Source organism: Grampus griseus (assembly GCF_964374135.1).
Source record: "Grampus griseus genome assembly, chromosome: 9".
NCBI lineage: Eukaryota > Metazoa > Chordata > Mammalia > Artiodactyla > Delphinidae > Grampus > Grampus griseus.
Window position 1 is genome coordinate 18,328,467 of NC_139003.1, and position 71,811 is coordinate 18,400,277.

The 71,811-nt window shown below is 46.9% G+C and overlaps 1 protein-coding gene across 1 annotated transcript; it reads left to right on the plus strand.

Moving 5' to 3' along the window:
• Positions 1-16,243: 16,243 nt before the first annotated feature.
• AKR1B1 (aldo-keto reductase family 1 member B) lies at positions 16,244-33,128 on the plus strand. Its single transcript, XM_082661897.1, has 10 exons — positions 16,244-16,452; positions 24,589-24,756; positions 25,490-25,606; positions 26,591-26,668; positions 26,973-27,095; positions 27,602-27,708; positions 28,030-28,111; positions 28,677-28,760; positions 30,425-30,507; positions 32,731-33,128. The coding sequence occupies exons 1-10, from the start codon at positions 16,387-16,389 to the stop codon at positions 32,771-32,773; spliced, it is 951 nt and encodes a 316-aa protein (XP_082518023.1). The 5' UTR covers positions 16,244-16,386; the 3' UTR covers positions 32,774-33,128.
• The last annotated feature ends 38,683 nt before the right edge of the window (positions 33,129-71,811 follow it).

Genomic DNA, 71,811 nt, shown 5'->3' on the forward strand with positions numbered 1-71,811 from the left:
AGACAAATAGAATCTTATTTAAAAATAGATATTATTAATGATTACTCTGTTTCTTCACCTAAAGAATAACTATCTCCCACCTATAGACAATTGATCCTGGATGTTAGGAATTGATCCAGGATGGAGAGCAGATTCCATTTTGTGTGGTTTGAGACCCATGAATGGCTCTCTGCCCTTTGCCTCCAGAGAGCTGCCTGGGGTTAGGGAGGCACGTCAGGCAGAAGCGGCCTTCACAGGCTGATCATGGTGTTTCTTACTGTGAAAAAAAAAGTTTTTCCATATCTCTCATTTCGCCCACCATCTTTGGGAACCCTTGCCTGCCTTACCGGGTCCTATCTCTAGTACTTGTGACAGCCACCACCCCTAGACCCCCTTGCCGATATGTGTATCAAGTATCATCTTCTTGGTGCAGCTGCCGCGTTGGGCAGCCCTGGAAGAGGGTCTAGGGGTACAAAGGGAGGAGTACATATATTATTTATGGTGCTTTGTCTCGGCTGTGGCAGACATGGGATTGGGAAGTGTTAGTGCCAAGCCCAAGTGGAGGGACCCATAGACTGGCCTAGGCAGAGGCAGGCCTTCATTGGGATCACCTAAGCCTTGCATTCCGGGAAGGATACTGTCCCCCATTGAGGCTGAGGGCCTATGTTACACCCATTGCTTTGCAAAATTCCTTCTTCAAGAGAGCGAGAGGGGGAAGCTTTGTCCTTAAACCCACCTCCTACATAGACAAGAAAGTATGCAATCTGAGTAAAACGCAGAGCTAACTAACAATCTAGAAAGGAATCCATTATTTCTCTGTGTTGTTTATCACAATTCATATCCCGTAGTCATTGATAAAGAGACACTTCTTTTCACTGAGAAATACTGTAACTTAATGACTCTTGAGTACAGATGGCATCACACGTTTTTATTAATCGTTATTACTTTCACGAGTAATACCCTATGCTTATTGCATGTAGCTAGACTTTACTCTTTATTTTTATTCTTTTAGTTGTCTGCCTGACTTTTTTAAAATCTTTATTCCATTACTTATGAATTCTGTCAATTTTTATGGTTTTACTCTTTTGTTAATACTGGTGGAAAAAAGAAAACCCCGAGTTTCTTCTTGCATAGGATAAATAGAAGAGATGATGCCTGAGACCTAGAATGCTTATGTGACTCACAGTATAAATGGGAAGTGAAGCCTAGAAGACTGTTGGCTCTGGAAACAGGGAGACCTGGTTAGAATCTCAGTTCAGTCACACAATAGCTTTGTGGCCTTGGTCAAACCCTCTGAAGCTGTCTCTTCATCAGTAAAATGCAGGTGATGAGAAACCTATTTCACAATAGCTTTGTGAGAGCTACATGAGATAATAAGTATCACCCCCTTACTCTATCATTATTATATTAAACCACATGAACTTGACATTTCCTATATTTTAAAAACCTGAATATTTATACATATATATAGTTCAATCTTATGTTAGTTAGTATGATGCAAAGCTGTAATCCAAACTCAAGCCTTCTGTGTCCCAGCCCCTTGCACTTCCATACTTTGCTAACTTTTGTTGTCAGTGAAACTTATTTTCAGATGGACATGTAAAGGAAAAAAAATGTTCCCCGCAATTCCAGTTCTACAAGGTTCAAGCCTTTAGCCACTGTAGTTGCCCTGAGAGGAATTCAGGTTGGAGAAAAACAGGAAGTATTTTGTGCTTTGGATATACCAGCCCTTAGATAGTTAAGATACATATCTAAGGAAAATTTTCAAATTTCAAAAATTTCAAAACTTTCAAATTTCAAATGATAGTTAAGATGCATATCTAAGGAAAAATGTCAGATTCTTACGTCTTTCCATACATAAAAAAGCACTAAAATCATTAACTTGAGATGTCTGTTCTTTGTGATTAGCAGTAGTATTTTTGATGTTTGGCTACATGTTTTTCCCAGCAAAAAAAAAAAAAAAATTCTATTTATCTTGGCTCCTCCCTTATCTCTTCCAAGCTGTTCCTCAGGGCTGTCTGCGAGGCTGTCTCTGGGCTACACTCCTCAGTAAGGACCCCAAATAAAACCTAACTCAGTTTTTATGTTGTGCATTTTTATTTCAGTTGACAGACAAGTGTTGCCAAGTGGAATTACGGAGCAGCTTAATATAGGAGATGTGTGAAGAGAGCAAATAGTAAGAGTGGGAGAGAAAGAGAAGGTATGGGCTTGGTGCAAACATCTAAAGTTTATGAATATAACGTTTGCCCAGTTACCCTGCCTCTCATAAGAGAGCAATGAGGTGTATGTGGTGGAAGATCTCCATTATCTTTCTTAATGCCAATGTCATTTGTTAGGTAATGTGATGGTTAATTTTATGTGTTCACTGGACTAGGCCACAGGGTGCCCAGACATGTGATCAACATTAGTTTGGGTGTGTCTGTGAGGGTGTCTCCGGATGAGATTCCATTTGAATAGGTAGACTGAGGAAAGCAGATTGCCCTCCACAATAAGGGTGAGCCTCATCCAATCAGTTAAACACCTGAATAGGAAAAAGGGTGGAGTAAGAGGGAATTCTGCCTACCTGACTGCTGGCACTGAGATGCCAGCCTTGTACTCTGACTGGAACCTACACCCCCAGCTCTCCTGAGTCTCCATCTTGCTGACTGCAGATCTTGGGACTTCCATGCAGCCTCCATAATCACATAATCACATTTATCCTTATAATAAATCTACCCCCCATCTATCTAGATAGATACATGTAGATATATAGACATATTGATATCCTTGTGAGGGTTAAAGGAGATCTCTCTATATATAAATTCTCTCTATTGATCTTACTAAAGGATCCTGATAAAGATCAAAAAGAGAGAGAGACATTGTAGCTTAATTTTGCAGGTTCTTGTGAGGATTAAAGGAGATAATATATAATATACAGTAATATATTTATTATATATTTATGTATATAGAGAGAAACAGAGAGAGTGTGTGTATATATATACAGAGAGAGAGACAAAGAATGTATATCTATCTGTCTATCTATCTATGGAGAGAAATATAAACATCCTATTGGTTCTGTTCTTAGCAGAACACTGACTTATACAGGGATGGATGCCAAAGGTTTCCTTTAACAATGGTCTCTGGAGCTGCCATCCATAATTGTACCTAAGGATTTTTGTTTGTTTGTTTGTTTGTTTTAAAGATAATGGTGTTAGCCATCACTTTTTTTTTTTTTTTTTTTTTGGCAGTATGCAGGCCTCTCACTGTTGTGGCCTCTTCCGTTGCGGAGCACAGCCTCCGGATGTGCAGGCTCAGCGGCCATGGCTCACGGGCCCAGCCACTCCGCGGCATGTGGGATCCTCCCGGACCGGGGCACGAGCCCGTGTGCCCTGCATCAGCAGGCAGACTCTCAACCACTGCGCCACCAGGGAAGCCCAGCCATCACTTTTAGATTTAGGTTTTCAAAGTCTGAGCACACAAACCCCCTAGTCTGTCTTTAGGCAGCAAGCTTTGTTTTGTCTGTGAGGCCATTATGCAAATAGAAACGCTTCCTGTGGGTGAAGAGGAATGTGTCTCAGATTTCAGTGGCAGTGTCCTGGGCAGAGTTTGACATGGTGTGTCATTTGAATTCTGCACTTGAATTCCAACTCTGCTATTTATTGGCTATAAGAAGTAACTTTTTTGAGCTTCAACTTTTTCACCTGCAAAGTGAGCACAGCAAAAAGTAGCTCAAGAGGGGTCTGGGAAACACTTAAGAGGACAATGTATGTGAACTGCATACTCACTGTATGCAGAACTCATTGTAACTCAATAGTGTTTAAAGAATATTAGTTGTTGGAATGTATTCTTGTATGCTGAAAGGAGTTTGGGTTTTGGACTTGTGTACTTAGGTTAGTTAATCTTTTTGAGTGTAAGGATCTTCATGTACTAAAGCTCAAAAAGAGAGAGAAAGAGAGATTACAGCCCACTTCTGCTGGTTCTTGCGAGGATTAAAGAGAATAATGTATGAACCATCTCTAGCAAAAATCCTGGCAATGCATGTGCTTCCTTTTTCCTATAAAAGTATAACTCTTGGGCTTCCCTGGTGGCGCAGTGGTTGAGGGTCCACCTGCCGATGCAGGGGACACGGGTTCATGCCCCGGTCCGGGAAGATCCCACATGCCGCAGAGCGGCTGGGCCCGTGAGCCATGGCCGCTGAGCCTGCACATCCGGAGCCTGTGCTCCGCAACGGGAGAGGCCACAACAGTGAGAGGCCCGCGTAAAGCAAAAAAAAAAAAAAAAAGTATAACTCTTTATTAAATTAATAAACGATTAGTTACTTTAATGTTACTCTAAGTGTATATTTTTAAATAAAGAAAAATCAGAGAACTGCTCACACCCAAGTTTTGGCAAGTGGTGTCTGCATGCATCTTCCACTGTCACCCGTCACTATCACCTCTTCCAGCTCCACAGAGCTTCTCACCCTGAACCCTTCTTAGCCCATCAAGAACGTGTAACTGTGAAACACAAGGCCCCCCAAGATTCTACCACAAGAAACAATTGTTGAGATGTATGGCTGACAGATATGTATTATCTCTGCTATCTGGTACTCAAGACTGTCACATAGTTATGAGATTTCACAGGAAGGAGAAAGAGATTTCAGCTTTGAACACTTAGATGAGCCAGAAAAAGGAAAAAATTCTAAACTCATCACATATTCAGAGCTCCCTCGCCATGATCCTTGTTTATTTATAGATCTTATAACCACTCTTTCTGAGAGATCTTAAGGTACAAATCAGTTAATGGTATACTCAACCTGGTTCAAGCTCTTGGAAGATCATTTTCTCCTTGGCAGTGAGATAAGAGGCAAAGAGAAGGCATTTGTAAAATATTCAGTCCTGGCCTCATCCTCTTTTTAGCTCTGTATAGTCTGGGGCAGGTCACTTAACCCCTCTGAGGGTTAAAGACCTCACCTGTAAGGTAGGACCAATGCCTACCTACAGGCTGAACTAATAAAACCTGAATGTAAGTAGGCTGCACAGAGGAGGCGATTTCATACACTCCCTCCTTCATTTCAGAACCCACTCTAAGGATGGAGAGAATGATGCAGGCTTGAGATTGAACAATGACTCGCATGTGACACTCCTTTGATGAGATGGGTCCCTGATCCAAGATGGCCCTTGGTGACTGCTCTTCACACACTGGAGGTGCCCGTGCAGTGTGGGGCTTCTGTATGGGGCCTCTGGAGTCAGACTACCTGTCACCTCGTCATATAAAACTCTTGGCGCATTGCCTTTCACTCGAGTCATCTTAGCAGGACCTCTTGGTTGTATGTCTCTAGATTCCACGTCGCCCCCATAAAGTAGGACAGTCTGCTCTCCGGCAGCTCTTTAGAGGACAACATTCATTCCCTTTCACCTGCCCCTTCACTTACTCTTCCCTAAGGGTGGTGGAGTGACAGTGACTTATTTGGTGAATCTAGGACTTTTCCTGAATTTGAATTGTGCATACTTGGGACAGCATTTTCCAGATCTTCTCTCTCTCTCTCACTCTCTCTTTCTCTCTCTCTCTCTCTCTCTCACTCTCTGTGTGTGTGTGTGTGTGTGTGTGTGTGTGTGTGTGTGTGTCAGAGAAAGCAAGCCTGTCTTTGGGTTGCATGCATTTTCCACCAGGTAAATGACTAACCTCTGAAAGGGAGACACAGTGGTCCAGCTTTGCATGGCCCTGGTGGACACATTGAATCCAGGTGCATGGGGCACATGATGGATGCTGGCTGCAAAGTTCAAACCCTATTCTCCACCTCAGGCTTGTCAGAAACAAAGCTGATATTTGATGTCTGTATCCTTGTGTCTATGGCTCAATTTATTCTCAGCTCAGGAAATGAAGAGCAGTCACCCTCAAACTCCAATAGACTGTGACTAATACATGTTGACAATTACTTTGACTTTTGTTTGCCCAGGGATTTCCAGGCTAGGAACATACAATATGCTATTTTTCTGAACATCAGATAAGTGTTCGCTTCTCAAACAAGTTCTGATACTCTTAAAATAGACAAATACAACTTTCGTATATGGGGGCATTAAATCAGATTATGATTTGGGTAAATATCTTTCTAAGCTTTGCTACAAGGGTATCTCTCTTTGAGATTTTTTATTTTTTTTATAAATTTATTTATTTATTTGGCTGCGTTGGGTCTCTGTTGCTGCACGCAGGCTTTTCTCTAGTTGCGGCGAGCGGGGGCTACTCTTTGTTGAGGTGCGCGGGCTTCTCACTGGGTTGCTTCTCTTGTCACAGAGCACGGGTTCTAGGCGCGTGGGCTTCAGTAGTTGTGGCACTCGGGCTCAGTAGTTGTGGCTCGTGGGCTCTAGAGCGCAGGCTCAGTAGTTGTGGTGCGCAGGCTTAGCTGCTCCGCGGCATGTGGGATCTTCCTGGAGCAGGGCTGGAACCCGTGTCCCCTGCACTGGCAGGCGGATTCTTAACCACTGCGCCACCAGGGAAGCCCTCTTTGAGATTTTTTAAATGACTACTGAAGAGAATTTTTTGCAAATATTTGCTTTTGTTTCTGCCTTTTTAAAATTAATGTCTATATATAGTTTGGGCATTGGCAATGCTACAAAGCTGATCCCTCTTCAATGCCAGAGTTAAATCAAGGCCAACTCTGGGCACATGGTCCCAGAGTTTACCCAGATGACTGATGCCTGTTCACTGGACAAAAGCAGCCCTCTGAGAAAGGCTGTATTGCAGAGTGTTAGCAATGAATCCCAGAGTCAGATACCTGCCTTAGACCCTGGCTCCATCTTACTCGCTATGATCTGTGGTACCTTTTAACCTTCCCATGCCTCAATTTCTTCTTTCACAAATTGGGGGAATAATAGTAACTGTCTTGTAAGTTTCCTTTAGGGATTACTTAATTAACAGGCTTGGAATAATGCCTGGCATGGAGTAACAACACTGGTTCTGGAGCCAGACTGCCTGACTCAACCTGCCACCTACTCAACCTCTGTAGGTCTTGGCTTCCTCATCTATAAAACTGGCATAACAATACTTACCTCTTGGGGTGATTACAATGCATAATTGGGAACATCTGTGCAGAGTTTGTGGCAAGCAGTTGCATAAATAAGACAGAAGTTTATATTTTTCTATCATGTAAAAGAAGATTGAAGGAAGGCACTCCAGGTCTGATAAGGCAGCGGCACCATTAAAAGAATCTAGGCTCCTTCTGTCCTGTGGCTTTATCCATGCTGTCTCGTGATTCAATCTGGCTGCTTGAGCTCCAGCATTACATCTACAATCCAGGCAGCAGAAGGGAAGAAGGGGCAAAGAAGAGATGGTATACACATAACCCTTTACTTAGTTGTTAGGTTTACCGAGAAATGTTCTCTTAGAAAACTCAATTCCCTTTGCTTGGTTAGCATGGAATTAGAGCCTTTTCTCTACTATAATTTTACTTCCTATAAAAACTTGCTGGGGATTTTTCTGCATTCATAAGCAGAACGAATCACATAGTTTCAGAAAACATTTTCCCCCAAGAAGTTTCCTATATACATATATGAAACAAGTTGTATGTGTGTGTAGACATGCTGCAGTCGATGGGCTTATAGTGTATATATTTGTCATTTACATTTTATGGAGGCTGCCCTCTGATAATCTTAACTTTTGGGGGGTCAGAAACCCACCTGAGAATCTAAAAGAAAGCTTGGAAGTCCTCCCTGGAAGAATGCACATAAAAACATACACTCCTAATGGTGCATGTAGTGGGTTTTTATTGCATTGAAAAGGTATTTCTTTCTCAGAAATAATATTAAAAAATGTACAGTGATTTATGACTCATTCACTCTCATAAATGTTCAAGCTTGGCGAATTGTTTTGACAATGGGCTTTCCTTTGCTCTTAACAAAAGTCCGTGAGTTTCTCGGGAGCGTGCTCCCATTTCTCGACAAAGTCTTGTGATTCTACTGGTGACTCAAAGCCCTGATTCTGAGCAAACTGATGATGCCTGCAGCAGCAGACAAGGCTTCTTTCAGGATTTTCGCAGAGTATTCGAAATTTATAATGCAATGTGGGGCCTCCTCACACCCAAGGAGTCCCTCCCCCGCCCCGAGGCACTCCCCACCCCATTATTCTTTCAACGTTGTTATCCCTATATGAAATCATCACAGTCGTTTGTTTAATAAATTTATTTCCTTAAAAACTATCGTCTTAAAATCTTATTCATCGTGATTACTGAGCTTTTTGTCTCTGCACCAAATTGTGAGTGAGTGCCTCTCTTGACCCACCCTGATCTTGGCCCTCGAGGTTGGGCAGTTTGAAATAGGTTGGACTGAGGGGTGTGGGGAGGATTTACTCCACAGAAACTGGCAACCACTGCAAATCAGACCTCCCCCGCTCCCCGCTCCCCAGAGCCCTGGTTATTAAACACTATCCACAGACCACTGCCAACAAGCCTCATTGCCAGAAGCCCTTGTACTTTATCCTCCAGCTCTTCTCTGAATGTTGGGTTCCTGAACTTGCTGTAAGTGAAAACCAGCGCCCCCTGGAGGACGATGCTTCCCCTGCAGCTCTCTTAAGAGGGGGGCTGTTTTTCCTCTGCCAGTCTTCATTCCACTGAGCCTAAAAGTGAGGTGAATATCCTCCTGGGATATCGCAGCTTTTCGTTTATTTCCTCTCTCAACATCTCAGATACTTTGAAGTACATGGCATCAAACTGTAAGCCCCACTGTCCCTTCTACTGACCCCAGGGTCACTCTTCCACTTTTCACCACCCCTTCTGTAACCATTCTCCAAGACTTCCAACATCCGTATAATTCTTGGTGCCTCTGGTATCTCATTTAGTTGACCCCCTTCAATTGTTATGAACTTTTCCTCTCTTTACTGTTACTACCAATACATCTCCTACCATTAAATCTCAAATTTCAGCATCGCATCCTGACCAATACCTCTTTCCCCTGCTTCTAACACTCACACTTCATCAATTCCTTGGCGCCATTAAGACCCCTGATCCACTCATCTTATCTCACTTCACTGTCCATCACCTCCACCTTCCCTAGACAGTCATCATCGCCTCGTCCTTGATTCCCTCTTTATCCAGCTTAGATTCCATGGTCTATTGCAATAATTGTTCTTCCCATTTATGTTTAGCTGGCAAATGGATTTTTTCTGTTCCCACCAATAGGAGGATCAAAGACATTTTGTATTCAGACAGAACAGACAACAGTATGCATTTACAGATTTTCCCCAGGGCTCAGTTAACTGTCTTTCTTTCTGTTGTAGTTCAAAGGTATCTGGACCTCTGGACATCCCACCTTGATCCATTATACCAATGACAGCATGCTAATGGGACTGTCTGAGCAAGAAATGGCTAGCACACTGGAGACCCTGGAAAGAAACATGTACTCCAGAGGTCGGGGAGTAAACCCCATCAAGACTCAGGATGCGTGCCACACCAGTAAAGTTTTTAGGGGTCCAGTGGTTGGGGCATTCTGGGACATTCCATCCAAGGAAAGGAAAGCACAAATTATTGCATCTTGAAACTATCATAATGAAGATGCTTTTCTTGGGAAACAGCAAGAGTGCCATTAAATGATAAGCTCGGATTGTTTCTTAGGCATTTGGGGCGTCTTGTGCCAGAGGACAAGCAAGCAAGAAGAGTCACCATCCTTCCTTGCTTCTCCACCACGCCCCTCCCCCCACCCCATGTACACACAAAACAACTCAACCACCCTCAAGGTCCACGGAGGCCTCTTCTCACCTGCTGGAATGTGTCTCTCTAGGTATGCACATGCATCACCTCCCTCTCCATCCTCCTTCCGACGCTGCCAACCCTGCCCTCATCTCTACCCTGATCACCTCCTTTGTCTTCATCATGTGGCTTAACATTGTCTGGCCAAATATTACATTAGCTTGTTTTTAGGTATGTTTACTATTTATCTCTCCCTGGCTAGAAAGGAAGCTGCATGTGATCAGAGACTGTCCTGTTTATCTCTGTAATCCCAGGACCTAAAACAGTAACTGTTGGCATTAAACATTCAGTAAATATTTATTGGATAAGTGAATGAGTTTGTTGACTGAATACACTTCTTCCATAAAGGTACCAAACTTGCTAATACTACATGTGCTTTACCTATGCACAGAGATCTTTTCTTATAGTAGATTTTCTCAGGACGGGTATGGTGCTGGCCACTGAGGATGAAACGGGGGCTGGCAGCCAGGAAGTTATCAATCATGTCATCCAAGTCCATGCTCAAGTCCAAGCTGCCTACAAATACCAGAACCTGGGTTAGCAATTCTGTAGGTTCACTGACCTGCACCCACCCCACTCCACCCCTCCAAAACCAGGACCCCAGACAAATGAGGAGACCCCTCAATCTCACCAGTCACCTATTCCTAAATTGGAGCGCAGGAGACTTATTTATCTGCACTACTGTCGCAGCAAAAATAGAAATGAGACTTTTCTGATCAACAAGGAAAATAAGGAAACAGTGAACAGTCTGGGGAAACAACATAAACAGGCCTGAAAGAGTTAAGCAATCTTGGTTATTCTTTAGCTGTTACTACTAACAAACACTTGTAGCTAGACTTGTCCTTCACGAAGCTGACTGCTCTCTGACTCCATACAAATTACCATTTGCACCTGACATTTCTTCTCCCCCTACACTCCCTTGCAGCACTCTTCATTTCAGAAAGAAGGTCACGGGCCAGTAACTTCAGGGACACCAGACCCGGTTGCTGAGCCACCTGATGCCAGCGTTGGCCATGAATTTGCAGAAGAAAAGAAACGCAAGACCTTCACTACTTTGATCCTTATCACATACCCCCAGACTGCAGACTGCGAGCCCCACGCATAAAATCTTCTCCGATTCCCCAAGGAGGGAGGCACAGTTCTTGAGGCATTAGCGTACTGTGTCCTCCCTTGGCCTGGCAAAGAAAATAAAGCGCCTCTCTATTTCTTATCTTCCAATTCTCTGTCTCCGTATTGCTATTCGGCATTGGTGCACAGGGAGCCAGATTTGGCAACGCTCGCTACGCGGCCCATTCCCCTCGCAGTGACGGATGGGTAAGTCTCTCCTCTTGCCACTAGTGTACTAAGTCCCCTCCCTCGGGAAGCAGGAGCCGCAGGCCGCAGAGGTTCTCAGCCACAGGGCCACCCCACCTCGGGATAAAGAATTCATTAATGCCTTAGGCATTTAATACAATGCCTCCCTCAGTCATCTGCTTTCTCTTAGGCTGTTTTGACTGGGAGAAAAAGGGTGGAGTCACTGCTGCAGGGGCGGGAAATTGTGCTGAAGCCCACAGATGCGCAGACGTGCTCTCACGCACGCGCATGCGCTGTAAGAGTGTGGCCGGCACCAGTGCTCGTGGTGTGGATAATGAATGCTCTTTGCGAATAACTCCACCCCTGGGGGTTGGTTCCTTTTTATTTTGATGCTCTTAGGCAATGTGAGGTGAGGGAGGCCTTTGCCTCTATGCGGAATTTAAGGGGAGGAGGGCGCCAAAAATCTCAGGAATCGAGATAGGTTATATTTTAATGCAATATTTTAAAAATTGAAATTAATGCCAAAAAATCCATGATGAACAAAATATCAAAATTTTAAAAGAAGGCCACTTAACTAACTTGTTGGTATTGGGCCAATTAATATTACCAAACCTCAGTTTCTTCAATGCCCCAAATGGGAAAGGAATAGTCAGTTGTCTTGACCAGGAGGTTGTAAGGGTCAAATCAGACAGTGAATTTGAAGTGCCTGATACATGGAAGGCACCCATGGATATTATTATTCACAGGAATTTATTGAACAGTTGTGCTAAAGGTGACACAATGTTTGCTTCTCTCTCTCTTTTTTTTTGCTCTTCTGCTGTATCTATGAGTCTATGAGGAAGGTTAATATTGACAGTTCTCCCAACGATGTTTGCCATCTAAACCTCATCTTGCAAACAAAAATAAATATTGACACAGCTCCCCGACAGACCAGTTCCCTGAGCTTCTTATGTCCAGCCCACTCCATGACAGGAGCTGAAGCCTCTGTCCTTTTCCTGTGACCTCCACGCTTTCTCATCTCTCCCTGCTTCCCACTTCCAGAGGACCAATCTCAGGCGTTCTCATTCCAAACTGATGATTGCTCAGCCAAGGGTACCAAAGGATGGAGTGGGCAGAGGCGGGGAGAAAGACGCCTTTGTTGGCATGACAGGAATGCTCACCCTGTGGATTTCTCCTGGGGCTGCTGTTGTCAGGTGCCTGGTGTGTGGTTATCACAGTTTTGCTGCTACCTGAAATGAGGAGTAGTGGTGAGGCCACGGTATGGATGGAGGGCAGAGTTCCAAACTGGAGACCATGACTCAGTAGTGGACCACGAAATCATTTATCATGGAATCAGGAGTGAATCATGGTTGCAATCAATACTAGAAAAATAAAACAAAACAGAATATGCAATATCAGAGTATGCCACAGATAATAAGGATGAAAATTGTTTTGTGGGTCTTTGGTGTCTGTGATACATATACATATGTGCACTGTGTCACATATGTGAACGAAGAATGTCACCTGCCATATCGGTAAAAAAAGAATTTGTGGCCATCAAGCCATCAGCCGCTGGCAGCCACCCCCAACGGTGCACCCTGAGGGGATTCAGGATGGAAAAAAAAACAGGATACTGTCCCTAGATAGCTAAGGTGCATATCAAAGGAATAACTTCAATGAGCCCAGACTCTTGCATCTTCCCATACATAGAAAATTGCTAAATTCCTTAACTTGAGATATCCGGTTTTCTTTAATTAACCATAATCTTTTGATGTTCCAACTACCAGGTCTTTGTTGCAAAAACTCCTACATATCCTGGCTCCTCCCTCACCTCTTTGGAGCAGTCCTCAGAGCTCTCTGAGAGGCTGTCTCCCTCAGCAAGTCTGCTGAATAAAACATAATTCTCAACTTTTAGGTTGTGCATTTTTTTTTCAGTTGAAAACAACGTATTTCCTACTGTGAGTCGTGGTAAAATAACTTGAAAGCCACCGGTGTAGTGGATAAGAGTTCAGGTGCCATATAGTCAAAGTTCTTGGGTTTAAATCTTGACCATGCCACTTACTTGCTATGAGACCTTAGCAATTTCTTTCCCTTCTCTGTGCCTCAGTTTCCTCATGTGTAAAATGGATGAATAATAGTACTCACTGCAAAGAGTGGTTATGAAGATTAAATGATTTAATGCACACGATGCTTGTAGAATAGTGCCAGGCACATAGTAAACTCAATAGAAATTAGCTATTATATTATTACTATCAGCAACAGCACCTTCATGTAATGTATGTAAAGTGTCTAAAGCAGTATCTGAAACATAATACGGGCTCAGTTTGTCCTTGTGCAAGAGACTTTGCTGCTTACTTTATTCTACTGTATTCTCTTCTCCTCTGCTTTCTGGCACACAGGAAGATGACACTTGCCCATCTCACTGAAGATAGGCAGAACCTCGCAAGTAGGTCTGGCCAGTAGATTGTAGATGGAAGTGATGTGTGCCACTTGCAGGCCTGAGCAATTCATTACTCATTTGTGACTTCCTGGTGCTCTTTGGCTCTCCTGAGGCAAACCCTGAAGACTTGGGTTGGGGCAGCAGTGAAACAATGTGGTGGAACCTCTAGCCTGGGTCCTTGAGGGACTGCGAATAGAGCCTACTAGCTCCTTTCACCTCCAGCAGCCTGTGTGGACAGGTAGCATGTAACCTTTGTATGTCTGTTGATAACAGCTTTATGCAGATATAATTCACACGCCATCATATGCACCCTATTAAAGTGTACGATTCGGTAGTTTCTCATATATTTACAGAATTATACTAGATTTCACAGGACTTTGAATGCCAAGCTAAAGAGTTTATGTTTTAGGGCTTCCCTGGTGGCGCAGTGGTTGCAAGTCCGCCTGCCAATGCAGGGGACACGGGTTCGTGCCCCAGTCCGGGAAAATCCCACATGCCGTGGAGTGGCTGGGCCCGTGAGCCATGGCCGCTGGGCCTGCGCGTCCGGAGCCTGTGCTCCGCAACGAGAGAGGCCACAACAGTGAGAGGCCCGCGTACCGCAAAAAAAAAAAAAAAAAAGTTTAAGTTTTATCCTGTACTTAATAGGAAATTGTCTTTTAATTGCAAAAAATGTTTATTAATGAAATAATCTGACAAAGAGTATCCTCCCTTACATTTGGCTTATTCCTAACTTTATCCCTATGTTACACGTTGTTTTCTTCATGTTTGTAATCATGTCCTATTTATGATTTTGTTTTCTACTTTCACCTTAGTGTTATTTCATATACACTTTTCTCTATATCTAAATTGTCTTCATTTTTAATGGCTACACTTCATCTCTTGCTATTATTGGACATTTACAGTTTTACATTATGTGTATAGAACTGTTTTTCATCCATACAGGTGTGTGTGTGTGTGTGTGTGTGTGTGTGTGTGGCTAGACTAGGGTGAGGCAAGTGAAGTGCCAAGGGTAGAAAGCTTAAGGAGGTGTCCACGTTCAGGCCTGCAATTTTTCACCTAAGTACCTCACTTGCCTCACCCCAGTCCCAGCCCTATACCTATAGTATGGTATGTGTGTGTCTGTGTGTGTGTGTGCGCGCACGCGCATGTATGTGTGTTTTCGTTTCAAATTATTTCCTCAGGATGAGATTACTGGTTCTCATGATGGGATTATTGGTTTCGAGTACATTAAGATTCATATTGCTCTTAATAGGAATTACTAGAATGTTTCTCAGAAGAATTCCATTGATGGATTTCTAAAGAATAACTTTGATATGTGTACAATGTCATTTTACAAAGATTACAGAGGCAACAGGGCCTATCAAAACAGTATGTTCCAAATACAGTACTATTGTTGCTACAGAAGAGCCACAGGTCTGACTTTTTACATTTGATAGCCCAGTCAGAATACTCCATTTTTAACCAGTTATGCTTTCATGCAGTCAACTTGTAAACTCAATCATCAAAGAAAGAACAACAAAGCCATTCATAATGAATATACGTCCCTAACAGATAACCCCTCTGTGTATAGCAACCTGGTCACTCAGGGTGACTTTGGACGGCAACCTCTATGCCGACAAAGATCTTATGAATGCAGCGTGGTAGGCTACTGCTGTTCTACCACAAACCAAATTCCCAGCGGTAGGCTCAAATTAAAATTCTCTTACTGGGGGGACAAATAGTATCAGAATTTGCCTACTAACAACAGTTTTTATAATAGTCAAAAGGAAAAACTCTCTGGGCTAGTCTGTTTTGTATAAATTTTTCCTAGGGGGGGCGCTTTTTAGAAGTCACTAAACGGAAAATCACCAGAATGGAGTTTAGAGAGGTCTGGTTCCTGAGTCATTCACCGGGCAGAGGTAGTTCCCAATCTTGCATAATTAGGGGAAATATTAAAGGGAGATGGAGCAGAAAGATCAAATTTGTGGTAGGGTGCAGCATCATGGAGAAGGGTTGTTGGAAAGAATCCAAAATTGTCTACAAAGGTCTTCCAGCAACTTTCCTATGGTTATCTTGGAAACTAATGTGTTTTCCTACCTGCCAATTAAGGCCGATTAATTTATTATCTAGCACCTCCTAATTCGGAATATTTTGAAGCCACAATATTAAAGTTAACTTATCTTTTGTGGGTTTCTGCCTTATTCATCTAGAGAGCTTCGCTAAGTTACCATGTATGAAATGTGCTGCTTTGATGGAGTCATACTTACCAAAGACTGAATGTCCTCTCTGTGTTCTGGATTAAGCTCATCAGGGATTTCTAACCTCGAGAGATGCTGGCTTTTGGAGGAATTGCTGAACCACACTCAGTGTGTACAGACACAGCTCACATCTAGGGTGGAGTGTGAAATTAGCCCTAGGAGGCTACATACAGGCTGGACAAACCCTAATCTCCAGGTGATGTTTTGTAGCAAGATTGCAAGCCACTTCTCTGGCGTGCACCTTTCTAAGAGCAAAGTGTGCTAAACTACAGCAGCAGTCTGTGTGTTCCTACACGTTAAAGACCCGGCTTTGGTCACATTCCCAAAGAGCACGATACTGGTCTTGAACAATAGACAAATGTACCCATATGTGCGCTTTTAAAAAATGAAAAAAAAAAAACCCTTCCCAGGCTACTTATTTATGAGAAGTCTGTTACTTTTGCTAAAACATTCGCGTTTCCACGCTCCACAGCAGTTGGCTGAGCCAGCTGCGCCGCGCGGGGCGTGGGCGAACCAACGGCTAGAAAAGAATCCGGTCCCGCTAGGACCTAGCAGGAGGAGCTTCCCGGCAGAGCCACCCCACCCCGGGCTAACAGAGGCGCTGCGTCCTGATTGGCGGGCGGGCCAATCAGAAGCTGCCTTTGCGTAGCCGGGCGCCTATCGTACCCGCCGCTTCTGCGGGCCTCACCGGCTATATAAAGGACCGCGCTACAGCCTACGCTTCATGGTCCTCTGGTCGGAGTCAGCGGAGCGCAGCAGTCATGGCCAACCACCTCGTGCTCTACACCGGCGCAAAGATGCCCATCTTGGGGCTGGGCACCTGGAAGGTAGGTGCCCTGAGGAGCGCAGTCCGGGGCTCGCTTCAGGCTCGGCGCGGCCTGGGGCGGGAAGAGACCTACAGTGACCCTGAGCGACCCCGCCGCGGACGCCCCGCCTGGGAGGAGCCACGCTCGGGCTGGCCGGACCCCCGGCGGGGTCGGGCCTGCAGCGCGGGAACCTGGACGCCGAGGCGGGCAGGGCGCTGGCCTGCGGTTTCGACCCAGGGGCCTTGCGTGGGGGGCTTGAGAACGCCTCATGGGCGGCCGACCCTGTAACCCCTGGTGCTTGGGACCCGCGGGCCGCACTTTGAATCCTACCCCAGCTGGAAAGTCACTAACGGGGCGCCGAACGAAGGGGGCTTCCCGTGTCCCCGCCGCTGTGGCCCCGAGGATGGAGGTCGGGGGCGGGGCCTGAGAGATGGAGGGGAAAGAGACTTGGGCTTCGGCGTCCCTCGCTTAACGGCACCTCTTACGCCCGCTCCTTTGTCTTTCTTCGAAATAGTTTGTCCTTAATCGTATCCGGTTTTGCTCCCTCAGGAATAAGCGTCCCAAGGTAAGCTCGGAGACTGCAGGTGATTCCGTTAGGCGGCACGAGTTTGCCCAGGACCCGTCTATTTACATGTCCCCAGACGCGAGCCACTGAGCCCCCCGGAGCCGGGCGTGCCTCTCGGGGTGTAGTGTGCTGGGCGGAGAATCTGGGCCGGGAGGTTCCCGCCCGTGCAAAACTGCGAGCTGCCCTCAGTAGTAAAACTCTTCGGAGACCTCGGTACCACTGAAATCTGTGCACAGAGTCCCCAAGAAACGGTTAGGAGTAAAAGGGGTAATCTGAGTATCTGAAAATTAGCGCAGAGGGGTGGTATTATGGGCTCCGAGGGAAACCCAATAATTTTAAGCCGCTTATACGTTAGCTTCGGGTATTGTATATTACATTGCACAGCTGTGACCAGGGTTTTCCTTGGAACTTTGAATATAGGATTGGGCATTGGTTATTTACACACAGACAAGGAAAAGAAAACACTGCATGGATTGAGGGCGCCGTGGAATGGTTTGAAATAGAGTAGCGGATGGTGCTTACCTCAACCCGAAAACCTGCAGTTGAAAATTTGTAAATATAAGGGTGAATACAGGGTCGTAGAGTTGTCTCACACAGAAAGTGTTTCTTGGCCAAAGTGATCAGAGTATATGTGACTTGTGTTTCCTTCCAAAAGCCCAATGGTGGCTCTAAGGGTGTAATTGAATTATGACCATTGTACCAAGTTAAATTACATCTGTCACAGGTTATTCTCTTGGAATGGATGTGAACAGACACTTTGTTGGCAATGGCACATTACAGTTTTTACGATGGTGAACCACCATCACATGTAACTGGAACAAAAGTTCCACAAAACAATACTTAACAATACTTACTGGGTGGGATGCATTCCAATATTTTTATTCTAAGCTCGCGGTTTCAGAAATTATGGTCCTGACCTTAGGTTCATCATTTCAAAATCACGAGGCTGGGGTAAATACGGAGTAAAAGTTGATAAAAGCGGGTTTTAAATCATTTGCTTGAGCACTTGACACTCCCCCCACCAACCCCAAAGCTGTATATTTAGTTAAGATAGCTCTGTAACTGTACATTTAGGTCATTCATTCCAGCAGACTAAGTTCATTGAGGGCAAGGGTAGCGTCTACCTTGGTCACAGCTATTTACAGCACTGCTCAAGGTGCCTGGTAAATGGTAGGTGCCCTAAAGATATGTGTTGAATTAATACGAAGAAGTAAAATAAACTAGATTTTGGGGGCGGCGAGGAGATGTTGTACAGAATTGTGTAGAGGCGTGGTAGGGGAGGTGACAGTGAAATGGTATAAGTATGGGCTTGGAGTAGATTTCCTTTTTTTTTTTTCAAGTAAAAAAGGTATATGAATAGTGTTTTAATACCTTTCCCCTGTGTGTGTGTGTATATATTCCTTCACAGATGCTGGACAAAGATGGGGTTACCTAAATACCATTTGCTTATCTTTGTGAGAACTGGGGGAGGCTCTGGGAGTGGGTGCAGCACCTCGTTCCTGTGGATCTTCCATGTGACGGTGGCTGTGTTGTATCCTTCAGACTCCTGGCGGGGTTCTGGGAGTCTCCAATCACTGTTCCTTTGAAGGTCCTCACACTCTCCGTTCTCTCTTTGGAGGTGAAGGTTTCAGGCCGATGGGAGAGCATCTCTGCCTCAGAGCCCATGTGGCTTAGAGGCAGTTTCCCTTGGCAAGCTTGACGTCCCCAATGGACGGTAAATAAGCCATGAGCATTGTATTGCCAGGAAGCGACTAAAACAGAGATTACTTCTGATGCTGACCAGTGTCCTGTTGCTGATAAATGTTTGGCCCTAGCTGAAAAGTTGATGGTAAATGGCCGTTGTAACTCACCCACATACTCAAAACCTAGGAATGGAGGTAGAGTTTCTCCATCTCTTTTCCATTATCTCTGTATCTGCCCGCACCCAGGAGCCTTTGAGACATTTTCCCCTAATTTCTAGCGGCGCCCCCCCTCACCGTAAAGTTCAACATCACAGATAGACTGTACATCTGTCTGTGTCCATTGGCTCTTTGACGGGCCACAAACCGTTTTATAAGCTAAGATTTTTTTTTGCCGCTGATAAACCAGTTTTTGCCTCTTTGAGGGTGATATCACTTCCTTTAAGAACAGGAGAAAATGCTGAGAAAGAACTCAAGGCAAGCTCATGATGGCCTGAGATCCCGGCCTGGGGAAGAGGGGAGAGGGCAGAGGTGCTGGCACTGGAGCTAAAACAGTAGTTCACAAGCCTCATCTCCCTGCAGGCCTACACCTGGAGCTCTTCAAGGGCAAAGATTCTTAAATAAGACCTGCCTGCCCAGGGCCATTCCTGGTCCATCCCCATCTCAACCAGGTGGAGACAGTGATGTCTTGGAATTCAGGACAGATTGATTCATGTTGAGCGGGAGGAAGTTAATCTTGGTTTCATAAGTTGGTCTGTGTTTGTTGCCAAACCGAGTTATGAGCTTTGGTGTAAAAACCATAGCCAGAATTGACTGTTGTCCTGTGATAAGGCAATGAAAGAGATTCTTCAGCAGAATGCTCTTTATCGTTGGAAATTGTGGTTTACATTATTAAACTGTAAAATAAATTTGGACATAGTTGAACACGATAAGCCAAGTGAGGTTGGCTTCTCTGCACCAAACAATGAAAAGCGTCTCTGTTGCCGTGAAAAATTGCACATTGTTGCCATTCTCAGGGTTCTGCCAGATGCTTATGTTGTTGGAGTCCTACGAGTGTGGCAGATTTTAAGCCTTGTTGATACAAAGCTGCCAGATCCAGGTCTCCCAGCTGTGCGGAGTGGGAGCGTTGTGTGTAAGCACAGGGCAGGCGAGAGGCGAGCAGGCCCAGCTCGCTCAGGTTTACCCCAAGTTGATCGGGACTGTATTGTCAACTGATTAAGTTAGAGCAGGGGCTGAAACCCTTTTCGTCCCCAGAATATCTGCGTTCAATATCAGAATACCTTTTTATTACGGAGGGGCTGAATTGGAAGCCAGAATGTTATCTGTGAATAAGAGTTAGGACAAATCAAGGCTGGGACTGTTGCCTAATCCCCATTTCTTTGTATGCTCTTCCAGCAGCTCAGGGGTTGGTAAACCGCAGGCCACAGCCTGTTTTTGTAAATAAAGTTTTATTAGAACACATCTCATTCTTTTACATGTCTTTTATGACTGCTTTTGTGCTGCTCCAGCAGCAGAGTTGAGCGGTTATGACAGACCATTTGGCCCACAAGGCCTAAAATATTTTCTGTCTGGCCACTTTCAGAAAAAGTTTGCCAACTCCTCTTCCAGAAGATTCTAAGTAAATTAATTGGAACCTGGAATACATTTTGAGAAATTAGGTCACAGATGTCTGTTTAACATGCATCTAGTTAAAATGCTTTATATTTACAATGAAAAACAAAATTATATTGTGACATCACTAGTATTTAAACAAAACCAATAATAAGAAATAAGCTTAGTTTCTCTTAAATGCAGGTTGAGTTTCTCTGCAGAAAAGCTGGTTTAATCAGAAGAGGTTAAACTGTTTTTCAGTGACAGCTTTTCCGGAATATGTTAGTTTATAAGGCCTTAGAGGTTGATGCCCTATTTCTTTATTAATCTAAGTTCACATCAAAAGTTATGGTTGGGGACTTCCCTGGTGGCTCAGTGCTTAAGAATCCACCTGCCAATGCAGGAGACACGGATTCGAGCCCTGGTCCGGGAAGATCCTACATGCCGCGGAGCAACTAAGCCTGTGTGCCACAACTACTGAGCCTGCTCTCTAGAGCCTGCGAGCCACAACTACTGAGCCCACGTGCCTAGAGCCTGTGCTCTGCAACAAGAGAAGCCACCGCAATGAGAAGCCCGTGCACCGCAACAAAGACCCAATGCAGCCAAAAATTAAAAAAACAAATAAAAAAATAAAAAAGTTATGGTTACCTGTTTCTTGCTCCAGGGTTACCATTGGCACACTGTTCTCATACTTCTTACCCAGGATGGTTTTTCTTCCCCAAAGTGAAGTTTCCTTTGTTCCCTACCCACCTCCTTCATTACAAAAGCGATACCTGCTAACTAGAGAAAATTTCAAAAAAAAAAAAAAATGTCTGAAAGGACACAGTCCTTTCCTCTCAGAAATCCCCATGTTAAAACTGCAGAGGAGTCAATCTCTGAGATACTTTGTTTTTACCAATGACATTGTTTTATAACCTTTCTTCTTTGGATCTGTGGTGTTTTTGTTGTTGTTTTTTGTTTTTGACTTGCAGAGGGAATAGAGGGAGGGATACTATCTTAAAGTAACGTGCATGGGCTACAAGCAAAGTGGAAGATGATGAGGTTTTTAAAGGGTGAGAGAGAGAGAGAGAGAGAGAGACTGACAGTAGTTTTCCTGGGAGTGTTATATGAAAAGAAAATAGGCTCAGTTTGTGAAGCTGATGGGGGCCTCAGGGGCAGAGACTTGTCACCACTGTCATTTGCTGCCGTCAGCCCAGAACATCATCAAGTTGCTACCCAAGCTAGAGCTGTGGAACTGTAAGGTCTGAGGGGAATGGGAATAGGTGCCTGTGGCCAAGTCACAGGGCAGATTAGTGGCAGAAATGAATTTCAAACATGATTTTGTCTGTAGGATTTGTATTAGTATTATTTTAAAATAAATTTAAAGGCTTTGTATAATCTGGTTATTTATAACTTGGGTGTTTCCTCTACTGGTTTTCTGCAGATTTCCTATTAGATGTACGGAAACAGATCTTTACGATTTGTTTTCTTTTCAAAGTCTCAGTCTGGACCCCTGCCTTCCATGGGCAGTTTTCAATGTGGACATGGGATGGGGAGATGGTGTAATTGTATGTTAGCATTCCCAAGTTTACTGAGTCATTTTTTACCGTATCTTAAAGTGATGAGGGAAGTTAGTTTAGTCTCTGTGGGAAGGGCTCTTCATTGAGATAGTATTGAACATAGTTTGTGGATTCTGGTATATTTTCATCTCAGAGGATGATTTTCCAAGCCCAGGAGACATGTCCTCTCCCTGCCTCACAGCCTCTTGGGGTCCACCCCAGAGTACACAGACCTCTCAGCAGAGGCTGGCTCTCAGGTCCTCGTGCCAGGGTTTGAATCCTGACATCTTACTGCACCATCATGGCCAGTTTCGTAACCTCTCTGCACCTTAGTTCCCTTATCCACAGAGATAACAGTATCTACCAGGGTCGTGGTGAAGGTTCAATTCAATAATACGTTTAAAACTAGTGAAAATTGACCCATCACAAATGGCAGCTGTTGTTATTTTCAGTTTGAGCCATTGTGGGCTAAACACCGCACGGGGCAGGTTCCATTTTGTTACATATCTGCCCTGGCACAAGCCTTCTCGCAACCGGCATGCCTGTCCCAGAGGCGGGCCTGGCCTGCCCAGCCCAGGTGAGAGCCATTGGTTTTTGGCTGTACACAGAGCCGGCGGCCGCAGGCAACCTTAGTCCCCACTGCTGCAAAGGCGTCTCTGAAAAGGGGAGGCCGGCATGTAGCACCCGTTCGCAAGAGTCTTTTTATGAATTGCCACAGCTTGTACAAATTTAATTTGTAAAATGCGTGACAGTCCTTGCTTCTGCTTTGCTTTCCCCTTTGAAAGCAGTTTGGGCTTAGCTTCCCGGCACGTGCTTCTCTCGCTTATCAGCCCTCTGTCCAGGGAAGGGTCAGGGAGCTGTAGCTTCTTCGTGACCTTTTGAAGGTCATTTCTGTCCTTGGCTTCTCTATAAAAACATCACAGGAACGTGTTTTTAAGTTTTTTTGTCAATTGTTCAGCAGCCTTGATTATCCCACTCTGCAGTCTTCCGGTTCCAAGGAACTGAATAACCAATTTAATCTTCAGCAGGAAAAAAAATGTGTCCGGGTGGGGATTCATTGACTTACAAAATGATGTCAGGTGTACCAGATTCAAGGCTATAAAAGATGTGCCCAGGAGCCGTCTCTCACCAACCCTCATCTGTCCCTCAACCCCACTTTCCTCTAGCAGCTCCTGGCTCACATGCTTCCAGCACCGGGACCCCAGCAGAAGAAAATCTTGTCTTGGTAGCATCAGCTGAAGTCCAAAGATTGATTCTCATGGGCCTGGCTGGGGTCATGTCTCTGGCCCTGCGCCAGTCGCTGTGGCAGATGCAGCGTGTGGCTGGGCTGGGCCTGGGAAAGGTTCCTGCCCCTCTGCCCATGGTTGGGGGCAGTAAGGTGCTGGACTGGCACAGTACAGGCCCACAGAGAAATCCAGTCAGGGCGTCATCAAGCCTGAAGAGAGTTGATGCGCGCCGGCAGCCAGTTCCCCGGCTGGGTCTCCTTACCTGCTCTCTTTCCTGGGGAGGGGTGTGCTCTGCTCTGCTCTCATCAGCAGCTGTGCCCAGGACGCCACAAGGAGGCTGTGGTACTTACTCCGTTCTGGTTATGCCACGGTTTCCCTGCTCTGTTCCTTTAACCGAGAAGGGTGGGGGGAAGGCTGCAGGTGTAGCTTCTTGGGTCCTCCAGGGAACTAGGAGGTTGCCAGATTGTCTGAAGATGTTTTCTGATCTCATACCTGAGGTCAGCATCGCCTATCCACGCCCCCTACTCCCTCCGTGGTGGCCAGAGAGCTGGGCGAGGGTCCCCCGCTCCTCTGCCCTGGCCTGTTCACAACAGCCGATGTCAAAACAGCAGATGTCTGCAGCTGCTCATGGCCCTGGGGAGTTTTCCTGGTCATTCTTTTCTACCCCAGCTCTCCAGAGGAATGCGCTGTGTGCATGCAACAGTCTGATGCACACGCGTTTGCTTTCCACCTTTCTGGTCTGAGAGGAGCATCGCGGAGATGTCTGTGCGGCCAGACTGGGTGCTGGGGGCGCTCCCCACGCCTGTCCTGCTCACTCAGACGCGCAGATGGTCAGGGCAGGCGCGGCATTCAGTCTTTTTGCCGCTCTGACCACAAGCCATATGGTGGTCTTCCACAGCTCCCATTTCCCCCTCCTGTCAACTCATTTCTGTCCGCTAATACCTCTGAGGGCCCACCTCCCACCTCCACCTCTTAAAGCAGATTCTTACACAGTGAGATTGGAGCACAGGCCTTTGAATCTGCACCAGTAATGTTCCTGACTTTGATACACTCAAAACTGCTTAAAAACAAGTGATGGCCAATACCAGAATCCACGAGTGGAAGGAGAAAATAAATCCTAGGCATTCACTCACGGAACTCGGGAACCAAACGGGAATTGGAGTGAATATTTACAGCCTTTTGAAATATTTTGAGCTGTTTGAAGGAAACGGTATCCCTTATTGTCTTGGGAACCTAATAGATCCAGAGAGTGGGGGATTTTTTATACCGTCAGTGGGTTCTGAAGAAACAAGGAAGGGAGAGGCTTTGGCCCATCTAATTAAGGTGATCTGTGCTCCTAGTAAGTGGTGGTCAGATTTTCCTAAAATGAAGCAACATTGCATCTCACCTCGGGATGTTCAGACACTTACCGTGGCCTGCCTTTGCTAGCCTTAAAAGAAGCAGGAGCCCCTGAGGAGCCGTGGGTTCCTGCTGCCCTTGCTTCTGGGTTGTGTGCACACTGTGTGTTTTGTTTCATTTTTGGTTTTATCCCCATGCGTTCCATTTCCTGTTTCTTTCAGTCCCCTCCGGGCAAAGTGACGGAGGCTGTGAAGGTAGCGATTGACCTTGGATACCGTCACATTGACTGTGCCCACGTGTACCAGAACGAGAACGAGGTGGGGTTGGCCATCCAGGAGAAGCTCCAGGAGAAGGTGGTGAAGCGTGAGGACCTCTTCATCGTCAGCAAGGTACCCTGCTCTGCAGGGGAGCCTGAGGGAGGGTTCTTGTCCGCATTCATCCAGGGGCAGCATTAGCTTAGGGGCCACGACCACGCTCTGGGGCCTCCTAATACAGCTGCGGTTATCACCTGGCAGGCAGTTCTTCCAGGGGAGGTGTGTTGACTCAAGGCCATGGGGGCTCTAGGGCTCGCCCGTCTGTGGCCGCCTGTCTGTTGGATGGTCATTCCGCCCGGACCCATTGGTTGGAGCCCCTTGCTGATGCGGCCAAAGCTGTGGGTTGGCACCCCCGTTCCAGGGAGTTACCTTTGAGGACAGTACTTGGTTCCCACCTGCAGACTGATCTCCGCCGCTGGCCGCTGTCTTTCACCCAGAGGCTGGTGGTGCCCAAAGGACACCGGGTGGGAGGGTGAGGCTGGCCCCACGAAGACCAGCCTGTGGGAGAGTAGGCCAGAGAGCTCATGTTTGGAGCCTGGGGCTGGCTTGCTGACCTGTCCATTCTACTTGGTGCCTTCAGTTTGGTCCTTGTGAAAGGTTTCCTTGATCTGATCACCCTCCCTTCCTTTGGAAGAGTTAGGATCCACGTGTGAAATGGAATCTCCCTTCCCACTGTGTACAGCGTCACAGTGAAGTGGGTGGGTTGTGGGGAGAGGGAAACAAGTTCTCTGTCCCCGAGCTGTCTGGCTCCCGGCCGGGAAAGCACTTCCGGCACGCAGGGTAAGACTTGTTCTCTCGCTGGCTTCAGCTGTGGTGCACGTTCCATGAGAAGGACCTGGTGAAAGGCGCCTGCCAGAAGACGCTCAGCGACCTGAAGCTGGACTACCTGGACCTCTACCTTATTCACTGGCCCACTGGCTTCAAGGTAGGTACCCGGGGCTCAGGTGTAGCCTGTGGCATCACCCTCTCCTGTTAGCAGGTCGTGAGCAGGTACACAGTCTGTGTGTGTCCTTGCTGCTCTGCTCAAGGTATGGTGCCTGGACCAGCAGCAATGGCATCACCTGGGAGCTCATTAGAACTCAGTCTCAGGCCCCACCCAGGCCCTTTGAATCTGAACCTCAGGTGACTTGCATGCACGTTTCAGAGTTTGAAGAATGCTGCTCTTTGTCATTTGGTGATTGTATAACTTGAAACTTTGTGACAGTGAACATGGCTCAGGTGACACTCCTGCCCATGGCCATAAGATGTCATCAGTGACCGCCCCTCCCCCCTGCCTCAGGCACCTACACACACACCCATTCATACCCTGTACATGTTTGTGCGTGTTTCTACATTCCACACACACCCCATCCTGCGGGAGCTGAGTAAACCTTAGCAGCCTGCCTCTTCACAGAAAGCTCTAGAGCTATTATGTCCTTTGCCTCCTTTCTAGCCACGGGGCTCAGTTTTCTGCTTTGTCAACCAGCTTGAAGGCATGCAGGTTTTTACCCTGTAACTCTTATTTTATTGCCCTGTGGTATATCGGGGCCTTACTTTCAACCTTTGTTTTTCACAGTAAGCTGGCAAGGCTCGGTGAGGTGGTGGTTTTGTAGGTTTGGATCCAGCCAGGACATGGGCCCTGTGAATCCTGGCCCTGAGTCCTCCCTGCCCATGCACACACTGCCATCCACGGCAGGGTTCATCTCACTGACCGAGAATTGTCCATCTCCACCTGATGGCCAGCACCAGCCCAGGAGTCGTCTGCCGTTTCTTCTTCACACTGACACGGATTTGCTCTTGATTATCCTCTAAAACTGTAGCCAGCTATTGTAGCTTAGAATAATTGTATCAGAACTTTGCTTTCAAAGATGCAGCTCCCCCAGCAGATCTACGCAGGGCTGTCACTGATTGTCTTTGATTGTTACCACAGCCTGGGAAGGACTTTTTCCCATTGGATGGGGACGGCAACGTGGTTCCCAGTGACAGCGATTTTGTGGACACCTGGACGGTAAGGCAGCCCCTGGCTTGGCCTCCCCTTCCTTACCAGCTCCCCAGTCTCCTTGCGAGGGGCCAGGTGTGAATACCCAGCTCTGCCATTTCTTTCGCTGTAATTGTCACTCTCTGTTTTTTGCTCTTCCTGTCTCATTAAAGCCAACCTGGCTTTTGTCTTGGTGCCTCTTGTCTTCCCAAAGATCTCATTTGCTATCACCAAATAGGGCAGGACCTGGTAAGGTGTCTGGTGCGAGAGGTGCTTCTGACCCTTGTCCTTTTGGGCACATGTCAGCAGCAGGCAGACCCTCTTTGGTCTCTAGGCCATGGAAGAGCTGGTGGACGAAGGGCTGGTGAAAGCTATTGGAGTCTCCAACTTCAACCATCTCCAGGTGGAGAAGATCTTAAACAAACCTGGCTTAAAATACAAGCCGGCGGTGAACCAGGTAACATCCGGCAGGGAAGCCACTGTGCCTGTTTGTTACTGTGTGATCCTAGCAGTTACTTTCTGTCCGTGTCACCTGGGGCGCAGCCGGGAGGCAGGTCCCTGGACGCCGGCAGAGTCCTGATTTATGGCTCAGAAAGACAGTGACACATCTGGGAGTGAAACTTGCAGGAGGGAATGGGTTTGAGCTTGCCTTGTGAAGACTCAGGGTCCTGAGATGAGCTGTGTGCAGACATTGAGATCCTCAGACCTGTCACAGTTGATAAATGGCCAAAGCCAGAAAAACCCTCAGGGCCCATGGCGACGGTAACAAGATTATTCTCGTTAATGTCAAGGACAGTTGCTGGGAAACAGAGACAGTTGTTAACAGCTTATCTAGGAGTTGGGACATTGGTTACATATAACTTTATGTCTGGGGAGGGAAGGGCTTAGCATGGGGAGACTTCCTGTGTGTCCCATGGCCCCTGCCCACAGTGGCACCATCAGCCCTCCTGTTTGCATCTGCAGGTCGAGTGCCACCCGTACCTCACTCAGGAGAAGTTAATCCAGTACTGCCAGTCCAAAGGCATCGTAGTGACTGCCTACAGTCCCCTTGGCTCTCCCGACAGGCCCTGGTGAGTTTCCACGGGATTGTGTTCTCTTGTCAGCTAGTGACGGTTAGAAATGGCTACAGAGAAAAACCCAGCATCAAGGAAAATGCTTCTGGGGCCGATGGGCAGACGTCCCCAGGAGCCTCCTGTTGGGGTTCCTGGTTGGTGTTTCCAGTAGCGAGATGCCTACTCTTTTTCCAGCGGGTCGGGAGTTTGGAACTGAGCTCTGAATCAGAAGACAGGCAGGCTGCCCTCCAAGGTCGATGAGGGTTAGGGTTAGGGTTGACGGCTGCCTGGAGTGGTGGCGATGATGGTTGCTCACGCAGACCGTGTTTCTGTCTCCAGGGCCAAGCCCGAGGACCCTTCCCTACTGGAGGATCCCAGGATCAAAGCAATTGCAGACAAACACAATAAAACCACAGCCCAGGTATAGCCATTTCCAGGCGCTCATGACTGTTCCCAGAACTTCCTGCATTCGTGGTGGTGGTTCCCATTAGCCGGGGGGGTGGGGGGAGAGTGACCGAGCCCTGTCGAGCGCTCCCTGGACGTCTGGCTCGGGTCCTGGAGTGTGGTGGAAAGGGACTTAGAAGACTGCGTGTGGTCTGGGGATAATCGGACCTGCCCTTCTACCTCCGAGGGCTGGCACGAGGGTCAGCCTCAGCACTGTTTGGGAACACCCGTCTCTATACTCATAGAAGGACACTCGTGATCAGCTGAGCACTGCCAAGTGGTAGAGCGCGTTCCCAGACAGGGAGTCAAGTACCCGGGAGATGCGGAAGCACGTGGCAAGGAGGCTGAGAGCGGGGCTCGGGGGTCAGAGCCTGAGTGTCTCCCCTCCCCCTTGCTGGGCATGACCCCATCACCTCTGAGCCTCGGTTTCCTCGCTGTGCAGTTCTGGGCTTTCTTTCTCCAGGTGATGGGTGTGTAAGATTAGGTGAGATGAAAGTGTAGAGCTCCCGGTATACGGACGCACTCGGCACCTCTGTTCACAGGTTCTGATCCGGTTTCCCATGCAGAGGAACTTGATCGTGATCCCCAAGTCTGTGACGCCCGAACGCATTGCTGAGAACTTCCAGGTAAGGTCCTGGCTGGTCGGCCCAGGGTCTTCTCGGTGGAGGAGGGGCCAGCTCTTCACAGGACCTCTGGATTGTCGTGTGTGTGCCCACCCCGCCCCGTCTCCTCTTGGAGTGGCAGGGAGCCCACCGCGGACTAGGGACAGTGGTTCCTCTGGGAGGCGGTGCTACGCCCGGCAGGCCCTGGGCCTCGGGCCCCGCTCTGCATGCACACACCTGTGCTGAGGCTCCTCGGGGAACTCATCATTTGCCGAGAAATGTTGCTCTTGAGCGATGCTGCCTGGGTTTGCCTCAGGGCTCCGTTAGTTGCTGTGCCTCCGTTTCCCCATCTGTAAAATAGTACCTATTTCAAGAGTTGTCACGAGGATTAAAAAAGATGCACCGCAGGGCTTCACGCAATGCCTGGTGCCGTCATCAGCGCTCAGCAAACGCTGCTGTGCTGACACGCCCAAGGCCTGCAGGGACCTTCCAGGGCACCAGTGAGGTGCTCTCTCCGAGCACCTGCCAGAGCAGAGCAGACCTCCTGGCACCTCCTGCCTGCCTGCCTCTCATACCAGTGTTGGGGGCTGGGCTGGGAGAAGAGCTCTCCAGGAGGGTCCCTGCGCCTGTGAGCCTCTGCTGTCACTGAGCAGAGCAGCTCTGCCCGGACCCCCTCTGTCTTCACCTGAGCCCTGGTTCCCAGCAGCTCTTGTTTCCATAGCAAGCAGCTGATTTTTGCCTGTTCCACTGGCCAGGCTGTGGCTGTAACACGTGCTGCTGGTCCCTGGGGCCTGGGGAGGGTGGAGGAGATAAATAAAGTGGTAAAACAGTGACCACGAGAAACACATATCCTGCTAGAGGTGCATTTTTTGTTTCATATTTTATTTTTTCAAGGTGTTAGAAAAGAAACATTATAAAATGGCTAATCTCTAGTACTGACGTAATTATTTTGCATCTTACTGTGTAGTCTGCACATTTTTGCACGGTTGTGATCACAGAGTATGCAGCAGGCTTGCTTTCTGCACATTCCGCGATCATCCAAGCTGAGGGCCCTCCTCTGGTCCTGGGCAGGCAAAGTTCTCCACCTGATACGCCTTTCTCGTCTTTTCTGTCTGTCAAAACCTTATCTGGCTTCTTAGGCCCATCTCAAATGGCATCTCCTTTGACCACAGCCTTCGGCTTCCCAGCTGGAATTCCTTCCTGATTCCTCTGGATTCCCTGCGTGCTTTGTGGAGCCTCTTTCCTGCAGTGCGCAGCTAATTATTCCCTGTAGCATAGCTGTTGAATTACCTCGTCCTTTGCTTCATTGTAAACTGAGGCAAAGACACTTCTTACCCATCACTGTATTCCCCCTGGTGCTTATCACAGTGGAAGCGGTCGGCAGAGGTTTTGAAATGAATGGAAGAAATAAATGGAAGAAAAGGTATCATTTTGTTCAGAGGTTCTGGAAGGGAAGGTCTGTTTTCATTGTTCACATAGTACCCCGACAAAACATGTGCGTTCTCTGAATAGTCATGTGAGAAACTTTCTCTGAGTTTAGTCTACCTTCCTGCCCCTCCGCACTCCAGGCAACATCTCACCAGTGATCCTTCCTGGAGCTGCTTGTATGCTTCCCTATTCTGTGTTTGATAGCTGTTTACAGAGCTTATTGGAAGGTTGTTTTTTTTTTTCTTTTTTTTTCTTTTTAGGTCTTTGACTTTGAACTCAGCAGTGCGGATATGACCACCTTACTGAGCTACAACAGGAACTGGAGGGTCTGTGCCTTGGTGAGGTGAGTCCCGGGAGAGCCCCAGGAGGGTATCAGGTGCTGCAGATGAAAGAATAGCTCCTGGAGGCCTTACTGTCCAAGTCCTGCTATTGCAGCGACTCTGACTTGTGCATGTTACCTTGCCTGTTACCTTGCCTTCTCCTCCGTGTACAGCAGGAAACATTTATAGTGTGTCAGCTGAGCCGCACTCAGCCCCCCGGGAAACGCAGGGAGCTCTGCCCTAGATGTCTTCTCCCGCTCCCATGCACTGTTGGCCTAACCTGCAGTAACCACATATATTGACTTTTAATTCTTAAATTTTAGTGGCACATCTGAAACCAGATGATCCCAGGTGGCGCGTGCCCCGCCTTCTTGGAAAAATTTGCATGTGACTCTTCACCTCTAATGACTAATGAAAGGGTTCTAGTTGGAAGACCATGGTGCTTGGGGCTCAGCTCCGACAGCGATTAAACCATGTGACCGAGAGAATCACTCGGCCCCTCCAGCTATATATATGCTGGTTCCTTGTATTCCCTCTGACTTGTAGTGTGGAATCTGAGGGAGATGACAAGGAAGGTTGTTTTTTCTCTTTTCGTTTTTGCACCACTGCATTAACTCCGTAAAGTTTAAAACTCATTTTCTGCTTTCAAGAAGAATCTCCCCACTTCACAGTGGAGACTAAGAACCTCCTCTCTCATGATTTTTATCATCCGACTTCTCTGTTTCTTCTCTTCTTCTCAAGTAGTTACTCTTCTAAGCAAAATCTGAGCATTCCCTAAGGCTGGCTCGGGTGCTAGCTCTCTCCTTCCAGCCTCTGCTCCCTCTCCAGTTCTGAGTTTGCACTGCTGGTGGCTTCCCACCGCCCTGGCAGGTGTTCGCCAGGTTTGCATCTTGGCCGATAACTCTCTCCTGAGCTTCGTTCAAGCACGCGCCTGTGAGTGTGTTGCTGCCACGCCGTGGCCTCAGATTCGGAATAGGCCAGAGGCAGAGTTTACCACTGGCCCTTTCTGATGATCCTGTTTGCGTTAATGGTGCTTACCCTTTAGACATGAAAATCGTTTTTGATCTGGCGGGCAAGGGAGAGAGAAGAGAGAAGTGAATCAGTCGCCAAGTTACATCTGTTCTGCTTTGAGAATCACTGATTGTTCATTCAGTTTCCTTTTCCCTTCCCGCTGCTGACGCAGCATATTGAAGGGCAGACAAACCACAGGGGTTTTCTGTTCGGCCCCTTTACGTATAGACTCCTTCTACTCTCTAGTGCTATTCTAGAAACAGCTGTCAGATTATCCTGTGGCCACTGATGTTTAATGGGTCAGGGTTGGAGCGGGGAGGGAGCGGCTGGCTGCAACATCCCCGGGTCACCTAGGAAGCGTTTTCTAACCATATGTACACATACATATGTGCATCCACATTGCCACAGTTTGGCATCTATCGCTATACGGAGCCCCTGTGGCTAATGGCAGTGTTATATTTCTCAGGTTTGATAGGATGCCAAAACAAAACAAAAAAATCCATGTGGAACTTTTGAATTGCCTAAATATTTGAGTAGGAGTTGTATGCCCCAAGCAGGGTTCACCCTGGGCCTTTCACACTCTGCCCAGCCAGACTTCCCAACGCTATTGCCATTACATTCCCAACACAGGCCATCGGCCCTGCAGATGGGACTGTGAACCTTGGCCAACACGTACGCCTGCGTCAGTCCACCCCCAGCTCAACGTCCAGCCTGTCCCCTCACCCTGTGTTTCCTGTAGCAAATCCTCAGCTACTCTCCTGGCCTCACTTCAGCTCCCACTGGTACCAGGAGGTTTTGGAGGTGACAGTGGCTTCTTGTTCCACGTGTTCGGAGCACTTGCTGTGTCACGTGTGCAGAATTGTTAACATCTCTTATGTTATTATCACCCTCTTACTGTTTAAGGCAATAGGTGCTCTCTGGTCCTGCAACTAGACTGAGTTACCAGGCGGCAGGAATCGTGTCTTGCCGCCCTGCACACCCTAGGCACAGTGCTGGGCACACAGGGAGGGTGGTGTCCATCACACAGGTGCTGATGGATGAGAGCCCCCTGGCAGAGGACTGGAAGGTGGGCCACGACCCCAAGGGCAGACCCAGGATCTGCAGTCTCAGAAGAGGCTCGTGCCCTCTGAGGCCTCTCTTTCTACCTAAATGAGACACCATTTCTGACTTTTTGAAGTTTGTTGTGGTCAAAGTCTCTTCGTCAAAAGGTAATGTGTTTTTTTTTTTCCTGATAGCTGTGCCGCCCACAAGGATTATCCCTTTCACGAGGAGTTTTGAAGCTGTGGGTGCCTGCCCTTCCCCAGGTGACCTGCTTTTCCCCGCCTCACTTTTATTGTGTGTAGTATAGTTTGGCCTGTGTCCCTCAGCGGTGGGTCAGCGACTTACAGATGAACCAACGAGGGCTCAGCCAGCTTGGTGTTGGGTCCGAAGAGCAGAATCAGTAGATTAGAAGTCTCTTCAGTTTTCTTTGCCCTTCTTCTTGTCCATCTGGGGAAAGCACAACCCAGTACCCTTTTCTAAATTGAATTTACAAAATCAAAATAGTGCCTCTAACAATTGCATTTTGATTGCTTGGAACTGTAATCCTTTTAGCTAGACTTTTCTTTGCCTCAAATAAAATATGCTCTTATGAGTTTGATGCTGTTTATTTTGTTTTGGTTTGTTGAGACGATGTACCACCTTCCCTGCCCCTCAACCTTCCTCCTGTCGATACCCATACAGCAGGCCACTCAGCTCTGCAACAGGAGGGAGGACTTGGTGTCTTTACTTTTAGGTGGGGACCCATCACCTCGGTACTTCACCCATTTAGCTTTAGGGGTCTGGGTCTCATCCTGGCTGCGCATCAGAGACACCTGGGAGGTTTTGAATGCTAGCGTGTCTGGCCCTCATCCCTGGAAGATGATCTCATTTGTCCAGGTGTACCCAGGACATCAAGAGTTTGCAGGATCCCTGGGTGACTCTAATGTGTAGCCAAGGCTGAGAGCCTCAGCCCTACGGCCGAGCCAGAACACAAGTCCATTTGTTATTTCACAAATTACTTGGTTGTGCCTCCTACCTATGCAGGCCAAAGTCCTATGGTTACTAAGCAGCACCACTCACAAGAAACTGCTTTCATGAAGCTCGTTGTCTGGACCAGAGGGAAGAAAAGCATCAATAATTGGTATTAGCTTGGGCCACTATAACAAACTATTGGGTTGGCCAAAAAGTTCGTTTGGGTTTTACGGAAAAACCAATTGGCCAACCCAATACTAGAGACTGGGTGGTTTAAACAACAGAAATGTATTTCTCAAGGCTCTGGAGGCCTGTAGTCCAAGATCAGGGTGCCAGCATGGTCGGGTTCTGCTGAGGGCCCTCTTTCTGGCTGGTAGACGGCCACCTTCTCGCTGTATCTTCAAGTGACAGAGATGGATGAATACTTTAAATAGGGTTACAAAAGTAAAGGCCTTGTATTACTTTTACAAATGCTGTTGCTTTTAAAAAAATTAATACTGTTTCCTTATCCAGAATTAAATTAACAAAGGCCAGGAAAGGGGGTCGGATAGACAAGTGTTGACTTCAAGTTTTACAAAGATAGGTTGCTTTGCTCCTGGCTTTGTTTGTTGGATGATTATGGCCCCTGTGGTTAGGTGACAACTGCTTTGCAGATTATCCATGTGTCGGATGGATAGCGTTTAGTTGGGCAACATTGGTTGCTGGGTCTCACCCAGGGATGCAGGAGAGCAGCCCAGCCCCTGATCAGCTGGAGTAGAGCCAGGTGGGGGGCACAGAGCACCAGGCACTCACCGCTGCTCACTGCCTGGGCCCCTCGCTTCCTGGAACCTACTGGTCACTGTGGTCCAGTCCCCACTGCTGGATAGGCAGGTCCCACCTTATCCCAAGTCAAACTGCAAACCTCTTCAGTGACCCTCTAAATCACCAAGAGCAGACTATCATTAACAGCTGTGGCAAGTCCTCTGCGATCTAGTTCCCAAATGATCTCTCCAGGTAGTCAAGAGTTGGCTTAAGTGCACTTTGGAAAAACTTTAGGGTAATCACTAGTAAGAGATTTTAAATCAGATGCCTGCTTTCTAGAGCCCTGCTTAAAAATTCTCTCAAAACAAGACCATTGAGAAGTCAGCCAGGAGCACAAACAAGATAAAGGGCCCTTTGCTAGCCCTCCTCCCTGCTTTCTAGAAGACCTCCGATTATATCTAAGAACTGTCCCTTGCCTGGGGTGAAGGAAGAGGAGAGGGATCAGAGCTGTCACAAAGGACTGGGGCTGCATTTTGAAGACAAGATAGAGGAGTATTTGCAGCATAAGGCTGGAGCAGATAGACGCCAGAGGGTCTCCATAGGTAGAGATGCTGCATTCCCAGTGGAGAGCCCCTTTCCCCCTTCCCTTTGGGGAACTAACCCCACCCCCATCCCCCCACCACCATCCTGGGCAGGTTGCATCCCAGCCTCAGGACTCAGGTAAACTCCTGGTCACAAATGTACTGACCCTGCAGGGGCCAAGTTGGTGGGAGTTACAGAACAAGGGTGTAGGTTCCTGCTTTGAGGAGCTCTGCTGGGGCCACGAAATATACTCGTGGAACAGTTGGAATTTGACCAAAACAAAGTTCCAGCCAAAGAGTGGAATTGTTAAGATAATGAGACCAACTGAAAGATGGAATAAAATTTGATTGACTCTCACAGGCGATTAAGACTCGCACTTGAAAATCTGCTCTGAACAATAATGGCGCAGGTTGATGGCAGACAGCACAAGGTCTGATTTCACGTTTCTCAACGTGAAACTGTGTCCTCTGTGTTGACACAATTCCCAAACAAGCTGTCTCAGTGCAGTGTCTGTGGTGCTCGCTAATGGAGGGCCCCCTCGCTTATGGTGGAGCTGCCAGCAGAGCCCTGGGGGGACCACCAGCAGGAAGAGCACTGGCTGTGTTGGGCTCAGCCCGGAAAGGCTTCCTAGGGGGACTGTCTTTGGAGGCTCAGGTTCTTGGGGTCCAGCTCCAGGTCACACTTAGTCTTTCTGACCCTTGAAGGCATGTTCTAGCTGTACTGCAAGGAAGACATTGGGCTCAGGAACCTGAAGGGAAGCTTCCCTTCCTTCCTTCCCCAGAGTTTGGCTTCTCAGGTCTTCCTCCAGCCCAACTCCCAGCTAAGCCTGAGGGAACACCAGTGTCTGTCTTCCTCTCTCTTGTGTCCGCAGTGCCTAGAACCGTGCCTGGGCACACAGTGGGCGCTTGGTAATGGCAGTCGCATGTACGAGTAAGTTGATGAATGAAGAGCTTATAATGACTAACTATGAAAACCTCCTAGTGTGAAATCAGTGTACTTCAGACCCAAAGAGGGGCTGCTCATTTCTGACTAGTGGCCTAAAATACGTGAGATGGTAGCAAAAAATTGTATAAATATAGACAGACTGAATCTTCATTGCAGCTCTGCTCTTCCTAATCTGTGAGTCTGGCAGATCATTTAACCTACCTCTGTTTCCCCAATCTACAAATGTTTCCCTCCCAGGGGTCATAAGGATTAAACGAGGCCATGAGTGTGAAACCCATCTCCCAGGCTTTGCACACAGCCCTCGATACATGCTAGTCATCATTGTTGATGTTGTTAGTATCGTCATTATTATTATAACAAAATGTGGGCAACAGAAGCAAACCCACTGTCCCCCCCAGTTTCTAGATGGTGCCCCAGGGGGTGGAGCTGTGTCCAGTGTGGGGCTCTTTCCTCTGCAGGACCAGCTCTTTCTCCGCTGCCTGGACCCTGTCCAGCCTCATGCACAGGAAGGGCAACTCCTGATTCATTTATCTGTGAGCAGCACAGTGTGAACTTTTGTTTCCAACCTCAGGGATTGTGCTTTCTGGCAAGATGAGTGAGCCCTGAAGAAAATGCTGCCCATGTGTTTGTAAGAAGGTTTTTCTTTTTCATACTGATAGATGGAATCATAGGCTGTTAGAGGTCGTCTAAGCCAGTGTGTCCTAATCCAGTGTTTTCAAACATATTTTTGGCAGTGCACTCTTTTCTTTAAAATAACTCCGCTATGTATCCTCAATATATACACTAGATGATGGCAGAGCTGCTGTGGTTTAAGTCGGGGAGGAGGCTGGGAACCAAATCAGTTATTACCCCCATACACAGCCCCCAGCCGGGAGGGCCCTGGAACACAATTTCAAAGCCTTGGGATCCAACCCTTTGTTTTTCTTTTGTTTGTGTGTGTGTGTGTGTCTTAACAATTATAACACTTATTTCACACACTTACTGGAGTCCAGGAATTCCGGGGCAGCTTTCCTGGGTAGTTCTGGGTGGGGGAGTCTCTCAGTAAATATGATGGTTGGGACTCATCATGCTAAGGCTCGGCTAAGGCTGGAGGATCTGATTCCAAGATAATGCACTCAGTCACTGGCAAGTCAGTACTGGGTATTGGCAGGAGGCCTCAGCTCCTCCCCACGAGTACCTTCCATAAAGCTGCTGGAATGTTCATGACATGGTGGCTGACTCTCCCTGAGTGAGTGATCCAAGAGCGCACAAAGTGGAAGCCACAATGTCTTCATTGTCTAACCTCAGAAGTCAGACACCGTCATTTCCACCAAAGATCAACCCCATTCACTGGGAAACCGTGGAGGCTGGCTACCACAAACTGCAAACCTAGAACTGCATATTGTTTAGAAAGCATTTCAGAAGTGACTACAAATGTGCAAATGGTATTTCAAAAGAATATACGTTCAGATTGGCATGCCTAGCCAAGCAACACTTTGGTTTTACAATGAAGAAAACTCTGAGGATCAGAGAAGTGAAGGGACCAGCCAAAGCTCACAGAGCAATTTTTAAAATTTTATTGAAATGTAGTTGATTTACAATGTTTTATTAGTTTCAGCTATACATCCTAAAAGAGATGAAATCACTATCTCAAAGAGATATCAGCACTCCCATGTCCATTGCAGCATTATTCATAATAGCCAAGACGTGGAAACAACCTAAGGATCCATCAATGATTGAGTGGATGAATGGATAAAGAAAAGAAAAAATAATGTGTATATATATATATATATATATATATATATATATATATATATATATGGAATACTATTCAGCTATGAGAGAGAAGGAAGCCCTGCCATTTGCAAGAACATGGATGGACCTTGAGGGCATTAGGCTAAGTGAAATAAGTCAGACAGAGGAAGATTATCTACTTATATGTGGAATCTAAAAACATTGAACTTGTAGACACAGAAAGTAGAGTGGTGGTTGCCAGGGGCTGGGGGTGAGGGAAATGGGAAGATGTTGGTCAAAGGGTACAAACTTCCAACAGTTCTGGGGATATAATGTACAGCACAGTGACTGTAGTTAACAATACTGTATTGTATACTTGAAAGTTGCTGTGAGAATAGAGCTTTAATGTTCTCATCATAACAACAACAAAATGGTAATTACACAAAGTAAAGGATGTGTTAACTAACCTTACTGTGGTAGATATTTCCCAACGTATGTGTGCATCAAATCACCACATTGTGCAATCCCTATCAAATTATCAATGGCATTTTTCACAGAATTAGAACAAAAAATTTCACAATTTGTATGGAAACACAAAAGACCCCAAATAGCCAAAGCAATCTTGAGAAAGAAAAACAAAGCAGGAGGAATCAGGCTCCCTGACTTCAAACTATACTACAAAGCTACAGTAATCAAGACAGTACGGTACTGGCATAAACATAGAAATATAGATCAATGGAACAGGATAGAAAGCCCAGAGATAAACCCATGCACATATGGTCACCTTATCTTTGATAAAGGAGGCAAGAATATACAATAGAGAAAAGAGAGCCTCTTCAATAAGTGGTGCTGGGAAAACTGGACAGCTACATGTAAAAGAATGAAATTAGAATACTCCCTAACACTGTTTACAAAAATAAACTCAAAATGGATTAAAGATCTAAATGTAAGGCCAGACACCATCAAACTCTTAGAGGAAAACATAGGCAGAACACTCTATGACAAAAATCACAGCAAGATCCTTTTTGACCCACCTCATAGAGTAATGGAAATAAAAACAAAAATAAACAAATGGGACCTAATGAAACTTAAAAGCTTTTGCACAGCAAAGGAAACCATAAACAAGATGAAAAGGCAACCCTCAGAATGGGAGAAAATATTTGCAAATGAAGCAACAAAGGATTAATCTCCAAAATATACAAGTAGCTCATGCAGTTCAATATCAAAAAAACAAACAACCCAATCCGGCAGAAGACCTAAATAGACATTTCTCCAAAGAAGATATACAGATGGAGAAAAGGGAATCCTCTTGCACTGTTGGTGGGAATGTAAACTGATACAGCCACTATGGAGAACAGTATGGAAGTTCCTTAAAAAGCTAAAAATAGAACTACCATATGACCCAGATATAGCTGATTCAGTGTGTTATACAGCAGAAACTAACACAACATTGTAAAGCAGTTATACTCCAATAAAGATGTTAAAAAAATACATGAAACAAACAAAGAAACAAAAAATCATCACATTGTACACCTTAAACTTAAACCCAAGTTATACGTTGATGATCTCAATAAAGCTGGGGGTGAAAAGACAGTCTCAGGGGAAAATGCAGACTAAAATTATGACCAAGAAAAAGGGTGGGATTTGGGGTGAATTTTGCTATCAGGGAGGGACATACAAAGGGCTTCCAAGGTACCACTTATTTCTTAACCTGGGTCCTAGGACATATGTGTTTGTTTTATTTGGCTCCTTTAAATGGTATACATCAATTTTATATACTTTTTTGGGTATATGATATATTTCAAATAAAAATTTCCTGAATCAACAAATGATCTCATGTGATGCTTACAGCAATCCTGCGAGACTCACGCATCACGATTCTCATTTTACAGACGATGAATTTAATCCAGAAAAGTTCACTGATGTGCCAAATATCTAGTCAATGGTTCTGTTACCAAACCCAGGTCCGGCTGCTTGCTGCTCGAAAGCCAGTTCTCGAGAGACGAGTGTTGGTAGGAAAGGAGAGTTTGCTTTATGTTGGAGGCCGGCAACCGGGGGAGAGGGTGGACTCCTGTTCGAGAACCAACTCCCGATGGCTGCTCAGGGGACAGGGACTTTTAAAGGGGAGTTTCAAGGTTGTAGGTGGAGGGAGGGAGCAGAACAGCACAGTCAGACAGTCCTCTTGAAAGCAGTAATATGGTGGTCTGATCAGTGTCACCTTGGTTGTTTTAAGTACAGTTAATCTTTAGTTCCTGGGTTTGTTCCCATTTCTTTGAGGGCAGTTCTCGGAACTGCGGCAGCTTATGTCATGGCTTCAATCGGTCATCATATAGTCTTCCTCCTCCTTCAGTATCTGCAAAACAGCTCACAGGAGATGGCTCAGAATATTATCTATAGCCCTTAAGGAGGAACCAAAGGTCCTTGACTAAGTTTAATGATTAAACTATTATTATTTGGTCTCCTTTGACTGTTTTCCTTTGTTTCTGCATTTTCTCACTTCTCTGATTAAACTTATTCTTTGGCTAAAGTTTTTTCACGGACAAAAGTTAGGCTGAGGACATGGGGGGCAAGGACCATAGGGTCCTGCTCCGTTTCAGTTCCACCTTCTCTTTCTGTGATCTATCCACTAAATCGCACTGAAACTAATTTTTATGACGATTTCTGTTGCTATCTTAACTGTACACACAGAAAATCTAGCATGCCGAACTGCAGTTATTGAGCAAAAGAAGTCAGATTCTTCAAACAGAATTATCTTTTAAAAATCAATGTTCTCTCCTACCGTCTTTAATTTTCTATGCTGGGTAGATAACATAGCCATTCACTAGTGATAAGCAAACTATGCAAGAGTTGCAGGCCAGGAAAGTGAGAGGTGGTCGGACAAGAAACAGCAGATTTTGGAAGAGAATTCTAGGGGTATATGTCTTAAAGCTGGGACCCTGGAAGGGAGAGTTAGCCTGAGGCCCCAGGCTAACAGAAGCCAGACATGTTTTTGTGGAACTGGAGCACAGGGTCACCAGGGACCAGAGAAGGGGGCACTGACCACAGAGGACAGGTCCCCCTGGCTCAGCATGGTGGGGAGGGCATGGGGAGGCCCAGCATGGGAGAAGGGGGAGGAAAAGCAGAGGGGCTATAAACTCACTCCTGCTGCACGGTTTCACGTGGGTCTGCAGCAGAGGCTCCGGTCCTGGACCTGGGCGCTAAGGAGAATTATGTGGCCTTCCCTCCCAGTCACCATGAGTCAGCTGTTTTGGACAAGAATATCAGCTCTGGTAGGGCTCTCAGAGGTCACGTGGTCACAGCCTTCATTGTACAGAAGGGACCAAGTGACTCAGTCAACACGAGCCAGCCAATTAGTAGGAGAGCCAGGATTAGAACTTATATCTTTGGTTGTTTATCCAGTGTTCTTCTTCTATAGGTCACCTACACTGGTGTCCATCCTCTTAGTCTGGACACATCATTTTGGAAACTCCAAACCCTCCATCGGTGGCATAATCTGGACTAGAGACCAGACTGGCTTGTCAGCCTGTGGGAAGCCAAGGGGTTCAAACTGTGTTTGAAGGAAGCCTGGATTTGTGCACCAGGGCTGAGGTCGGGAAGGGGTGCCTAGGTCTCCTCTCTCCCTCCTGCCTCAACTGGAGCAAATTCCTTTTCTTCTGCTTTGTTTGTTGAAATTATAAGATTTCATCTGCAGAAAAGTGTTCTGATCCTTAGGAAAAAGGATCAGAAAGATTAAAATCATTCCATGGAGAACGAGATTATATCTATTGGGGCTCTCTCTGCTCATTTCCCAAATTTCAGTACCTTTCAATAAAAATTCTTGGAGACCTAGTCACATGTTCAGCTCTGTAGCATGTGCTAAGGGGCACAGAGAGGGAGATCACGCCATCCTCAAGGCACAGATCTACAAAGGATTCCTGGGCTAGTTGCTTGGAGAAGGGAAGCATTTAAAAAAATTTTTTATTTTTATTGAGCTACAGTTGATTTACAATGTTTCAGGTGTACAGCAAAGTGATTCATTTATATATATTCTTTTTCAGATTCTTTTCCATTAGAGGTTATTACAAGAGATTGAATATAGTTCCCTGCACTATACGGTAGGTCCTTTTTGTTTGTCTATTTTATATAGAGTAGTGTGTATCCGTTAATCCCAAATTCCTAATTTATTCCCCCTTCCTTTTCCCTTTGGTAACCATAAGTTTGTTTTCTATGTCTGGGGAAGCATTTTCGAATGATACTTCTGCTTGCCTATTTCACGCACCATGTTCCTACCATCATCCTATTTAACTGCATCTCATTTCTTTGATGTCCTGGAGAAAGGTTGCAAAGGGATAAGGAGATAAGATCTTGGCATCTACAACTTGCTGACTTTCTGTCACTGTAATAGGGATGATTGCTTTCCATGTGTGCACGGGAGTTCTATTTCAAAAGTTTTCCAGATGATTTTCTGTACAGGGTAACATAAGGCAATAACTTCATCACAGTAGGATAAGGAAGGACAGAACAGGATGTCCAAGGTTGATGTTCCTAAATTGGGCACCCCTTGTGTACGTCCTGTTGGCTCCTGGGAATACTTGGAGGACAGGCAAAAGTTTAGATAGCAAGAAGAGTTTAAGAAGGGAGTTTGTGAGAGTAAACTGACAAGCTCCCACTGTATCCAGAATTCTTCCCTGGACCCAGTACCCACGCCCCCATTTATATGATTAAAATGCTGCTTGGATATTATGGGGCACACATAAACCGCTGGTCTCAGCCCAATCCCTGGCCTGCAGCCTCACCAGAACATTCCTTGACAGTGCTTCTTTGGTTTGGGTGGGCTTGACCCAAGAACAGAGACTGGACACACTTCTAGGCACTGTGGGTCAAACGGAAGTGGGGTGGGCGGCAGAAGGAACCTAGTTCATCTAGTTCATTGCCTGTGAGCAGAGGGGGCGGTCCATCCACGCTCACCCCTGCATTTTCTTTTCCTCCTAAGCTTATACTGCCATGTGATATTTGCTGCCCCCTGCTGGCTACACATGAGTGAAGACATTTTAGTGACTGCGGGAGCCCTTGTTTGCTATTGGCAGTTAGACCTTCATAGTAACCATCACACAGTACTGTGGCCAAAACCATCAGTGGGGAACTTGTAAAAGCATATCAGGCACTGTACAAAGCTTTTTACATACATTGTCTGATTTAATCTTCAAAGTGATTTTGTGAGGTAGGTATTAATATTCCCACTAAACGGAGAATCTGAGTCACAGAGCAATTAAATGGCTTGTGCAAGATCCATGCTGGGAAATGGCAGGGCTTGGATCCAAATCCAGTTGTGTCGGACTTCAAAGTCCACAGACTGAACCACTCTGCAAATTCACGTTCCCAGCAGGCTATATCGTGGATGGGCTCACCTCTCCCATATTCGGTCAACACAGCCAAGCCACAGACCCATGTGCCTCCTTACTCCGTCCATCCACACCCTGGCAACCTCCCACATAGTTTTCTCCTCCAGCACCAAGCCCACGACCATTCCAGTCTCTTCTTTCCTTCCTGGTCTTTGTACAATGTGTTTCCCTCCTGCGGACCACAAACACCCACCCAAATCCAGGGAGCTCTGGATAGAATTCGAGAGGTCTCGGAACTTGGACGGGGAAAAAAATTATGTTCTACTGTGAATACAGAAAACAAACAGAAATGGTACCTGTGATTTTGTTGCTAAAAGAAATCACAGGCATTTCTGTATCATGTCACCATTGTCACAGATATCTCAAAATATCATTTAAGCACATCACTCCTTTGAAATTACAATAGTTACTAAATCTGTCATTAGACCTGTTATTTAATTGTTAATTAAAAAGCATGTGTATTACTATATCACAGATTTGGTTTTTTCAATATTTTGATTAGCATTCTTTCAAAATTATGGAATTTCTTTGTTATACTGTGCATTTAATGTCATGTACTAAAAAATTCTACTTAGAGGGGTGTCCAAAGTCTTCTGCAGCCTGCCCAGGGGTCCTGGCATGATAAATGGTTAGGATCGCTGCCCTTGATTCTATGCTAGGCTTTGGGTCTCCTGACCCAGATCACATAATATAGCAGTGACAAGCAGTTGGAGTTCTCCACATAGGATGACCATGTGATTTATCTTCCAAACCAGGACCCTTCTGAGTTGAAAGGGGACACTATTAATAATTATACTGGGACAAGTGTAAACTGAGACATTTGGTCACCCCACCCGAATAGAATGCATTCTGGAAACTGAGGAATTAGATAAGAAAATGCCAGGTGATTCAATGTAACTTACAAACATCAACATCAAAACTCACCCTAACTGTAAATAGTGCTGCTGATAAAACTAGATTATCTCTTAAATTCCAACCAGAAAAAAATATAACGAATATAAAGTATACTGACTTCAAAATAAGTAATTATAGTATGTAATAATAATATAACATACTAATGTACTCCTTACTGTAGACCAAGCACTGTCTGTCCTAATTGGTAGGTACTATTATTATCCTCATCTTATAAAAGAGGAAAACTTGGCCGGCATCACACAGCTAGAAGGAAGCAGAGCAGAGTCACAAATCCACACACGCTGGCTGCCGTGTCTGTGCTCCAAGCCGTGGCCTCCACTGCCTCTTTGAGACCTTGTAACATCAGGAAATTTCACGATCTGAATGAAATCCAGGAAAATAGCAGATGGAATACAAGAGATTAGTCTTGTTTGTCTCCAGCACTGTACAGGGTAAAAGCTGCTTTTATTCTAAATCACAAGATCCAGTTATTTGAAAGACATTCCCCAGAGCAGAAAGGGGAATCTAGAAGGTTCCCACAGAGCAATTCCTTTAAGACGCCTAAATTGTAAGTAACTCTTCCCAGGCGTTCACCATTTTCCTTTGATTGCAACCGCTAGCTCCTGTTGGAGAGGCAGTGATCAAGAGCATGGGCTTGAAGTTGAAATTCCGGGCACGTATTACCAAGCTGAGCAGCCTTGGGTAAGTCGCGTGGCCTTCTGGCCGCACTTTGCTCATCTGTGGAATGGAAATAATGGTAAACCTCACCGGTTTTGGTGAGGAGTCAATGAGCCTGGTCAATATGTAATACACAGCAGCAATTATTACTATCATTATCATTTTATTCTAACCATTCTGTCCCCAGACGCATCTCTCTTTATTACTCTGTTTCCACGTGTTCTTCAGCTTTACTTCCTCTTCAACTATTTTTTCCCCATGCTGTAGCTATCTTTGGGTGACTGTGAGAACATGTGCTTATACAGCATTTGCACCAGAACTCATTTGGCTGATGCAACGTAAACTCTGACAGCTGGAAGTGAGACCAGGGGTACATGCTCTCAGGTTTATCCCATCTTCTCGATTTGCCCACTCCGCAATAGCGTTCGTGCCTGAGCTCTTTATTTGCATTTTGCTGAGCTGACATGAATTTTTATAAGTTTGGGGGTGTCTGGAGAATTCTTCAGTATGAATTGAGTTGACAAAAAACGGGATGGATCATTTATCACCTTCGTGGAAACAAGATGAATTTCTGTTTTCAACTGAAATAAGAAATTACGAAAGATTGCTGGGCCTGACCGTGTGAAAAATTAAAATGGTAAAAAAGGAAGAAAATTCAAAATAAAAAGGGAAGACATAGCTTTGGAAATGTTCACACCGATGTGAAAAAGGGTTAATAAATATGGTTTTATAAGACCACTTTTTAAAAACATTTTGGTTGCATCCTCCATGAAGAAAAATAACAGTTTACATCATGACCCACTACATACATTGAAAAAAAAAATTTCACACACAAAAAACTCACTATGTGTGGAATGGTATTTTTATTTTTATATAATTTTCTTTTTTCTTTCTTTTTTTTTTTTTTGGCGGTACACGGGCCTCTCACTGTTGTGGCCTCTCCCGTTGCGGAGCACAGGCTCCGGACGCGCAGGCTCAGCGGCCATGGCTCACGGGCCCAGCCGCTCCGCGGCATGTGGGATCTTCCCGGACCGGGGCACGAACCCGTGTCCCCTGCATCGGCAGGTGGACCCTCAACCACTGTGCCACTAGGGAAGCCCTCTTATATTTTTATTCTATTATAATTTTTTCATTAATACTGGTCATGAGCCACTTAATCAATTTCATAATCTACTAATGAATTGTGACTTGCCGCGAAAAAACAGTGATCTCAAGAGCTCTTATAAATACATTATTGGATAAAGAATATACGCAGATATTTTTATGTGTAAAACAATTTTTTGCCATTTTTAAAATATAGAAAAACCATTTTTAAATAGAGAAAAATCTCAGCCTCAGTACTCACCCAAGACATACAAATTATAAGCGATGATAAAATACAATTTCACCAATTAAATTAATCATTATAGTAAAGGTTTTTCTTTAATTTATTTATACCCCACTTCAATTCAAAACAAATTTGAGGTGGTTTTATCTACCAAAACTGCCAAACACAATGGATGGTAGAATCTATCGATGCAATTCTGAGAAGCAATTTGGTGGTACATTTGTGGAGTCATAAAAATGTTCGTACCCAAAAGGAGTTTCACTTCTGGGAATTTGTCCCAGTGAAGCAGCTCAAAGACAAAGAAAAATCTCTATGCACAACTTTTTATATCATTACTTAAGTAGTAAAAAATGAGAAGCAGTCTAAATAGCCAAGAATAACACCATATTTACATAAGCTATACTACATCAATTTAAAATATTTTGCAGCCAATAAGATGATAACTGTGACTATGAAGCAACATGAGTAAATGCTCATGCTAACACATGCAGAAGTTATCAAACAAAACTCTCTGCACGTTCCAGTTACTATGGCTGCATGAAAAATTACCCTAAAGCTTAGTGGCATGAAACAACCATTTATTATGGATCAGAAATTCAGACAGGACACAACTGGATGGCTTATCTGAGGCTCATTAGAGGACATGACTGGCATCTGACACTGGCTGTCAGCTAAAGCCTCAGCTGGATCTCTCGGCTGGGATACCTACACGTGGCTTGAGCTTTCTCAGAACGTAGTAGCTGGGTTCCAACGCTGAGAGTCCCCGGAGAGGGAGCCCGGCAGAAGTCAACTCACCTTACATGACCTAGTTTTGGAAATTATGCAGTGTCACCTCCATCTCCATTCATGGAGACAGTCACAAAATCCCATCCAGTTTCAAAGGGGAAGGAAGAGAGACTCTACCTTGTCACGGGAGAGTGACCAGTTTCTAAACAAGCCTGCAGGACTCGAAATGCTCCTGTTTTTCAGGAAATACAATCTGCTGAAATCTATGACCTGGTTAGAACCACATAAAAGTCATAAAAGGATTAGGATTAAGACTGGGAAGAAACATGGAAAAATGAAATCTTGATTTAAAAGAAATCCTGTTGGGACTTCCCTGGTGGTGCAGTGGTTAAGACTCTGAGCTCCCAATGCAGGGGTCCCAGGTTCGATTCCTGGTCAGGGAACTAGATCCCACGTGCATGCTGCAACTAAGGAGCCTGCCTGCCTGCCACAACTGAGACCAGGTACAACCAAATAAATAAACAAATATTTAAAATAAAAGAAATCCGGGCTTCCCTGGTGACGCAGTGGTTGAGAGTCGGCCTACCAATGCAGGGGACACAGGTTCATGCCCCGGTCCGGGAAGATCCCACATGCTGCGGAGCAGCTGGGCCCGTGAGCCATGGCCACTGGGCCTGCGCGTCCGGAGCCTGTGCTCCGCAACGGGAGAGGCCGCAACAGTGAGAGGCCCGCGTACCGCAAAAAAATAAAGAAAGAAAAGAAAAGAAAAGAAATCCTATTATTGTTTTGGCAATGTTCTTTGAGTAATAAGTAAAAATTATTAATAAAATTATATGAACAAGGAATGAAGCTGACAAAACTTCAGAAATTGTTCCCAGGAAAACCCCTGCTCCCCTCGACTCCTCCATTTCTAAAATTCCACTGTTCTCACTTGCAGTTGTCACAGCTTAACCCATTGCATCAGCAATGCCCCTCCTCTTATCAGAAGTGGACCTGAAGTCGAGGCCCAAGCCTCCAGGGGGCAGGTGCATCCCCCTTGCATCTTGCCCTTCCAATCCTTCATCACTGGATGTCTCCCCAGTTGGGTAGCCTCATCTACCGGTGACCTCACTTTTTAGTTAGTAAAGGAAAATGGAAAGGGGAACATGTCTCATGTATTAATAAACCCTTGTCTCCACCTGAGAACACCTGTGTCCTCACTTGTCTTCCTTCCTGGAGATAGAGGTCCCTGCTTCCTTCCCCAGGTCAGTCTTTCCACCTTGTTCTCCTGATCCCCTTTCTCATCTTCTCCACACGACGTCCTGCTCAACTATCACCCTCCAGCGTCCTCTCTCTCTCTCTCTCTCTTTTTTTTTTTTCTAGCATTTTTAATCTTTTCTCATCGACTGGATCCTTTCTCTCTACCTACAGTCACAGCCAGGTCCTTTTACTCCCATTCATGCTACCCTCTCATATTGTCATCTGGTGTATACTTACTTGCCTACCCCATTAACAAACCTTCAAAGGAAACATTTACTCTGGCTGTTTCCATTTCATCACTCACTCACTCCTTAACACCAGTGATTTACCTGACGGGTTTCTTTCCCATCACTACCTCACCTGGCCTCTTAAATGTCATCTTGATCTCCTAATTGTCAAATCAAATGACCCTTTCTCCATTTCATCCTCCCTTCCCTTTGCAACATTAAGTTGCTTTGTTCACCATTTTCTCCCTATAACACAAACTTCCAGACTTCCCAGCCCCACTCTGTCTAATTTCTCCCTCACATCTTTGACCAAATTTTCTGCTTCTTCAGCTCACTGTTCTCATTCCACTCACATTCCTTGGCTACATCCAACTATTCCAGAGCTTCTACTACCACCTAGTCACTCCTCCATGGATCTGGGTACTTAACTCATACCACGTCTTGGATGTGCAGTATTAAAAATTCAGTTTTCAATGAGGCCTGTAACTGATGAAGTGTAATCAGGTAGGATAACTATAAAAGCCCTTTAGGTGTCTTCAGTCTTTCTTGGTCTAAAATGCTCAGTTGTTCAGCTAGCCTGGCCTGTTTCTGCTGGGAGAAGAGGCCCCCGGCCTGGGGTGTGCTGGTCCAGCTCTCCAGTGGGGTCCCTTGCTCTCCAAGACGATGCTTTATTCTGGCCTCATGTACTTTTATGGCCTCAGATCTTGCATAGCTGCTGTCTCGCTTGAGTTCTGCTCATTCAGGGCCTGGGGAGGTCTTGGGATGACAGGGCCCCATCTTATTTATTTACTTATTTTATTTATTTTATTTTTGGCTGCGTTGGGTCTTCGTTGCTGTGCACGGGCTTTCTCTAGTTGTGGCGAGCGGGGGCTACTCTTCGTTGAGGTGTGTGGACTTCTCATTGTGGTGGCTTCTCTTGTTGTGGAGCACGGGCTCTAGGTGCTCGGGCTTCAGTAGTTGTGGCTCGCGGGCTCTAGAGCGCAGGCTCAGTAGTTGTGGCGCACAGGCTTAGTTGCTCCGCGGCATGTGGGATCTTCCCGGACCAGGGAACCGTGGAACCCATGTCCCCTGCATTGGCAGGTGGATTCTTAACCACTGTGCCACCGGGGAAGTCCAGGGCCCCGTCTTAACTGTCACTGGCCGGGGACTCCTTAGCCCCCGCTCCATCCTGCTTCTCCCTTAAATCTCCTGATCCAGAAGAGGGCAGGGGGGCATGCTTTTTCTATACCTCCCTATGTCATATTTACCCTTCCCCAGATTTCCACGTGAGCCTTAAAAACAGGGCAGGAGACTCACTGTTGATGAACCAATGGGGAAAGAGGGAAGGAAAGGAATTTGGTGAATCCTCCCTCAAGATACTATCCTGGCTTGAAGACTCCTGTCCTGCCACATAATCCTATATTGAAAGTCGAAAGTTGACTGTCAGCTTCGCCTTTCACTAGGCAATCCTTCTATAAAAAATTCTCTCTCTAACCAGACATATGGCTGCCTTTGGCAGACTGTGTGTAAAAGTCATGGACTCATGAAGACAAAAGAGAAAATCATATACAATTTCAAATCATTCCAGGAGTTATATTCTTTTTTTTGCGGTATGCGGGCCTCTCACTGCTGTGGCCTCTCCCGTTGCGGAGCACAGGCTCCGGACGCGCAGGCTCAGCGGCCATGGCTCACGGGCCTAGCTGCTCCGCGGCATGTGGGATCTTCCCGGACCGGGGCACGAACCCGTGTCCCCTGTACTGGCAGGCGGACTCTCAACCACTGAGCCACCAGGGAAGCCCCAGGAGTTATGTTCTCAAATCGCTAGATCCATCCCGACCCCAGCGGCTTCTCCGACCTCTAGCTTTTACGATCTCACTGCCTATTGGACATCTGCAAACACCTCTAAAGCCAAACTCATCATTTTCCCTCTACAAACCCCCTGGGTTTGCTGGTAGATCCTCGGGCAAGTTACTTTGTCGCTCTGTACCCCAGTTTCGCCATCTATAAAATGAAGGCTATAATAATACCTTAGAACTGTTATGAGGATTAGGCAAGATAACATGTCCGAACAGCCCAGGGTGCTGCCTGGCATGTGCAGGTGCTATGAAAATGCTTCGCATGCCTCAGTCTGGATGGTCGTCAGCGGGAATGATGACTCCTGCACACACAGTCCATTGCATGGGCCCCAGGCCCTTCCCTGCCCACCTCGTGCCCTTCTGTGATAAGGCTAAGTTGTCAGGCACGTCGTCCCTCCAGGGCAAGATTTCCAGCACATGTCCATGGCAGAGATGTGCCTCACTGGGCGGACATGCCCCGTCTTGGTGACTGACTCATGATCCCTCTGCCTGGAATAGCCGCTGCCCCACACCCACCCTTCCAAGTCCTATCCACCTTCACTGGCCATGCTTCCTCACAGCCCAGCCACAGGATTCCCTTCCTCTGGGTCCAGGATGCTCGTGTCTGTATCACTCACTTGGCGACTGTATGTAAAAAGATACCAAGATCCTGGGTACCAGCAGGTCTAAAGCCAAGATGACCCCAGATGGCCTAGCAGGGATGGGATAATATCAAGACTCAGATGAGGCTTTGCACTCAGGTACCATGCCAGCCAGGCTCTGAGGCAAGCTTTGGAGTACCTCTGAGGGGAGCTAGATTGCTCTGTTTGAGAGTCAGAGCCTACCTGATGGGGACATTTGACCCAGATGAAGTACATTTCTGCCAGGCCATTCTGATCTGTCCCACAGGCAGACCCCGCTGTGTCCTATGGGACCGGCAGGACTGAATTGCTAACCCCAGCTGCTCGTGGCCATGGAAAGCCATGCCCTCCAGAGGACAGGTCTCCCCTGGAACCCTCAGTTTCTAGAGTGGCTTGTCAGGGACCACTTCTTTGGGCTTCTGTCTTTTCCTTCCACTTCCTCCTCTGCTGGCCTGGCTCCACCAAACCTGCCTCAGGCCTACAGTTAGAAAGTTCCTGGACAGGATTCCATGGACAGACACTACTGTGGCTTCATGGTCCTTTCGGGGGTCAGGTGCTGCTACAGACCCCTTCTGACCACTAATGTCCCTGCTTCAAGAGCCTAAGACCAATATTAAAGGGTTAATAATCAAAAAATATATAGCAACATGGCTAGTGGGCTATTTCCTTAAAGTACCAGAGCACCGGAACAGGGCCAGATGCTGTTGCAGAGAGAACAGACCTCACACGCCCAGTCTCCCCTGCCCCACCCCTGGCTCTGAGAACATTCTGGGGAGCTAAGCCTGGAGGGCTGCTTCTGCTGGCTGGGGCAGAATTCAGCAGCCTCCTGCAGCATTCAGGCTGGGATTTGCACCCTGCTGCGTGTGGAGTCCTGTGAGCTCCTGTCCCACACATGGATCTGAATTCACAGACTGACTGAAAAGAATTCCCCGGGGGAAAAAAAGGGATGCAAATTCTAACCTCCATTGTGTCTCAAGAATGAAAAAGCATGTCCTAAAATTCGAGTGACCCCAGACAAAGCCAAACTGAAAAGCCCTTGGAAGAGACCACTGGGCACATTCTGAGAGAGGAAGAGAGTGGCCTGGACCCAAGCCAGACCCTGCAAAACCCAGGTGCTGTGGCCCAGGGCCGGCTGGAGTCTCAGCCACACCACCCTGCACACTGGCCTTGAGAGAAATGGCTGTGTGTGTGTGTGTGTGTGTGTGTGTGTGTGTATGTGTGTACATGTGTATATGTGTGTTTATGTGTGCATGTACGTGTTTGTATATGTGTGTGTATATGTGTGTGTGTGTGTACGTGTGTATATGTGTGTATATGTGTGCGTATGTGTGTGTTTGTGTGTGTGTGTAAAAGAGAGGGACACAGAGCCCTACCCTCAGAGCTGCAGCACCTGTGGTCTGCCCCCCCCCCCCGCTGAGGAATCCCCCGAGGGACGAGGACAAAGAGGCCACCAGCAGAGCCTCTCACCTCACGGGCCTGTAGGCAGATCTGCCAAGGGCTGTTCCAAGGTCACAGGCACAGGCCACGGTGGGTTCAGGACCTCTGGGGGCCTCGGGCTGCCAGGGGCTTGAGAAGTGCGGGCAGCAAGGAGCCCCCAGGACTGAATCACAAGCATTTGTGAGCACTTTTAGCAAAACTCAGAGATACTCAGGGTGAGGCCATCTGCAGGAAGATCGGGCTCCCCAGACTGAGGGGCTGGGCTCAGGGGTGTCGGTCGTAACGTGACTGTAAGCTGCTCGGTGATCCCAGGCTGAGGAAGACTGGGGCCTGGGGTGAGCCGCCTCCCTGTGTTTCCGACCCGGGGGGGTGACCTGCCCTTGGGCTCTGTGGTCCCCATCCAGACGCTCCAGCCCCACTGACAGCAAAACACCCTCCGCTCCCTGGAGAGCAGAGTTTCTGTACACGGCGACTCTCCTCTCCTCCCACCCCACCCCCATGCCACCTCCCAAGGAGCTTCTGCTCAGTGGGGTTGACGGCCTCTCCCCTGGGCTCAGTGAGTCCTCTCTGAAGCCACAGAAGGGCCTGGACTGGCCTGGCCTCCCAGGTGTCTGACGCCAGGCGGCCGGCTCTGTGGTCACGCACGGGCCTTCCAGCCTGACACCTGGGTCATCGGGACAGGTTACTGCTCTGACTGGGAGGCTGAGGTAGCCGGGTGGTGGATACGGTTTCTACAGGATCTAACCCTCGGTAATTCTGGGATGACTTGGACAGTAGCGCCCTAGGAGGCTGCTCAGGACTCCTCTGCCGGTGCCCAGCCTGCACGTGGCTTCATGGAAGGTGCAGGGCTGGGCCGCTTCCCCACTCCGGCCGGGGCTTGGGGGGCCACAGAGGAGAGTGGGAAGCGAAGACACCAGAGGCCTGGGAGGCGGGTCCTACCAATTCTTCCCCCACCTTCAGTCTGAGCTCCAACCACAGTGGAAATCTACACTCTAGTGGAATGGTTTTTTTTTTTTTTTCTAAAACCTTTGTGCTTTTTTGGTTCCCTAAGTTGCTGAGGAAAAGTTCCTTTTGGAAAATTCCAGCTCAGTCTCAGCTAAACAAAAAGGAAAAGGGGTTTTTCCACAAGGGGTTCTGGGTTGATAGGGGCACACAGAGCCTCCAGCTGCCACTTGTCTGAAAGCTGTAAAGAACCAGAAGCCGGGATGGGCAGGAAGGAACTCCTGGCGGGCGCCAGACCTGAGGTCAGCCTGACGACACCTTGCTTCCCCTCTACCGCATCACCTCCCCCAGACGGGGGGAGTCTCACCCTCCGACTTGCTCTCCTTCTAAGACCCAGCACTTGGGTTTCATCTGAACCCTAATTATCCAACATATTAAATCAGGTAATAAGATAAAAGCACCCAGTTTGAATTTCTATTCCAAAAGGAAAACCCTCTGACAGGGGTTGGTCCAGGGAATCCTAGAACATTCTTTCACTTTCTGTCTACCCACAAGAGCCACTCTGATGTCTTCTCTTCTCCTCTTCCTCTTCCCCCCCTTCCTCCTTTTCTTCTCCTCCTTCTTCAATAAGTATTCAAAGGCTTTTAAAAATTGAGATATAATTCACCATTTTAAAATGTACAACGGAGTGGCTTTTAGTATATTCAGGATTCCAGGTGGGTTTTTATCCCATTGACGTCCTCCTGGGGAGAGAGAGGAAAGGAGCTGGGGCTGGAAGTTTCCCTGACATGCACGAAGGCGGCCCTGGCAGCTGACATCCTAAAGGTTGCTCCAGCCTGGTGACACAGACACACCCCTCTCTAGAATTTCTGGGGAACCTGTCTGTGGAGCTGGAGTCCTGCCATTAATGGGACAGGTGGGTTCTTAGCTAAAGTTTTCCATGTATCGGAGCCTCTTACATCAGTGGTACCGGAATCAACCCATCAGGGGTTGGAGACCCCTGACCCCGTGACGAAATCAAGCCCTGGGTGTGAGCTGACCAGGATAGGGCCCCAGATTCGGGGTCTTGGAGCCAATTGCCGTGAAAAGAGAGTCCTGGGATCCTGGCAGAGCATTCAGAGTCATGAGACTCAAGGCCCTCCTCCTACAGATGGGGAAACTGAGGCCCAGAAACCATAAAATTGCACAACCTGGTAATAGCAGACCCAAGCCCCAGCTCTTCTGACTCTGGGCCAGTGTAATTCACTCAACAGTAAATAGTCGTTGAACCCCTCCTAAAGGTGGGTTGAACCTATGGGCCAGGGACTTCGTTGGGTGCTAAACAGGAATGGCTGGAAATCTACATTCAGGGAGCCCACATCCTCCCAGCTCTAGGAAGGGGACCAGGGAGGGCCGAGAGAGGTGGCCACTCCACAATCAGTGGAGGGTTAACCCCGAGAAGAAAACCCCTCAGTAAGGCTTGGCTACCTGCCCGACATCTGCCTCAGAAAGTCCTTTCCTGAGAGCTACTCTCATCAGCTCCTGTCAGCAGCCCCCTCTCCTGGCCTCCATCTCTGGCCTTAAGTTAGTGGCAGAAGCTCCTTGGCGTAGAGTGATGGTGTGTTGGAAGCTGGCTCATACCAGCTCATGAGAGCTGATTTTCAGGAATTTTGCAAAAACACACTCATTTTAAAAATTAAACGATACAGACTTATAATTAGATAAATTATATTTGGAACAAAGGTAATACTCAAAACTCATCGTTTCCTAATCATTTTATTACATTTTACTATTACCTATGCTCTTGGGGTGATTGATGACTAAATCTGTGTGGTGAAATACTATAAGATTGTGCATTTCCTCTGTGTTCAGTGATGTCACATTGTGGCTGGAAATAGGCCACGGTGGGAGTATTTACACCATGGAAATAGGCAAATGCTACAAATGAAGGTTTGGTTTTGTTTTTACATTTACCATCCACTAAAAATTCCTCAGACCAAAAATCCCCATCCACATATTCAGCCAAAAATCCCCATCCACATATTCAGCCAGTTGCACATATAGGACTGTGTGTGTGTGTGTGTGTGTGTGTGTGTGTGTGTGTGTGTGTGTGTAACAATCTGCTCAGGCATACCTCATTTTATTGCGATTCACAGGTATTGCACTTTTTACAAATCGGAGGTTTGTGGCAACCCTGTGTTGTCAGCTGACAGTTACCATTTTTTCCATAACGTATTTTTAAATTAAGGTAGGTGCATTGTTTTTGTAGACATAATGCTATTGCACACTTAATAGACTGCAGTATAGTGTAAACTTAACTTTTATATGCGCTGGGAAACCAAAAAAATTCCTGTGACTCACTTCATTGTGATATCTGCTTTATGGCCGTGGTCTGGAACCGAACCCCCAGTTCTCCAAGGTCTGCCTGTATTCAGGATTCCCTTTCCCTTCAAGTTTCTGTCTGTTTTAAAAAGTGATCATTCCTCTCCTGCTCATTGCCTTCATTTTCTCTTTTTATAGAATGAGCTCAGTGAGGCTTCAGGACTCCTTATTCATGGCTCTGGTCCCTAATTTTAACTTTCCCCCGACTCGCCCAGGGTACTTGTTAAACACGCAGACTCCCAGACTCCATCCCCAGAGGGTCTGACTCAGTGGGTCTGGGACAGGAATCTGCACCTTTACCAGGTTTTCCAGGTGATTCTGAGGCATGTGGTATAAGAACAGCAAAATATTTCCTTGTGTCACTGACAAGCTGTAAACAGTAGGGTGTTTTTTGCTTTTCCGTCTATAGAGGGTTCATTTCTGCTACTCCATTCCCACTGTCTTTGTCACCCTCACTAGCACAGTTGTTTGACGTTCCTCTGTGTTAGCGTGGCCAGTCCCCGTGAGCCGGCTCCATCAACCATGCTCTGATGAGCCGGGCCTTGGATCAGGTACAGCCCGGTAGCTCTCCGAAGATAATGAAGTTAATGAAAAACCAGCAGTCAAAGCGGTCGTTTTCAGTTTCACCACTTGGTGGCGCCATTGTTCCACTTTCCACTCTGGTCAGTTTTTTTGATGGGCGTCCTGAGAATTCCTGCTTAATTTTGCTGATGGCTTAGAGGGAATATTTGTTGTTGTTCTGATGTGTTTTTCGTCCTCTGTTATAATCTTCGATTCAGATAGACAGTGACACAATGAGGAGCCTAGAATGAGGATTGCGTTTTGAAACTCTCACCCTCACCACAGGTTTTGGGGATACATTTTTGATAGAGTTAAAGAAGATGGTCCCAAAGCATCAACAAAGACCAGGATTAGTGACAACCAAGTCGGGAGGGGCGGACACACACGTCAGCGTCGTGGGGAATCATTCTTCTGGCTTCCCTCTAGGCCCTAACACAGAGCTTACGTATCCATGTAAGGAAGAGACCAAATAGATTATCTCCTGTGTGCCAAGCAATTTTCATCATCTCATTTAATCCTCACCATAACCCTGTATTTTATGTCTCTCCGGAGGGAAAATGGCAGGCCTGAGGAAGATGAGAATCAGAGAGGTCGCTCCAAACCCCACACTCTTTCTGCACACAGCATCATCTCTGTTCGTTCACTGATCAAACACTGATAACAAGGCATGTTTGCAAGCAATGCCATTTTGGACAAACCGATGAGGACTTGGGCCTCTGCCTACCTTTGGGCAGGAAAATATTGAGCCCCCAGCTGCCAAGCAGTGGACCCAGTGATTCACTTCTACTGTCAAGGGCGGAGCAGATTAAAAAATAAATGAGAGGAAGGGAAATGTGGGACTTTCTAATGAATGGGCAAACATAGTCCCATCAGCAGCTAAAAGCAATGAAGCAAAACAGAGGACTTTTGAGTGAGCGAGGAGGAAGCCCAGAGGCCCACGTTGCCTTCAGTTTCCTAAGGACACCACCTGTCCCTCTCACACCTGCAGACCTCTGCCCCAAAAGGCACTGGAGGGGCGTCCAGCTGGAGCCACATGGGATAAACAAAATAGATGATGTCCAAGCTCTCTGTATCCATCCCTTATCTCTAATGTGGGTACAGGCAGGATGGGGTTCCAGGTACAGATAGAACTTTAAAAGGGCTATATTTGGGAAGTACATAGTGTCATTAGGGGGACAATTAAAAGCACATCCGATCTGGTAGGATGGAGTCTTGTCTGAGCAAAACCATGAGAAGTAACATGTAGAGACTGTTGAACTCAGGCCAATCCCGCAGAGGCTGGAGAAAGCACCCATGTGGTCCTGTTTAGGTGGGCAGCATATTTTATTTTAAATGCCTGCTGGGCTCTTTTGCCTCAGCGTCTTCCATAAGCCTTCCACACATCCAGCTGGCCACCTGACCCCGCTATGGGCAGCATCTAAGACCGTATCACGCCCTTTCCCGAGATCAGCTTACATTATTCACATCCCTTTCCTCTGCCTCCTGGCAGCCCTACTCTCAGGACTCCAAATCTGCCTAAACAAGGCAAAAAGGGGGAAACTCAGCTAACCAGCGACCAGTTTGGGTGATGTGCAGCTGAGTAACTATTTGATCAATTCGCTTCATACTAAACTATGTATGTCAATGTCATTTAACTGCAGCTTGGAAGGGTTGCACTCTTTGGCCTCTCTGTGGCCACTCATGAGCTGGGCCTTTGCTTCCATGTATCGGTCAATGGCCAAATCCAGATGCGGTATCACTGTGGATCCAGCCCACGTGTGCTGGGCACCACTGACACACTCCGTCCCTCACGTGCTCCCCTGGACAAGGGCTGCTCTGCGCCTGGCAGCCTTCTGGGCACTGGAGGTCACCATGGTGGGAATTAACCTGTAAACGTTACTCAAGATATCAAAGCTCTGCGACCACATTGTCACGGTTCTCCGCAAGTCGTGCACTCAAATGCTGGCACCCAGCGGCCCTGCAGCCATGGCCCGCGGCTCCGCTCCCACAGGACGGCCTGGACTCCCCGCTTGGGCCCCGAGCTGGCGTCTGCTGGCCTCCAGAATGGCATCCCTAGAACTCTCCCTCTCTTACTCTATTGCGGCCACACGGTCTTTCTGCTGTTCTTTGAACACAGGAGGTACACGCCTACCTCGGGCCCTTGCGGATTTGTTCCCACAGCCTGGGGACAGATTTTTACCCTAGAAATCCCTAGGGCTTGCCCCCTTGCTGTATTTAGGTCTCAGCTCAGATATTGCCTCAGAGGAAGAAGCCTCTTCTCACCATTTGATGGAAACCAGCCGGCCCCTCCTTTTCTCCCACTTCACTCTGCTCTAATTTGCTTCCTAACACTTTTCATCACCAGCTATTATTTTTTTAAATTAATTTATTTATTTTTGTCTGAATTGGGTCTTTGTTGCTGCGCGTGGGCTTTCTCTAGTTGCAGCGAGTGGGGGCTACTCTTCATTGCAGTGCGAGGGCTTCTCATTGCGGTGGCTTCTCTTGTTGCGGAGGCACGCAGCCTTCAGTGATTGTGGCACGTGGGCTCAGTCGTTGTGGCTCACAGGCTTTAGAGCACAGGCTCAGTAGTTGTGGCGCACGGGCTTAGTTGCTCCGCGTCATGTGGGATCTTCCCGGACCAGGGCACGAACCTGTGTCCCCTGCACTGGCAGGTGGATTCTTAACCACTGTGCCACCAGGGAAGCCCCACTAGCTATTACTTTATAACTTTTCAATTATGTCTTGAGTGCCTGTCTCTTCTGCTAGAGCATAAGCTCCCTGAAGGCAGGGATTTGATGTATAATCTTTTTCCCACCATGGGATCCACGAAGATCCGCAGCGCCTAGTATTCTGCAGACTCGACAGCTGCCTGTTGAACGAATGAGTGAGGAGCAGAAGGTCATTCTCCCATGAAACGCGATGGGTTCTGGAGAAATTGAAGGCTTTTTGGAGGGAAACAGCCCCAGTCACTCTTTGGCTCTCCGGCTGCAGTGGGAGACCTGTATTCATGGCCTCATTCCTCTCCTCAGAACCTCCTTCCAAAGTCCACCTCTCAGCGCCACCTGGGAAGCCTGGTCCCTGGATGCCAGCCTGTGGCGGGATCTCACCTGTCTCTGAAGCCTTCCCACCCCCACCCAGCTCTCAGCTTCCTGTTCTTCCCGTCCACCACCCTGGCAAGGGAGCTGCTTCCCCAGCTCCTGCTTTGGTTCAGGTCAAGACCAGCTCCGAGAAACGTGCGTCCATCCTAGACAGCTTTGTTCTCAATGTCCATCACTGACAATGAGGAGGTACAGCCTCACATGGAAAGGCGGGAGAGGGCAGGACGGACCAGAAAGAAGCCATGTGGAGGTGGACTGCCCCTCTTAGACTCTTAGGATTTTTCCTTCTCCAGCTAAGAAGGTGGAGTCACACTCTACTCCCTCCCTGGGGGCAGGGGTGGGTCCTGATGCGACCCCTTCACTCTTCAGGTTTCCTATTTTGGTCTCCAGGCCCCCCTTTTCAGAGGATGGTTCCTGATGACGGCAAAGTCACGACAGACTCCATGTCCTTCTCCTTCAGGTGATGTCAAAGGTGACATTGGGGCTTCCCTGGTGGCACAGTGGTTGAGGGTCCGCCTGCCGATGCAGGGGGCGCGGGTTCGTGCCCCGGTCCGGGAGGATCCCACATGCCGCGGAGCGGCTGGGCCCGTGAGCCATGGCCGCTGAGGCTGCGGGTCCGGAGCCTGTGCTCCGCAGCAGAAGAGGCCACAGCAGTGAGAGGCCCGCGTACCGCAAAAAAAAAAAAAAAAAAAAAAAGGTGACATTGAACGAATCTAGCAAAGGAGTCTTTTATAAAGCTTCTGATTCTGAAATGGAATCATTCATAAAAGACTGAGCAAGATAGAGACCAGATAACCTAGTCTTCTCGGTTGATTAATGAGGAAACAGGGGCACAGAGATCCTAGTTGTCATGGAGCTGGTGAGGGGCACAGCTAAAGGCTTGAACTCTCCTGACCCGCTGTCCAGCCCAGCCCTGAGGGCCCACCAAGATGATGCAAAGACAGTGTCTACCCAGTAGGAAGTCTCGTTTCCAGAATGCACATGGGTTCATTCAACCTTGCAAATAACTCCCCCAAATGGTCAAGGCTGCAAACATACCCCATCAGCCTAAATTGCTGCTTAAGGATCTGCCACATTTACTCCAAATTTTCATCCTCTTCCCCCCCTTCATTTCCTTTCATACTCTTTTCAAACCCACCCCCCTACGCCCAAGCTTTCAAATTACTATTTAGAGTTTAGCGTCAGGCCCTCACTTGTACCAATTCAAGACTTGTGTCCATGTGACACCAGTTTATGGTTGGAGGTTATTTCTTCTCCCAGGGTCAGTGCCCTTCTCTCCCCGCAGCTTCCCCTAAGGTCAGTAACTCCTGGGAACTCTGGCTCTTAATATGTGAAATCCTCTCCCCCTGGCAGTATGTGAAGAGGCCATTGAACAGATGGCCTCACATGGCTTCGCTTCTACAAAGCCAGTAATAAATTGCATTCCTGGAAAATCTATATTTCAGTAGTCACACTATTTACTTTTCTCATTTATTAATCCTATTAGGAATATTCCCTCCAGGAGAAGAATAAAGGTGAAACAAAAAAGCAAGACAAATGGACAACTCTGAAAAAAACACCCCATTCAAAGGCCTGCTGTTTCCCTCGGGCACTAGCTTATGTATCACCTGTGTGCAAAAAGGACGTCTGACTTGTTGCAGATATGAGAACATCTGCTGCTCAAAGTGGCTTCTGAATCTCCCCACCAAGACCCTGTGATGTCCCAGCCCACGGAGTCCGTTTTTCAAGGTAAGCTGCCGCAAACGTTTCTTTAACGTTTTGGCAGTCGCCCTATCCCACGTTACAGGAAATGTTGAAAAGACAAAATATGGTTAAAAAAAAAAACCAATGGAAGAGCAAGCAAGCAGGGGCTGTTTAGTTGGCTGGCTGGTGATAATAAGTGTGCAGTTGGCTAAATATTGACCTGAATTCATCAGCAACACGTTGAATGCTACTGCCCTCATTTTAGCCCCAAGCCTGGCACTCGGTAAGCCCGGGATTATTGCTAGCCCACACGCAATAATCATCTGTGGAGGAAACACAGCTCATCCTTAGGGATCAGCTGCCTTTTCTGTTAAAGCGTCCCGGCATCTGTGCCTGCTCTAAACTCCTGTTCAATGGGGCTCCACTTCTTCTCCCTAATGTTTGTTAGTTCTCTGCCTATTTTATATCCCTTATTGGATTGTTAGCTCCACAAGAACTGTGATTTTTATTCACCCTTTTTACGAGTCCCATGGCATTCAGTAGGGGCACAATAAATAAATGATGCAATCATGGAGGTTGGCAGCCGCCATATTTTTTGTTTCTTTGTTGGTACATTAGTTTAATTTCTGCTTCCTAACTCTTGTATTGTAACTTTAGAGGTGGGAGAAAGATGCTATAAACCAGATATGCATAGGGAAGGGAAATTCTTTTTCTCACTTGCCTTCATACTTTAGCCTTCTTGGGTTTTGAGAGAATAGAAAGGAACATGGTAAAAAAAAACAAAAAAATCAAGAAATGCAACCCATTCTTGGAATATGAAGTGGAGGCATAGGTTTCCAAAGTTACAATATTTTCACCTCTAAGATGAATTCCTATTCTAACTACCTCACAGGGCTATCATGAGGCTCAAATAAGATAATATGCATTTGAAAGCTCTTTGCTAGTAGGAAAGCATGATATGGGTGTAAGGTATTATTATCCCTTTAATCTTTCTGTTCTCATAATGGAGAAAATTTTCCAAAGGCAAATTGGGAGCTCATTTCAGGCTCTCAGCTGCCTCTTGTTACATCGTGTCCGTGACAATTAATGCTGCAGAAGAGTCTGGCTGAATTCAAATAAACAGCACGTGAAGCACATTTGTCAGTCCTCTAACGCTGCTGAAATCAGTGGGATTCTCCCGCGGGCCTCTAGGACTCACCGTGGGCTGAGAACACCACAGATGCCATTCCGGGTAAGACCTTAATTTCACGCGTTCCTGTTTTCTGCCCTTACCAGGCCACCAAGGCTCGTTCTGCAGGAGACCGTGGCTGTTCCCTGGGATCGTAGAACACAAAGTCCCCAGAAGTGAATTTGGAGAGCTCTGCCCAGACCCTCCGCCCCCTTTGGGACCGAGGGACCCGCTTCCCCGGCTGCTGGGAGTCGTGGCAGCTGATCCCTCTTCATTAAGTCCTGATCTGGGCACAGCCCTCAGCCTGAGAGTCCCTGTTCCAAGGCCACATTCCCTCCCATACCCAGTGTCTCGTCAGAGTGGGGAGGGGCAGGATAAAGGGCTGGCTCCCTTGTCTCAAAGTGGGACAACTGTGAAGGGCCATCCCTCTCCAGAGCTCCTGGTAGGAGCCACTGAGGGCTCTGGGGCAATTTTATTGTCACCCAGCTTCTCCCTTTTCCCAGTCCTGTATCCCTCACCCCTCACAGGTGTCATTCTTGAAAACACTCCCTAATAAATCTCCTGTGTGCTGATCTCCAGGCAACTCTACCTATGAAATGGCTCAAACAGTTTTATGGTGAATGGGTTACTGGTCTGCAGGGATTGGTCCTCTCAGCCCTTGGAGAAGCTAGGTGGGTCTCACGTCAACCCGTGTCCCCCAGCGAGTTGCCTTGTCCGTGAGCCGCATTCTCTATGTACCCTACATCGCCAAACAAGCCTTATTTTCTAGGTCCTGTGATGTTAAAAAGGCTGGGAAGCACTAATGGAATGTGTAGCATGCTCAGAAATTAACATCTTTTAATATAGTATGGTTGCCTTTCCGATACCCATTCCCTCTCTTCTTTACTAATTCTACCGTCATTTTAATTCCAGGCTGCCATTTTCTCAGCCTAAAAACAAAGCAAAACGAGCTCCCCACATTTCCAGCCTCCTCTGCAGCCAGGGAGAACCACATCCGTAGTTCTTGCCCAGCAGAGAGGAGCGGCCATTTGTCAACCCTCTACCTTCCCCCATAAGGGCATCTCCTCACTTGCTTTTTGGTCCCTTCTGTGTCTTCCTGCCTGGAACAGGGATGGGAGGCTGATGAGCGAGAGGAGACCCATGTACTAGTGTCTTCATCATCTATTGCTGCACTAAAACATTTACCCCCAAACTGGAAGCTTTAAACAAACATTTATTATCTCACAGTTTCTGTGGGTCAGAAATTATAGGGGAAGGGGTCATTTTTATATATGCTCAGGGTCCAACAGCCCATAGGTGGTATAATGTGGGAGGGAACTACACAAGGCTGTAAATTCCAGGAGGCAGGGATCACGAAGGGCCCTCTTGGAGGCTGCCCAGTGCCATCACCAGCTGTGGCCCCACGAGACACAGCCATCCAGATGCAAAATATACTCACTCTCCCCCCGAAGCTGCAGATGTCTCATCCCACTGCAGCATCAACATACAGTTCAGAACCTCGTCCTTTAAGTCAGGTCCAGGTGTGGATGAGGCCTGCAGCTCCTCCAGGGTGGTTCCACCCCGCATCCCACGCGTTCTCTATGGCACAGCATTTCAGCCTCAAGCCTCACACATCGGTGTGTAAAGCAGGAGGGAAAAGAATAATTTGGCTGTTATTTCAGTCCTCTCTCTTCCTCCCCATCCATTGCATGCTAAGAATAGAGGATGACTATATGAACCTGTACACACACACACACACACACACACACACACACACACACACACTTCCCGCAAAGCACATTGTGAGAAATGGTGCTCTAAGCAAATAGGCAAGACAAGGAAGAGGGTGCTCGAGCAGGAATACCAAAACTGATGTATATATATATATATATATATATATATATATATATATATATATATATATATATAATGTTGAGCCTTCTTTTAATTTATTTATTTTTATTTTTGGCTGTGTTGCGTCTTCGTTTCTGTGTGAGGGCTTTCTCTAGTTGTGGCAAGCGGGGGCCACTCTTCATCGCGGTGCACGGGCCTCTCACTGTCGTGGCCTCTCTTGTTGCGGAGCACAGGCTCCAGACGTGCAGGTTCAGTAGTTGTGGCTCACGGGCCTAGTTGCTCCGCGGTGTGTGGGATCTTCCCAGACCAGGGCTCGAACCCGTGTCCCCTGCATTAGCAGGCAGACTCTCAACCACTGCGCCACCAGGGAAGCCCCCAAACTGATATTTTTGTGATGAGAACAAGACTGTGATCAGAAATGCTGCTCGCCAGTGGCTGATCCGGCAGAAACCAACCGGGGATCCAAACTCTTCTTCAACCCTCCCCGAAGCTCCCCATAGAAAGTGGTGATGCAGCAAGAGTGGGATGGGACGGGAGATGCTGGCAAGTTTAGGACTGAGGCGGTAAGAGTTGGGAGCAGGAAAGGAATGAATAGTAGAGAAGTTTCTCGGGCGGTGCGCCCTAGGTTCAAACCTTCCGAGGTGTTCTGCAAAGCCCTTTGCAGGACACAGAAACACCCCTCGGTGAGACTATCTTTAGTTGCTGAATTGTTTAACTGTGACCCGAGGTCCTTCTTTCCTCTCTCGTTGACGGCACATCTCCGGCATTGCATTAATTTCTGATAACTCTCTCGGGCACGGCCAGCCAAGCACCTTCTTCACTGCGCTGTGTGAAAAGCCACACCTACATGTTCTCAGAGGATGATTCCAGGCACAGATATAAAAGCCAGCCCTGAATACCAATCTGCTGGCTTTGCTGTCTGTGCAGATGTTCCCAGAGATTCACACTCTCTCCGTGCTTTCAAAGTTCATTCTACAAAATTAACGTTAATAACGAAATGAAACTCACTTGTGTTTTTCAACTGAGGCCACCAAACCAGATTTGAGGTTCAACCTTTTTCATTCTGTACCCAAGGAGGGAAAATTTAAGAGCATATAGCCAGTAGCTAGCATCAAATCACCTTGGCTATTAGTCTCTATCTGATCCTGGTCCCTCATTTCCAATAATTCCGCCTGCTTTGTTTCATCTGGCCACGCCTTTGCTGTGAGCCTCAGCTCCAACTGAATCCTGGCCTTGGTTTCAAGGACTTCAGCACATCCAAGAATAGGATAACACCTTATCCTGTATCCTCCGAGGACTGAGGTCCCATTTGGAACCCAAATCCTTGAAGGGAATTGTTGACTTACCTGGCAAAAGTCCCCCCGCTCCGGTGCCTACTTGTTCCAGACTTGGAATCTGGGTTTGTTGGAATCCTAACTGTTCCCAGGTCAAGGTCGGTGGTCTTTCAACCACCTCACAAGTGTCCCTGACTTGTCTGACCACCTGTGAGAAACGTGGCTTTCACAGCTGAAAGGGACTTTAAATGTCATCTAGTTCAACCACTGCAACCTATCTTGCCTGACAATAAACTCAGGAAATTATTCAAACAACTCTTCAGATTCAGAGCTCTCCCCTTGTCATGCTGAATAAGAATGACTTAAAGTCAAATATTTCAAAAAATTTCTCTCTAATGCCAAGGGCCAGGGCTGCCTTGGAGGTCTAGGGATGCTACTGGGTTGACCAAAAATTTCGTTCAGGTTTATCTGTAAGATGCTACAGAAAAACCCAAATGAACTTTTTGGCCAACCCAATATTTTTCAGATTGTTTTAATAACCGTCTAGCTAATGGGTAGAGGAAGCCTGGCCATCGTTGGCAGACACATGGAGCCAAGTTTCAGACAGCAAAGAGGGGATGGGCGTGAGGGGAGGCAACCCCACACACTTTGGACTTCTAGAGCCATGGCCAGCTTTTCCTCTCTGAGATGGGCAGGGACAGCCCAGCTGCTCCTAATTCAGTCCTGGGATGAGGCCGTCTCCTCAAATACTGTGGCCAAGGCCCTTAACTAAGGAAGGAAGACAACCTTATGGGCTTCAGTTTTGCAGTTTGGGGATGATCTAGGAGTATGTGGACCTGCACTGCTCTAGATGGCCCTTTAAGATAAACAACAGCTTCCCTGACTCATGGTCAGCTCAGGAGCTATGGACAAGCTGTGCAAACAGGCCCCCACCTCCACCCAAAGCTTCAGAGCTTCTTTGCAACTCAACGACTCTCCCAGAATAGTCCTTGTAGGCTGCCCCTCGTTCAGTCATAGAGCTCAACACCGGTCCTAGACCCTGTCCTGGTCCCCATTTTGTCTGAAATTGCACCCTTACAGACCAGCCAGGTCACAGGACCCCAGACAGGCTAGATGGCCATACTCATTAGGGGAGGCTGGAGTGTGGGCGTACTGCATTTTGTAGACGTGGAGAAAGCCCAGTCAACTAAATCTGGGAAACCCATGAAGTGTGGCAGATTTGGGGCAAAGTAGAATCAATAGGGACAAAAATAATTCAGAAGACACCCTGCTGGGAGCTCCAAAGCTTCTAAGAGGAGGCTGCCTGACTGCACCAAAATCAACTTGACTGTCCTGCAAGTCAAGGGCACACTAGGTCATGGTGATGGCAATGGCTGGGCAGAGGAAGAAAGGCATAGAACCACACGACTCCGAAGCTTTGGCTGGGCCACTTCTAGAATATTTATAGAAGCAGGCAGTTTGGAGGTATCTAGCCAAATAGTGTCAAATTACTTAGTCATTCAACTACATGTAAATATATCCCTGGGAAGGGATGGGGTTAACCCAAGACATTTATAGGGGTTGGGGGAGGGGCGGTGAAACTGTGCAGCTCTCAGCCAGTGTGTGGCCTGTCACACAGAGAGCCCTGATGTCTGGGGGCCAGAAAATTCCAGTGGAACCCCAAGCACGGGGGAGACTCCGCAGGGCCTTCTGAGACCCATGGGCGGAGCACGCTCCTTCCCACCGCTGGCACGAGCAGGGCGTGGAATCCATGGGTCCCTCAGATCCGCAGAACGTAGCAGGGAAAGGCGATTCCAGAAGGAGAGAGCAGGCCTGATTAATGCACTGCAGCCTTTGAGAAGATTAATGTGTGGACAAGGGGAAACCAACGAAGGTAATTTATTTAGACTTTCAAAAAGGCTCCACGCTAAGGGCTATTTTTAAAAGTCACCGTGGAATCTCGGTTTTAAAGGACTAGCTTTTTGAGGTTAATGTCAAAGAGACACCCACATTTTCCCTCTGCTCCTGCCACAAAATGTGAACGAATCACGACTTTTACCCCGTGGGGCATTTCCAAGCAGATTCCTACCTCCTCTGCCCCCTCCAGAAGTGATTTTCGATAGCTCCCTTATGAATTCCCATCTGGTTCCTCTCTTAACGCTTTCCACCTAATGTGTAATTGTACGTGTATATCTCGTCCCCCAACAGACTGGAACCCACCTGAAGACAGGGGCAGAGTCTTCCCATTTTTGCATCCCATCAGCCCTCTGACTGGGGTTCCCTCCCCCTGAATCAGAGAAGACACCATGACCCCAGACCAGCAATCTTAACCACTATGGCTTACGCCTGGGGCTACGTCCCAAGTGCCTCAAATTCAGCATGGCCAGCCCTGCAGCCCTCATCCCCAGCCCGTCACACAAGCTGATGTTCCTGTGCCCCCTTTTGGTTAGTGGCATCGTTCCCCACCCACCTGGCGGTGCCCACTTCTCTTCATCCTCACTGCACCCACCTTAGCCGGGGCCCCCACTGCTGCACCTGCATTCCGACACCTTCCCACTGGCCAAATCCTTCAAAGGCCAGTGCACAGGGCTCTCCATGTCCTCTCCTGATTTCCCAGTTTCCCCTCCAGCCTCACCTTCTGTCCTGTGTGTGCAGAGCTGGAGCCGCTGCCAGGTGGGGGCCCCTGCAGGTCCTTCACCCACCACGATAACTCCTACTGTCCTCCTGTGACCTTCTGCTCTTCCTCGCCTTGCTGCTTCCAGCTTCTTCCTGTAGTGAAATACTGCTTGTCCTTTATATACCAACTCAGGTGCTGTCTCCTCTGAGAAAACTTCTCCCAACCCCCGGTCTGGGTTTATTGTGTTTCCTGCGTGCTCCTTCCTCCAACTCAACAAACATTTCTCGAGCAGCTACTATGTAACAGGCATTATGAAACATGAAATGAAATTCACAAAATGAAACATGGCTTACAGAGGTTCCTGCAAAGAAGGAACAGATTGAAGGTAATGCTAATAATGTAAGTACAAACGAATAAGAATTTTCTTCTGAACTGACATTGCCTCATACAAGCTCTTTGTCAACCACATTTTGAGATAAAAACAATGATTTAATCAGACCTGACAAGAAAACTGCCAAAAGAATACAAAACTATCACCAAGCCTTCTTGAAATATGGATTTGCGTCCTCTGTCGTTAAGGGCAAACCTTGCCCTATTTATAATTCTCATCTCGATATCTTAGTTAACAGTGATAATGCATGTGTACAATTTATAAATAAATATACATACCTTGGAGTATATACATAACGCTCTCTCTATATATAGATATAGATATAGTAGATATAGGAACCTAGAAGGTTTTGCTTATTTATTTGTTATTTTCTAGTTAAGGTGTACAATCAAGACTTCAGAAACCATTTCATTCAAGAACTGAAAGAAGACAATATGGTAGAACTGGGGAGTAGAGGAGAGAAATTAATCTAGCAAGGTAAGCAGGGCACATATTTCTACTTATCATACTATTTATAATTGTTTATTTTAGGAATTCTTAACCTGGTATGTAGGGTTAAATTATACCCAATAATTTATGTGTATGAGTATTTTGTGGAGATGATGCATAACCTTCATACAATTCTCTAAATGTCTATGTCTTAGTAAATGTTAACTATTGATTTAGTTAATGGTCTGCCTCTCCCAACTAAATTGTGTTCCTTGTTGTCAAACACCTCATCTTTATGATCATCATAATAACAGGTATGAAACAGGCATTCAATAATTATTGGATGAATGAACGATTTACTTATTGCTTTCTCTTCCAGCATTGGAAGACAAAGAAACCAGAAAACCAGATGCAGACAAAAGCAGTTCTTTCTCATAGAAAGAGAGTTTTGTAGGTTTTATTCAATACACGCTTACATAGCACTTACTGTGTTCAGAGACTAGCCTAAGTCTTTGAGCAATATTAACTCCTTCAGTCCTTGTAATTAAACTGAGGAGGAAGGTACTATCATGGTCCTACTTCTTGGGTGGGGAAGCTCAGTCACAGAGAGGTTAAGTGGCTTGTTGAGGGAACACAGCTGGTAAGGGGCAGAGGCAGGGGTCAAACCCAAACAGTCTGGCTGCAGAGTCTGTGCTTGTGACCACCACACTGTGGCATAACCTGCATGTCAGCTCATGGGTAAAGTGTCGTGTCATCAGAAGATACTCAGTGTAATCTGCCAGCAAAGACACCTGCCGTAACCTCCCTTACTCCGTGGCAAAGAATGCCCTTCGAAAACAAAGTAGGAAAAAGCAGAGCTAGGTTCAAAGGGCTGGGGTTCCTACAGCTGTGAATGATGGGGCTTGAGTGGATAGATGTACTTTGTAAGATAGCAAACTGCTGACAAAGTTGTGAGATAATATTTAACGTTTGATTGTGGAAATTCTCAAACATATCCAAAGGTGTAGAGAAAAATACAATGACCCTCCAAGTACCCCTCACCCAGCCCAACAGTTACCAACACGTGGCCAGTCACATTTCATCCGTACTCTCACTTGCTCCCCCATTTTATTATTTTGAAGTAAACTCCTGATGTTGTGTGATTTCGTAGTGGGACTTTAAAATATTGTACTACTCACTTAGAAACTGTCTAGCATTGGAGCCAGGAGACTTGAGTTTGAGCCTTGCCTCTAGAACTTTCCAGCTGTGTCCTTGGGCAATAACGTCTCTGAGCCTCAGTTGCACCATCTGTAAATGATGGATGATAATACCTGTCTCACCGCATAGTTTTGAGGGGGCAGATAATTCAACACACGTGAGAATAATTTTTAAACTGTAAGGTCTTAATTGAACCTCAGTGTAACTCTGCTTCCACCCTGCCCCACCATGAGAACTGTGATGGTTAATTTTATACGTCAACTTGGTGAGACTATGGTGACCAGTTATTTGGTCAAATACCTGTCTGAATGTTGCTGTAAAGTATTTTTAAGGTGGGATTAACATTTACAATCAGCTGATTTTAAGTAAAGCAGACCACCCTCCATAATATGGGTGGGTCTCACCCAACCAGTTGAAGGTCTTCAGAGAAGACTGAAGTTTCCCCCAAAAGAAGAAATTCTCCCTCCAGATTGTAGCATAGAAATTCTCCCTGGTTTTTCAGCCTTTGGACTATAGGCTGCAATGTTAACTCTTACTCAAACTTGCAGCCTGCCACTCGACTATGGATTTTGGGCTTGCCAGCCACACTGTCATGTCTGACTTCAAATTGGGATTTGCCAATGGGAGTCAACAGCAGGCAATTGGAGGGAGAGAGAGATTGGTGTATTTATTCCCTTGGCTTTCTCCTCATAGGTCGTTCCAAGCTGCTCTTCCAAAGTGGTCTTCTCCACTGTCGAGGTTCAGTACTGCTTCCTCCCCTCCCCTCCAGGTGATGGGATGACAATGCTCTCCCCACATTGTCTCCAGCCCCAGGTACTATCCCTTGTGGTTTCCTCACACTGTGCCCACAATTTTGCAAATAGTCCCTTTATTAAACTCTTCTCAATTACCCATTTGAGTATGCCATCTGTTTCCTATAGGGACCCCGAGTGATACATATGGTAGAGAAAGCAGTTTAACAGACAATCACATGCTAGGTATGTGGATTAAACAAATTCACTAAGAATTCCATTAGGAACACTTCAAGTGCTCATCAGCATCATTTTTCCAGAGTCCCCAGACTGCCATGTTCCAAGCTCTCCAGCTCTCTGGGAAACTCAGCTCATGCCTCCCCCACCCCCTCCCTCTCCAAGGTGTTCTTTACTGGGAGCTGGCACTCAGATACGTCAAGTCTGCCCTTGACCCTTTACTGCATCTTAGCGGGGGGGAAACCAACTCCTCCCCTTTCCCACAGCATCACTTCATCTCCTTCCTTCCACGCCAGCTGCATCCTCTTTCCCCATCCTCTGAGCCTTACTCCCTCTGGGACCAGCTAGCCCACAGCCTCTGAAACAGCTCAGTCAAGGCCAGAGTTCCCCATCAATGCCTCATGATCGCCTCCCCAGTTCACCGTCCCTCACATACACGTACAAATACAAAAACGCTTCGGTTAGTTAGGTTGCTACTGTCATTTTTCTTTTAGATGTGGTGACTCAATAGTTCGGCCATTTCTACAGAACTACATGGTTAATTTCCACGCAGAGCTAATTGGATATCCTTCCATTTCCCCACTAGTCCCCTAGCCTGGCTCCTGCCACCCCTCACTCCCATAAATATTTATAACTTCACTCCAAATATTAGCAGTATGTTTTGAAAAACACATCCGATTATACCAGGAATCTGATATTACATTCGAAGCTAGTCACAGCCTTTCCTTCCTTGACAGCTTACTTTGAAAACTGGAAAACAAGCTTTCTTTTTTATAAAAAAATTAATAAATAAAAAAACACAAAAACTTGACCTCTATTCACCAGCACAACAGTGTGTGGAAATTTTGCTTTAAATAATTAAAAATATTAATAAACTACAAAGCAAGAGATATCCATTTTAAGGAGACATTGATACAATGTAGTGATTTTGATGTTCCCCTGATTTCATTAAAATGGGATTATGGGTGGGTGGGTGTGTGTAGCCATAAGAACAAACTCAAAGACCAAAAAGTACAAAAGCTGTTTGAAAGCTAGTTAAAATGGCCTTCAGGTTTTGGGGAGCAGCAATAAAGTCCACACCATCTCCCTGCCAACCGCCCTCTCTGTCACAAACATGCAATTTGGATTCAGCCAGCGTTTATGCTTTTGGACTTTATTACTCAGCTGGTGAATGGCCCCTGGACGTGAACATTACCCACCTCAGGGTCATCAGTCAGCAGGGCTCTCTTTGACATCCTTCTCCACCCAAACCTCCATTAGACCATGGCACCTGGAAATGGGGGAGCTTCCCCGAGCAAATCCGCCCAGCCCGTGTGGCCAGGGAAGGCTCTTCTACTCAATAGTGGGGAGAAGTAGTGTGGGACAAGGCTGAGAGTCTCTGGGAACCAGGCCTGCTGGGGACCACAGCAGGGACCCAACCCCCCACCCAGCCTGACCCCCTCACCTGGCCTCACTCCCCACCTAGAAGAGGCGGCAGAAACCAGAAGGTCCCCACAAGC

Bases quoted from the DNA above. Each gene is read 5' to 3' on its own strand.
- AKR1B1 (XM_082661897.1), top strand. From the start codon at position 16,387: ATGGCCAACCACCTCGTGCTCTACACCGGCGCAAAGATGCCCATCTTG. The intron at 16,453-24,588 runs GTAGGTGCCCTG...TGTTTCTTTCAG, and splicing joins TGGGGCTGGGCACCTGGAAG to TCCCCTCCGGGCAAAGTGAC. The intron at 30,508-32,730 runs GTGAGTCCCGGG...TTTTCCTGATAG, and splicing joins AGGGTCTGTGCCTTGGTGAG to CTGTGCCGCCCACAAGGATT.